The 72,089-nt window shown below is 39.5% G+C and overlaps 3 protein-coding genes across 4 annotated transcripts; all 3 read right to left on the bottom strand.

Moving 5' to 3' along the window:
* Positions 1-2,088: 2,088 nt before the first annotated feature.
* Positions 2,089-16,501, bottom strand: adar (adenosine deaminase RNA specific). The gene is made up of 15 exons (XM_053494135.1): positions 16,168-16,501; positions 11,586-13,675; positions 10,959-11,160; positions 10,707-10,858; positions 9,802-9,937; positions 9,157-9,395; positions 8,361-8,514; positions 8,078-8,249; positions 6,712-6,805; positions 6,326-6,445; positions 6,005-6,135; positions 4,560-4,742; positions 4,362-4,474; positions 3,952-4,079; positions 2,089-3,723 (listed from the first exon to the last, which is right to left on the bottom strand). The coding sequence occupies exons 2-15, from the start codon at positions 13,544-13,546 to the stop codon at positions 3,456-3,458; spliced, it is 4,053 nt and encodes a 1,350-aa protein (XP_053350110.1). The 5' UTR covers positions 13,547-13,675; positions 16,168-16,501; the 3' UTR covers positions 2,089-3,455.
* Positions 16,502-24,303: 7,802 nt separating this feature from the next.
* snx27b (sorting nexin 27b) lies at positions 24,304-53,189 on the bottom strand. 2 transcript variants are annotated; one of them, XM_053494449.1, is made up of 13 exons: positions 52,814-53,189; positions 41,993-42,224; positions 41,713-41,905; positions 41,025-41,089; positions 39,419-39,523; positions 38,845-38,923; positions 36,085-36,248; positions 35,886-35,975; positions 34,128-34,277; positions 32,303-32,431; positions 32,148-32,207; positions 32,020-32,068; positions 24,304-28,632 (listed from the first exon to the last, which is right to left on the bottom strand). In XM_053494449.1, the coding sequence occupies exons 1-13, from the start codon at positions 53,098-53,100 to the stop codon at positions 28,565-28,567; spliced, it is 1,671 nt and encodes a 556-aa protein (XP_053350424.1). In that variant the 5' UTR covers positions 53,101-53,189; the 3' UTR covers positions 24,304-28,564. The 2 variants fall into 2 exon arrangements, with proteins under 2 accessions (XP_053350424.1, XP_053350425.1); XM_053494450.1 differs by having other exon boundaries at positions 32,006-32,068.
* A 9,684-nt stretch (positions 53,190-62,873) lies between these two features.
* LOC128519825 (ictacalcin-like) lies at positions 62,874-64,210 on the bottom strand. The gene is made up of 3 exons (XM_053493714.1): positions 64,088-64,210; positions 63,210-63,353; positions 62,874-63,113 (listed from the first exon to the last, which is right to left on the bottom strand). The coding sequence occupies exons 1-3, from the start codon at positions 64,148-64,150 to the stop codon at positions 62,970-62,972; spliced, it is 351 nt and encodes a 116-aa protein (XP_053349689.1). The 5' UTR covers positions 64,151-64,210; the 3' UTR covers positions 62,874-62,969.
* Between the last annotated feature and the right edge of the window lie 7,879 nt (positions 64,211-72,089).

The raw sequence follows: 72,089 nt of genomic DNA on the forward strand, positions 1-72,089 counted from the left end.
CTAGCTACTGCACCTCCAGTTAAACATGTGGGAGGCAAAAATGGAGTAACATTTTCATCGCAGCTATCTTAAGCCATGGGTCTTACAAACTGACTCTGGCAGCATGAACTAGACAGATCACATCACGGTATTGATTGAATGGACAGTATGCCCAATCAGGTGTAAGAGTAGTCGCTTAGTAGTCATGCTGCCCTTGTAGCACTAACTTAATGGTAAGAAAAATAAATAAATGCATTAATAAAATGTCCCCTGGAACGGTTTCTCATACGTCAGTACGCGTTGGCAGGCTTGCAGTGGATAAGGAGATCATCCTAGGAACACTGGGTGGGATGGGATGCAAATCCATTGCTTGGCACCATACACAGAGACATTCATGTACTCTTTACACCTATGGGTTTAACAGCCAATCCGATCCAAATCCAATCCACTCCACTCTTCTGACGTTTTGGTAGGTGTGATGAAACTGGATGGTATTCAAGCATTATTATTCTGTGCAATCAAAAGTCCCGGGTTGATTTGAACACGCTTGTTATAAGACAAATTAGCAGGAAATATCAGAATCTCATTTCAAAACTGAAGGAAACTGTTAGGAATTTGGAAATTAGGAAAATGGTGGTTATACTTTTGTTTTGACTCGTTTAAAAAGCTGGATATTTTTTTCCTGAGTGATGTTTTTTTTTTTTTTTTTGCTAGTAGTAGTGATAAATATATTTAACGTTTCAGCCGTATAACTTTCACTTTCCTAGAATCCCCCAAACTAGCACAAATAACCTACATTTTTAAAAAAGTTATATTTATGAAAGTACTATTTATGCTTGCAATAGATGCACGTCCTTAATCCTGTTATGTATACTGAATATTCACAGAGTTATAAATACAGCATAACACTTGTGCAGTGACAGTTGGTGTGTAGGAGGAGGTTTTCATGGGAAAGCCCATAGAAGTCAGGATGTGTGCATGTCTCTCACATGAACGCACACGTCACATCATATTTATGCACTTGTCATTCCGCTTGACATTCGAAACTGTTCGCTGAACCGGGCTGAGAATGAAAAACAAAAAGACACCGTAAACGGGTGTGTTCGTGTAAAACCAATTGTTTTCGTCTCAGTGCTGCGTCCGGCTTCATCTTCAGCCAGACGGCAAACTGTTAGTCGTTTCCCACCAATGAACACAGAGCACAGCTCGTTGCAGTATTCGCACACATCCATCTTTCCTTTCCTCCCGTCCATCTTTGCTTTCTGCTCTGCCCACACTGAAGGAACAGGCAAAAGGGAATGAGAGACTACACAAACAAGCCCATTTATCCTCATTTTGAGGCATTGATTGACCCTTTTACACAGCCCCTGGACCAGACCAATATTTCATATTTCACTCTCTTTATCAGTCTTTCTGCTCCGAGCGAGATAAAGTGAACATCATAATGCATCTGCAGGAAAACTGCTAAGTGTGTGCAGGCTAAGTGAGTTTGAAGTTCAGCCATTTTGCACTAACTCAGCCCGGACATTCATATCAGCAGGCTGTTTTCCTCATCATCATTCACAAGCCAGAGCTTCTTATAGGGGTTAAAAAAGGGTCGATATTTAGAGAAAAGTGGGAAACCTCATCCACTCACTAGTCTTAACTAGCCTGTATGTATGAATGCTTTATTGATCTAAAAAGGGAAATTGCTTTTTTCCCCCCTTGTTCTTTTTTTCAGTCAGCAGTGAAACAGTATGGCGCATAAATAAAGTGCAGTACATAAATTAGTATTAACCAAATAAAAACAAATGGCACTTGGAAAGCAGAACATATGATAAAATAGCATTTTAATTCCTGCTGTGGGTGATTTATTGTAAACCCATTTTTAAACCAGAGACTTTAATTGTGCTGTAATTTGAATCTTTATATTGTCTGCCAAGGCTTTGCACCCACACCCAATGCAGCTGTTAGCTATAACCAGTTGCTCTAAACTACAGATCATATCTTATAATTGATAGGTGCTAAAAAAATACAAATGGGCATAAAGAGGACACAGGAATTTGGGGCATCGTGGAGTGCTTTAACAACAATGCATTTCTCCAAAGAGAAAACAAAACTCCCACATACTAAGATTTAACTATTTATTTTGGAACAAAAGACAGGAGATAACAGATCAGTCAATGTAAAAACAAAAATGTCCAAATTAAAAGTGATTTTATACAGCTATGAATTTGGGATTGAACATATCCAAAGTTAAAATGATCTCCACTTAAGTATGTCACAGTGACAGCACAAATGTGTCCTCTTACAAAAAAAAAAAAATAATCCAGACATAATACACAATAAACACACATATACTCATTCACAGAACTTATGAAAGAACTTTTGACCTGCGTTTCTCACAAAACATAATATGGAATATGATGCGTGATATGTATGGAGGGACGATTAATCCGTCACAAAAAATATCTGCATCCATCGACGCTGGTCAAATGCGACACAAATTTAGGAAACTTTATAAAATATATACATACAATATATACATATACATAAACACACACATGTATATAAACTCGCACGCGGTGTGAAGAGACCTTATATACATTTGTGAGTGTATGTATCTGTATGTACATTATGTATACATTTCGTCAAATCTGTGTGTACAAGTTGTTTAAAGTAGTTAAGCAGTGCTGACCCATAGGCAGAAATAAACATACTATGGGAATATATATATATATATATATATATATATATATATATATATATATATAATGTGTGTATGTACGCTGGACATATCAGGTCAAACTGACTAGTGACCTAGTCAAGTCACTTTCAGTTCTCCAAGGAATGTGAATGAAATGCACAGAAGACATGGGGTTTTCTAAAAGAAAATAATGAAGCTCCTTGGTCTGTAGTTTCAGCCAGAAACAAGTCTTCTGTAGGTGAGAGGGTGCGAGAGAGAGAGAGAGAACTGTGAGGAAGCCCATTAATTGCTGTGAGGGGAGATGTGGCACTAACAGCATTCTTTTGTCTTGGTTTGTAATATAATATCTATAATGGTACACAATTACTGCAGCTTTTATCAGCAGGCGAAGTTGATCATAAATAAAAAGATTGTATAACGGCCTCTAATTCAATCACTTCATATACACCCCCCCACCCATGAAATAGAGAGAGCACAAGAAAGAGAGACAAAGAGAGAGCAGAGCTTCAGATAGGTCTTGGTGCATAACAGGGTTTAAAGAGGATTCCACAGAACGCTATACATGAGCTGGCTTTCTTCTGGCTCAGTTTTCTTTCCCTTTCCATCCCAGCCTGAAGTGGATCGTTTCATACCAGATCATCAGCCCTTACTCGTTCCTTCATCCAAAATTGTCTCTCTCTCTCTTATTTATTCACCCTCATCAGTCATCTTTCAACCGCCTAAAAGCATGACCGGCTGTGATTTCCCTGCACTCTTCACTTCCTTTCTCACACTCTCCTTCCTTTCGTCCTTATGGAGCTAAAAGTAAGTTCTGAGCCTCAGTTTGCTCCGCTTCAAAGCTCTTCTCCTCCTGCGGTCTGCCGATCCAGGTTCCATAACCCAGCTGACCCAGAGCCTTAAAGAACTGCTCTTTGGCGCGCTGGAAAGGAGTGGCGGCCATCTTGGCATGGGAGTATGATGTCAGTGTTAGCAGGTCGCTCCGGCCGGCCCGTCTGCACACGTCCCGGAAAAGACGGAACATGTTGGACTTGGAGACTCGGGACACCTCCATCTTTGGACTTTGCAGAGACACAAATGGTAAAAAGAGAGAGAGAAAAAAAAAGTATATTTGAGATGGAATTGAGAAGGCGAGACATTATTATGATAATAGCACCACAGGAAGAGTTTGTAAAGTTTTCCGGGTTCATTTTACATAGCTAAGCTGTCTGGACAGATGGCTCTCTTATATCCTCGACACCCTATTGGCTGCAAAACAGATCAGACTGTGTGAATGGCTGGTCTCTTACCTGTCCACTTTGCCCTTGGTGCCATCCAGTACTTCTACTTTGAGCTGGTCTGGTAGGCTCCAGTTCACACTGGATTCTTTGGTCTTTCCTGTTTGACGTGTTGAGTCATACACACTCACTCTGCCAACCTACACACAGACACACACACACACACAATGAGAACATTTGTTTAATTATTGAGATGTTTCTCTTTACGTCTACAGATACAGAATTCTGAATTCTTACACAAATCTTCACTCAAATGCTTCCTTTGTCTGTCTGAGTATGTATGTATATGGTGTGTTGTGTATATATATATATATATATATATATGTATGTATATGTGTATATATATATATATATATATATATATATATATATATATATATATATATGTGTGTGTGTGTGTGTGTGTGTGTGTGTATACATACCTCAGGGTGGCAAAGTGTGAAGTGAGGAGGTAAGTTTTTAGTTAACTCGCTGCCATCCCTGGCCAATCGGCAGCACACTGCTCGAGTCAAATGACCGTGGTTGTACAGATACCCTTAAAAAAAAACATATGAAGACAGTTAGAAAATTTTCAGAATGAGTCTGAGGAGGTTTTGAGTCTGTGTGCAGCTCTGCTATACCCAAGGTGATAGACTGAAGGTAGACAGGGTGTATAAAGTGGCTGAGCAGCGCCCCCTGCAGGCCCAGCACGTTCCAACGCAGGATTTTGTCACTGCAGCTCATGGTTCTGAGGCGCTCACCATGCTGGATTCCATCCCAAGTGGGAACGATAGCACTCGACTCCACCGGGATGGTACCCTCTCCTGGGATGGAGGAGAGAAAACAAAACGTTATAGAACAGAGCATTAGAAAAAAAAGAGAGTATAGGACTAGTAAAAATAAAATAAATAAAAGAAGCCAAGTCCTGCTATAAGATAAAATAAAAATATACATCATACTATTTTTCTGTTCCTGAATGTCTATCATTTTTTTTGTGCTGACTCTGTATATTAACAGTCAAAAGGCTGGACACACCGTCCAATTCCGTGGTCTATCCTGATTTTTAAATTTCTGTCTACACTCTAAAACAATGCTGAAAGCGATCAAAATATGCAATAATCTCCTTTGAACAGTTGATAATGAGACGTGTTTGCTACTTATGCTCTGTAAAACCTTCATAGCAGCTCTAATCTGAGGTGCTGTTTGTTAATACAGGATGTGTTTTTTTTAAGGTTGGTTACTCTAAATGAACTTAACCTAACTTCTTCGTAAGTTGTTGTTGCATAGTTAAAAAAAAGAAAAAAAAAGAAAAACAGTATTGTTCTAGAATGTAGAAAAATAAATCCAAACTTTTTTATATTATGTTTATTTCATCACAGTACGTGGGTGCCGTATATTAAGACAAGTTTCTTAATTTAATAAATATCCTGATTCGGTATGAATTTTTATAAAAAGATTTAATTATAACTAACTTATTTTTGATAAATAATTGAAATGCTTGTGAACGCTTCTACCACACAAGATGCTGTGCTGCCTGCCAATATATGCATAGTTTAGAGTGCGCCATCTGCAGGATTACAGAAGAATGGCAACATTTTCCAACTCAAATGCAAACCTATAAAAGTTTAATTTATATATTTATATTTGTGTGTATATAATTAAAAAAAAAATCTACTTTGGAGTCTGTTTGGTGATGCATAAAAAAATTATACCACAAGAAAAGAATCGTGATGCATAATTAAATAATTTTACCCCCATTATTTAAATACTTTTAAAAGTGAGGTGATAAGGAAATTATGAGGTCATTTGTGCCATTATCTGCTGTTAATCTAGAGAATTAAAATGGTATATTTAATAGTTACATATCGCAATATGTTTCAAAAATCTCAATGTGATTTTATTTACTTATTTCAACTAATTCCATAAAAACCTAGACCAGATTTATGACCTCAGCACAAACTAATCAGCCCTTAAGTAAGCCTGATAGACAACCATTACACTCCTAAGGCTCATATGTAACTGCATTAGTGTTTATGCAGTTATGGGGCGTGACCTAACAGTCTGTACAAAAGAAAGAAGGGCTCACCATTTTCCACTTTGGTCCTGAGCTTGCCCTGTTTAACATTCTCAAACAGGGGCATGTGACCTGAGCCTGTGACCTCCGCTATATCGCTGCACGATTTATCGAACAGTGCACCATCGCCACAAGGAGCAGTGCTGTAAGAGATACACAGACAGACAGACAGACAGACAGCATGTAATGACTAGTAATTACAGCCTATTTTGGACAATTATCTGTAACTGTGATGCAGAGGCTATTATCTGTAAACATGACCCGATTGGTATCTTTTAACGAGAAAGCTCATGTGCCAGGTTGTATACGCTGTGTTTTAAATACACATCCTACCTGATGTACAAATGGAACGTGATGTCATCTTTTAGTTTGAGCAAACCATCCTCTGCGGCCGTGAAAATGTTGTCTTCATCGGGACTATCCCAACACTTCATTAACTCGCTGTACAAAAACCTGTGCAAGGGACAGAGAAGTGGGATGAAGGAAAAGAGAAAGGGAGAGAAGGAGAAATTAAAAGGGAAAAAAAAGAGAGATGAGTGGCTGCTAGTGCTGAGGGCAGACAGGTTATAGAATCTCAGACGGCTCTGAGCTGAAGCCGCAGCACATATAAATTTACTTCACTTGTTAATATATTTATGAGAATGAAATAAGACACCATCAAGGCCAATATTGCAATGGACAAAATGCATCTTGGCAAGAGTGCCGATGTAAAGTGATACCGGATGAAGCCTCTTCTGGAAATAATTTCAGCATGGCAGTCGTTAACGGTATCACCCTTAAGACTCAACTCCTCTCCTTTAACGCAGCGATTCCCTGCAGTGGTACAGTAGAGCAGAAGTAAAATCAGCACAGTGTTACAGTATTAGGGTTGATTTCTTAACATTCTAAATTAAATGCTGTTCCACTAACTATCGATAAGCGTGTAATTAACTGCCTTTAGTTTTACTTTAATTGAGATGAGTTAATTATTACACTATAACACTAGAGGGCAGTATGCATTTAGTTCGAAGAGAGATTTGGCAATGAAAGATACAATAAACACAATGCCAAAACTCAACCAACAATGCTCAACGACTGCATGAATTTTTAATGGCAAGATGTACAGGCAGTAGGGAAACTGGATAACTCTACAGTATGTTGTCACTTCAGGCATCAGCTGTAAATGCTGTGCTACTGGACTACAATTCAGACCAGGTCTTTCTATCATGCTATTTATTTTACTAGTGCACATGTTGCAAAACTGGAAAAAACAATCTAGGGTTTCGGTCAAAGATCTGCTTTGGAAATGGTTTCATTACAAACCTATTACATTAAAGTACAGTATGCACCAAAATAAACAGTACTGAAATGAAAAGACGAACAATATTACTTTTATTTTTTGTCATCCGTGAGTTTCTCATGAAAGGATTTAACATACACACTATTAGCATGTTGATATACCACGCTACCATGCTCACGCCTCACATAGATTCTCAACCCGGATTTCCGGGAAATGAAGGTTGCTGCTACAGACCCCCGCGAAAAGAGACTATTTGCTCATGTAGCGCTGACACAGATCACTCCCAAAAGGGTGAAATTTCAGAATAAGACAGAATAACTGTTACTTACGACGGTTCTGGCCTCGGCTGACGCAGACAGCTGTTCTCTGAGGACTGCAGTCGCTCGATAGTTTAGGACTGGAATTTCCTACAGTCTACCTAAGCCTCCAATAACAAACTGAACTTTATATTAACTTAAGAACATTGACTGTTAGACTGAACATCCAGCCTCCTAACACAGTATGACGGTAGATCAATCCCTGATATCTGGTATCACCCAAATGATAGATTTCCTTGTTGAGTCTGGTTCCTCTTAAGGTTTCTTCCTCTCTATTGCCTTCTCAGGGAGTTTTTACCTCGTTTTCCACATTTCATATAAACTTCCATAATTTTTTTTTTATTGTGTAAAGCTGCTTTGCGACAATGACAATTGTTAAAAGTGCTGTTTCAGTACTGTATCTTTCGGAGCATACCTTAGAGGAAGCATGTGGCCTGTCTGTCAGCCCATGTTATAAAAGTTATGCGTGTGTGTGTTTGCGATTCATACCCGTCCCAAGGCTGACAACTGTGCCCAGGCTGTCAGCACCTCTCTTCATGATGATGGTGGCAAGGATTTTCCTACCCAACAGGCTGTGCTGAATACGAGAGGTGAGCGCATTGAAACGCTGATGACTTAGCATGGCGAACTGGTCGTGCAGTGTGCTACCTGACACCGGCAGCTGTACCACATACGCAAACAAACAAACAAACAAACAATTAAACTACCTTTCAAAAACTACTCATCAATGTTACTGTAATTAGTTTTGAAAGGGGATGAGTGAGATAGATACCTCTGCCGTAAGCTCTCCGGTGCGTGCCGCCTTTTCCGCCTCTCCAATCAACACTCGGAGCGCTGCGTCAGCGGCCTCCTGCTTGCCCTGCTTTTTATTGCTGGCACAAACTGCTGGAAACCAGCGACCTCCCAGCTTTGCCTGATAGGTGAAGCTGTGAGACAGAGCCAGGGAAAGGGGCATTGCAAAGAAAGAAGAAAAAAAAAAGTTAGAGCCGAGTTAACCTCCTGGATCCCTGCATCCTCAAATGGAGACATCACTTTTTTTGGGTTCACTTTATACTTCATTCTGTCTAACTTAGACCTGTAGTCCTCATTAGTAGACACTTTATAGCATCATCTAATGGCAGCAAAAGCACAATACACTAATTAGTAGAAACACAAGAGAGTATCTAACTCGGGTTTCTGTTCAAAGACAATTGGGTCCTTCTACTAATCCCAAATATATAGGAAAAATAAAAAAAGTGCATGCAAAATTACAGCTCTGCTTTTTTATTTAGGTTTAAATACAAAAATTGGCCAACGTATATGATCTGAAATCAGTGCTCTTGATAATAGAAGAAGCTTTTTTTCCACAGAAACTAATGTACAAGTATTCAATACGATGCTGAGCCTGCCATAGGGAAGGACAGGCATAAACATCCGTGTCAAAATCAAAATGTGCAGATCGGTTGATTCACTGCAGCAACCTCTAACGGGAGCATCCACAGCAGAAACAAAATACCTACAAAGTGCACAAATCTATCTAAAGAACTAGGAGCCAAGTGTGAGTATCTGCTGTACATGTGGATGTGTACCGTGGCTCGTGTGCTGGTCCTGACTGGCCCACAAGACGGATCTCAGCAGCAAAGCCTCGCGAGCGTGCGTATTCCAGCAGACCAGAGACAGCGTTGTTGTTTAGATGGTTGATCAGGTCGCCAACCCCGGCCTCGTGTGCTGCCTGGAGCTCAGCTGCTGTCAGCGGGGGCAACGATGGGCACGGGGGCACTGCCTCGGACAGATCACCCTCGCCGAGTGGACAAAACGTGTGCTGCGGCTAGCATAAACAGAGCAGAGTAAGACTCCCGCCGGGGGTAAATGAATGTGCTTTTCTACTATTCTGAAATTTTTAAAAAACACTGTACAGACTAAAACCTCTAAAGACCAAAATTCTATTTATTTTTAATTTTGTTTCTCCAACTCTTCCTAAATTGTTTTATTGAGTTTAAACCACTAATCCTTGCCTCACATGCAGAATTAAACTGAATGCAATTTGCATTGCTAGGCAACTGAACTAAAAATCTATATTTATATTTTAATATCTTCGTGTTCTTCCAAAGTTAGTATACACAGTGTAGAAATCCTAACTTCATTCAACACCTATTCAGTTGATTTTATCACTCTAGTTTATCTTCTCTAACTCGTGTGTTTCCACATAAAGAACTGTCAGACATTGCTCTTACCTTGCTGAGCTGCAGTTGTCCTTCTGCCAGGAGAACCTTCACAGCTTCCTCTGCTGCCAGTTGCCGTGCTGCCTTCTTACTAGGTGCGTGCGCCTCCGGGTAAAGTCTGTCTCCGACTTTCACTTGGAACATGAAACTAATGGCAAAAAAAAAGAGAAAGGACAAAAAAAAATTCCGGTTATTAGCAGCAAATCTAGTTCTTCGGTAAAACTAGTTCATGTCAGAATATTTACAGTAACGTATTAATCTAATCGTCAAATGAGATGTAACGGCCAAGTTTTAAGGCATGTGCCAAGAGGTTTTGTTTTTCTTTAAACCTCATTCTTGGGTTTTTTCCATTTCACTGGCTTTTCTGTCAGATTAAGTTAATCTACATTTAACCTCACCGCTGCTTTAAATGAAAAAGCAGAAAGTGTAGTCATCAAGTGGCCTCTGTATTCCCAAAGCAAGTGGTCCAATAGACGCTAAGAGACGCTAGGATCTTTGCTTATCATGTCAGCATGACAATATCTCTGTGTTTCAAGTGATGCCTAGTTTATAAAATGTAGTGAATCACTACAATACAATTACAGTAAAACCTTGGACTACAAGCATTATTCGTTCCAGAAACGTGCTTGTACTATACGAGTGACGCATGCGCACTGCGACAGAGCATGGGAGATAATTACCCACAATCCCACAGCGCGAGGGAAAGAACGAACATCGGCTCAGTTGTGATGACTTGACGATTGGCAAACAAAGCGTATACGCACTACTCATATTTCAAGACCTCACACGTTTATCGAGTTGAAATTACGTAATGATATTTGCTCGTTTTACAATCCAAGTTACTCACAATCCAAGGTTTAGCTGTAGTAGATTATTTCTGGCCAACCATGTATACTTCCTTTTACAAAACCTCTTACCGTGGGTCATGTGCCGGACCCTCCTGCCCAGTATTAATAAATTCAATGGGGTAGCCGCTACGTTGGCTGTGCTCCATTAGAACAGAAACAGGGTTCTTGCCACCTGGGAGGGAGCGGGACAAGGCCTTCGGTGGCTCCTCCGAACTCTCCATCTGAATACAATGAATAAAGATGTTTAGTCAACGGTTATGTAAAATACACTAAATTTTAGCACATCATTATTAAGGTAAAACACAAAGAGAAAGAACTCACAAAAGAATCCTCAACCGAATCATTCAACTCTGCTAATGGCAGTGCAGGCTGCTCTGGTTCATCCTCCACACTAGCACTTCCCTCCAGTTCCCTGTAGAGAGCCCGAAGGGTCTCTGCAGCTGCGACCTTCTTTGCCACTTTTTTGTTCGAACCTTCAGCTGGTGGGAACCTACGTCCATCAAGCATTACTTGCATTCGAAACCTGAGGAAAAAACAACCAACAGTGGCTTAGCGGTTAGCACTGTGGGCTTGGCACCTCTTGATTCCCTCGTCTGTGTGCGTGTAGTTTAAATGTTCTTCTCTGGCTTGGTGGTTTCCTCCGGGTCCACTGGTTTCCTCCCACAGTCCAAAGTCATGCACACTAGTTTAACTGGTGTTCCCAAACTGCCTGTATTGTGTGGATAAGTATGTGTGGGTATGTGAGTGTACCCAGCGATGGATTGGCACCCTGTCCAGGGAGTACCCCGACTCGTGCCCCAAGTCTCCTGGGATAGGCCCCAGCCCCCCCGCGACCCAGTATACAGGATTAAGCGGTATAGACGATTAGTAAGTGTGTGTTATGATGGTTATGCACAAAAAATACACAGTCAACTGAATAGACAACAACAAAAAAAAACCTTAGCTAACCTGGGGTTATGTGAGGGTCCTGACTGTTCAAGCAGGAGGAATTCACAGTTGTATCCAAGGTACTGCGCGTACTCCATGAGGCCACTGACTGGGTTCTTGTTGAGTGCCAGTCTAAGCTTTTGCAACCTGCTGGTCTCTGAATTCTGGGCTGTGGACAGAGGTGCCGCCAGAGACACGGCCACCTCAGATCGGATTGTGTTCAGGAATTCCGGTATGTCGTCTGAAGACCACTCCGAATGTCCCCCGTTCTCTTCTTCTGTCTGGTAGTACGAGGCATCACGAGATGAGATATGAACAGATGGCAAAATGTCATTTTCATCAAAAAGCATTTTTTTAAGAGGAAAAACAGAGTCAATTTCAGAATGTGACTGTTTGTCAAGCATTCCATTCCCGAACATGCCGTCCTTGCTGTCACATTTCTGACCTGCTGAAAGGTTCTCCCAGTTCACCATTTCCTCCAACATCGCAGATCCACACAACATGTTTGGGGTTGTTTGTGCAGCTTTTACTGGGCCCGATGCATCAGGTATCATAGAGGCAGCAACAGCGGCTTTCCTGTGTCTTTCCATCTTCTCATAGCGGTGAGCAGTCAGCTTCCAAGTGGGTGCTTTACTGCCCGAGATACAACAAATGTCACCTTGCTTTTCCATGGCATACAGTGTAGGATTAACCTGCTTGGCATATCGCAAACCCAGATTTTTGGCAATCATTATTGCACTGGCTTGGTTAGCATCATAGAGGTACTGAAAGATCTGCTCCTTGTTGTGGTTTCCATCCATTGTGGTGGAAAGACCTGATTCCGCTTCAGTGGCTAAAAATGTATCTACCGCCTGGTCAGAGTACAGACCTTCAGAGGTACTTTCTTTTTCAGAGTCTTCAGATTCCTCACCGGAATCACTGCTCGCCTCTGTAGTGGTTGATGTTGCACTGGTCAAGATGCTGCCTAGATTTACGTCCTCTATAATCACCTGGTTTTGCTCCGTAAATGTATCCTGAGCAAACTTGTCAGGTTTCGCTCTAAATTGGGTTCTCTCGTTGGTGGACTCAGCGTCCCCTTCCTTCCACAGTCTCCAGAGAGGAGGGGGCCCTTCTACCTTCACTACTCGGTTTAGGTTGTATAAACTGTAGAGCGCCTGATTAACAATCTTCTTAGGCAATCTAAACCTTTTAGCCAAGGCCTTGGCCTGGACAGTTTCACCTGTATCTAACGAGGCCAAAGAATTGAGGACTTGCTCTTGGATTTCTGATGTCAGATACACATGTATACCTGAAGAAAGGAAACAGGAAGCCTTCGTCCCAGAACTTTCAGAGGAGGAGCCACTACTGAAGTTCTCTAGTGACAGGGAACGAAAGGCTGAAGACAGTCCAGAGGTGTCACAGTTCACCCAGTTGTCACGCTGATACTGATTATTCGGGCTTCTTAAGTGATGTTGCTCCCAGCCAGACTTGGGTCCTGAATGGTATCTGGTGTTAGACCCTTCCTCCCAGCTTGATCTGCTTCGAAAATAACCCCCTCTTCTTGCGTAGCTGCTGGGCTTTTGGAAACTAAAGTATTCTGTTTGACGCTGGGGAGGACTGCTGAGATGCTCGGACTGGCGTGGTACAAACCTGGGTGCCTCAGCACTCTGCCCCCTTAGGAACAAGATCTGCTGTTGGCGAAAGTCTTCTGTTTCGTCACCAAAAAACCCTCTATGTGATGATGACCTTTGAGCTTGAATCGGCGAGGGTCCAGGGAACTGAGACGTAAAAGGCCACGAAGAACGGCTTGAAGAAGCCCTAGGAGGACTGGTGGGTGAGTAAGGAGGGGGATCTGTAAACCTCCTCAAGGGGTCTGGGACTTGAGGGGATCTGGGGTAGGCTGGGTAAGTTTGGGAGTAAACTCCTTGATTGGATTTTCTCTCATGGGATGAGGGGGTGAATCGCTGGTACTCTTTAGAGTGCCCTCCTCTACCTCTGCTCATAGCGCAGGGGTGGAGGACACAGAAGCTCACTGCCTACTGGCTTTGGGTAAGAGTCCACACTGGGAGCAAGACAGCAACAAAATAGATTGTGATGTGTGTTATATGGATATGTTTGCAGCACAGCTTTACCTGGTAAGAAAGAAAAAAAGCAGATGTAAGCACAAAAAAAGAAGCCAAGAATGGACAAAATCCTTAAACGGTTAAATTTTTTTATCTGTTACAAGGTCTGCATCATTTCTGTATAACTGCATGGCTCATACAGTAGGCCTAGCTGAAATATGAATGACAGGTTTAATATTAATGTGCTTGTTCTAATACATTGTTGTTGGTAGACAGGGACTTATAAGTTGCTGTCTCCTGTTGCAGCTCGTAGACAGGATCTAATAGGTGATTAAATTATGGACAGTGTCACTTATTAATAATCAAACATCAATAAAATAAGGATGTCCTTTTTTTGTTGCATTACCACATGGTTTGTCTTGTGCTATTTTTTGCTCAATACATAAACTCAATGAACTCTAGAGCAATCTTGCTGCAAATTTCTATTTAATTCCCAGACTACAGCATTTAAATAACATGGCAAAAGGTCTTTTGATAAATTATTCATATTTTTTCGCCCTTAGTAAATATTACACATATTCTTATGTGGTGGACAAGTAAGACAGTCTGTCAAAAAAAGATGCAGAGAACGGGAAAGGACAAGAGGACACACACACAAGGACATGCTGTCCCATTGTAAACAAAATGAGATGAGCTATGATAAAACAGTGACTATAAATAATTTGTTGATGGACATCCATAAGGCACTTTACTGTGAACAAGAAGCAAAGTCTACAATTTATATTTTTCACTTGCACATCTTTTGAGATGGCAATAAAATATTTCCAGAGGGGTTTATCAGTGCAACCCATCTCCCATATATCCCCCTAAAAAGCTAAGACTAAGGCTGGGCAATATGATGGGTATATGAGGAGATATATAATTATGATAAATTATAGGGACAGTAATCACCTCCTTGTACGATATTATTCACGAAACCAAAGTGCAGATTCAAAAAGTATTGCGATTAACTATTTATAACATTTTATAAATAACCTCATTTTTTCAGACTTTGTTATAATTCAAAACAAACTCAGCAAAGAACTTGCTCCTACTCCACAGAATCTTGTGCTGTCTGCCAATGTGTGAATAGTTTGGAGTGTGCCATCTGTAGGCGTGGTGATACTTGAAAAGCAGAGGTGTCAAGTAACGAAGTACAAATACTTCGTTACCTTACTTAAGTAAAAATTTGGGGTATCTATACTTTACTGGAGTAATTATTTTTCAGCCGGCTTTTTTTCCTTCTACTCCTTACATTTTACAAATAGCCTTGTTACTCAGCTTGTTTATTTCAGCTTGTCATTTAAAAAACAAACAAACAAACAAAAAAAACATCCAGATAAATCGTGCCTGCCGGATGAAGCAAATTTGATTGTGGTTGGATGAGAAGTATAAACACCATTCCGACATTGGTTGGTACGCGATCCATCGCACCTGCACATGACGTCACACACCCCAGCAAGGACGTTTAAATAAATTAGCATTTTCCGTTTTCCTCAAGATTCGAGCAAAATGTCACAACCAAGCACCAGCGAGGAGGTTGGCAGCAGGAAGACCATATATATATATATAGTATTAATTAGTATATATATATATATATATATATATATATATATATATATATATACACTAATTTTCTTGTATGTTGCCCTCACAGATTTCTGCAGCTAAGCTTGGATGTACATTTACATTCCAATAAAGGTTACCGATGACATGCCTCTGAAGTTTGACTTTTTGCACCAATAAAAAACTAAATTAAACATGTTAATGCTCAGTAGTACACATATATGGTTCTTTAATGTATTTGCATTGTACTAAAATGCATTCTTTTTCAATTGCCATATACAGTATCCCAAATCACTATGGCCGTTAAAAAATACAAAAAAAAAAAAAAAAAAAAAAACACCACCACATTTTTCTTTTTTTTTTTTATGAGGTGTTAGTGCAGCATATACTGCAGGCCCGTGGCACAGCCTAAGCTTTTATCCTTAATGCTTTTTTCCCCCTTATGTTACTTTTATACGTTAAGTAGTTTTGAAACCAGTACTTTTACACTTTTACTTGAGCAAAAAGCTTGAGTTGACACTTCAACTTCTGTAGAAGTCTTTTTAAACCCTAGTATTTATACTTCTACTCAAGTAATAAATGTGAATACTTTTGACAACACTGTTAAAAAGCCCTACAAAAGTATCGCAATACTAAACAGAATCAAATTTCTCTTATCTCTAATAAATTATTCCACGGTACACTTTCAAAAAAAGTTTTTTTCTTTTTAAACAACAAATTTGTCCACTCAAATAAGAAGCAGCTGATGTAATGCAAAATTGGAAGAAAAAAAAACCCTCAAATGCTTAAATGATTATTATTATTATTAAGCAATACATTATTAGGTTGCATGAAGGCTTAGCGGTGGACACTACACTACTGCCTCACACCTCCAGGGTTCGAATACTGCCACAATCAATCAGATCTTTCCCTGTTGACAAATACGTGTTTCAGGTTTGGATTAATTACACACTTACCTATCGAGAATGCAGGACGTAAAAAAAATAAAAGAAACAAACAAAGATAGAGAGAGAGAGAGAGAGAGAGAGAGAGAGAATACACACACTTCGCGCGCGTCCTTTACTATGAAGTGAACTAGCAAATCAAACCTAAAATGCTAGCTGCTTTAATCCTCAACTGCAAACACACATACAGCACGCATTCAATACAAGAAATTACAGCATACTAGCAGTCTTAAACCAACTACATCACAACTTGATGGCGTTTAGGAGGGAAAAAAACAACACAAAACAGTTAATTCGTGCTATTCTTGATAAACGAAACCCGGCAGCTGCTGTATTGTGAAAGACATCGGCGCCTCAGAGTTTCACTTTCCATTCCTCCCAACTGTCGCGTTTATATCACGGCTGCCGCTAGGGGTCGCCAAAACGTTCAAGTTGCAAACTCCATGTCAATTCTGTCAGTCAAGTACTGGATACACACACACACACACACACACTATATATATATATATATATATATATATATATATATATATATATAAAATTTTATAAATAAATGTGCTTTATATATATATATATATAAATAAATAAAGCACAATTATATTCAACTTGTTTTATTATTACTACTACTATTACATTTTTATTTCAAATGTGTACACTGTTAGAGACAGTAAAAAGATGATAGAGTTACACACGGCGTCCACTAAGCGACTTGCTGTTAATAAATATTTTATTAAAGTGTTGTTGCAGTGCTATTACTGCACCGTACAAGCTCTATGAAGAGAAGCTGTATAAAGAGAAGCGGAGAGCCGGCACATGTGTACTTTTTTACTGGGTAGTTTGAATTCAATTACTGAATTAATTACAGACTTATCCACATAGCATTTGTTTCCGTTCCTCCAATGCATGGTTACTCACGAAAAGCAATAAAAAAAATCCTTATATATCTAAATATATCTAATATGCATCTGTGGAGAATGCACGCAAAACAACGGCCCAATTAAAAAGGTCGATACTTGATTAATGATGCAGCAATGATAAAAAATAAGTTATATTTTCTTAACCTTTTTCACCACATTAAATTCCTGTGAAGTCTAAGGAACCTTTGAGGCCTGCATTCATCCTTACAAGCATGCATCTATTGAGTCTCAGCACTCCAGCTTCTGCTAGACATTACAGTAAAGCAAGATGCTGCACATTTATAACAGGTTTTATAACTGTCCTGCAGGTCACACCTGTGCTTTTTTTCAACACGATCTTGCAAACAGAAGCAGCAAGGATAAACACACTGGAAATCTATGCTGACAGTTATAGTAAAACAAAAGTGTACAAATCTGTGCAACCTTTCGAAATGTAAAGAATTTACAAAAAAAGATGATAATTATCCCATTAAGTTTACCTTCAGCTTACCTGGAACAAAGTGTGCTTTTTATAACTATCTTCAGAAAGACTCATCAAATTTAGTTTTCCCAGACAGCCATGGAGAAGTGAAGTGCTTGCATATGAATGTGAGGGAAACCCAGTCACATGCATGCTTTTAGAAAAAAGAAAGAAAAAAAAACGCTTGTGCCAGTTCTCCCCTCGCGCACGAGAAGAAAACCCTAAGTGATACTACAGTTTATAAATACTTCAGAATGCCATCTATTTAATTTCATGCTGGATTTTTGTGCCGTCTGGTTGGAGTCATATTTCGCGTCTCCACAAGTGTCACCAAAATCCGTCCAATAAAGCATCTTTGGTATCGCGAGCAGCCAACCTGAAACAAAACTCCGCCACCTGCGACTCTCTCCAATGCATAAAAGATGAAGACACGGCCACTATGAGGGACATGGCAGGGGGAAGTGATGCTTTTCTCATGCCAGAAACGGTGTTAACTCACTCACTTATGGTCTGGACAGCACAGGGTTTACTGAAGCTTATGTTTCTCAGCCCTGCTTCTGCATATATTGGTGTTTACTCTGCTCATTGGCTTATCAGCTAATTAACAACACCAGAGCTAGGTGGAAATGGGTCTGAGACAGAAAAGAAAAGAAGACAGAGCAAGCAAAAGAAAAGAACTAACAAAAAAAATCACAGAAATGTGAATTTTACATAATACTACTTGTACAACTTATACAAACATGTATTGAAACATTACATATCATCAACCGCACTGTACATCACACACCACATACTTCCACCTTACCAACTATGATTGCATTATTATTAAAATATGATATAACAATCTATAATTTGTTATATGCTTTAGAACACAGGTTGCATAAAGCAGAGATAAACTGTCACCTTTGCATCCACTGAAAGTTTTATTTACATTACACACCTTTGCTTACTTCACACCCCGCTGCAGTTCATTTAGCATTATTTTTCCCTTCATAACACTACTATAGCATGTCAAAAGCTATTTGCCTGCTAAGAAAAGTCTGGTTATAGAAATGTTTAAGCAAAAATATTTATTTATTTAAACATTTAAGTTAAGAAATCAGGCTTGTCATGTTTCCCAGGACAGTACAGCAATTTTCTTCAACAAAGACCCCTATCATGGCTCACAACGACATTCCTCCAAATTCAACCAAAACAACATACACACTGCTACCTTCGTACTGTCATCTTCAACACTTTACTTCATTTTAACACAGAGCAGTTTAATGTTTTCTGTGTTGTCAGTGTGTGTGTGTTTTTTTTTTTTTTAGAAACACAGATCCCTGTCCAGATATAAAGAAATCCCAGCTTATGTAGCCAAGCCAGAACATGCATGCATTATCTCTTAATAAATTTGGTTCCACATGTCCATGTTTGTGACTCTTAGACACGTTTAAGTGCGCAACTGGGTCAAATTTGTCTACCAAGACACAAGACGCGTTCGCATTTTGACTGTCGTGCCGATCAGCGTCAGGGCTGTCCGAGACAAATACAGGATTAACAGCACTACAACTCGCAGGCAAATCAGATCCCTAAGATTGATGCAAAACAATTCAGTGTGTATTACATATACAGTACATAATCATACACACATTGAACTGACCAGTGTTGGTCTACAAATTTAAATTAAGCGTTTTTACATTGGATTAAACTTCAACTTTTAGTCCTGGACTAACTGATCTTACGGACAATTCTGCAATATGGTTGATATTGAGATCATAAACATGTTTATCATGCCTTAAATTTAACTCTTAGAAGTAATAATGCAGCTAAATTAATATTTTACTTGGGTATAATTGTGTCTTGAAATTGATTTATGATACAATTTAAACAGGCCATTTTTACCAAATTAATTTTAAGCAATTAGATTTAATTGAGATAAGGGCTTTGGAGCATCTCATAATTAAACAGTTGACAAGAATCATAAATGCAAAGAGATGCTATGTATTTTATAATGTACAAGTGTGTCAATTTTTATATACTGTTTATGGGATAGGATTTGCCAGGGACCTCCCGATACGATATCACGATACCCATGTGCTGATTTAATTTGTATTGAAATTCCGTTAATATCACAGTTTTATAAATATCTTAATTTGCTTAATTTATTCAGATATTGTTACAATGCTAAACAAACTTGCCAAATAATTTTCTCCTACCACACAGGATGCTGTGTTGCATTAATAAATTCAAACTAAAATTGTATTTATCACATACTGTACACAGTCGTACACAGTACAATATGCAGTAAAATGCTTATACGAGCGCCAGTGACTTTAAAAATAAAAGATTATCAATATGAAATAAATATATAAAATATATATTAATAAAAAATAAATTTAGCGAGGATAGAAATACAAATATGGAAAAGAAAAGATTCTGTACAATATAAAATAATATTGAAATTTTTGTGTAAAAATAAAGATAAAAAAATGACATGGGGGTGTGCAAATATGAATGAAAGTGTCTTATTTAAAGGGACTTGTGTGCAATGAGCTAAGAAATGTAATATAAATATGTAAGTTGTGTGAATGTGCAGGTGTCCAAAAGTGTCCATGATATTTTACAGCACAACGTTTGCCGGATAGAATTGCGGAATGGAAACATTTTACTACTTCAAATGCAATCATATATAGATGTAAAATGTATTTTAAAAAATTAGATTTTGGTGTCAAACATGTTTCGTAACACCAAAGAATCGCAATAGATAACTATTAATGAGAACTCAATCTCTAGTTATATAATTAGAGATAATCGTTATAATTTTTTTGTGATTCACGTTTCGCCACACAGACTCCAAAATCAATTTCTGTAAAAACTATTTTTACATGTATAATAGAGATGAACCGGTTGACTGGCCAGTGGACAGAACTGGCTGTTGTTTCAGTGAGATTTGCCATGATCGGTGATTGGCCTGACAGCCTCAGATATAAACAATTCCGTACAGGAAGGCTCAGAGTGGCGCAACAGAAACACATTGTTTACATTATTAAAAATCGTGTGTGAGCCTTTTTCTCCAAATGCTGTGAGCGAATTAGTCTCAAATCCACACAATACACAACCTTAGACCAGTCTCAAAACCTGGCTGTGTGGGTTGGGTGGCTGCTCGCTGTCAAGTTGGGTTTTGAGACCTTGAAGACATTTGACGCTGTAAAACGTTGCATTTTCTTTTTTTTACTTATTTTCATCCCGCGTGGTAGGAGTGAATTATTTGTTAAGTTTCAATTATTATTAGAAATAATAATTATGGCGGATGCTGCTCAGTTAAATGTTAAACTCTTGTATTAGAAGTTAGTTTTTATTGTTTAAATGCTACGTTGTGTTTTAAGTGAGAAAACTAATGTTAAATGTAACTGGCTGCATTTAATTCACCAATAAACGTTTTTTTAAGGTTTAATTGTAACAAAATAAGGGTAATATAGAATCAGGATTTTTATAAAATCGTGATACTTATAGAATCTCAATCTTTATCTGATTTTTAATCCCATCGCTTGGTGACTGCTGATTCATATCTCTAGTGTGTGTGTGTGTGTGTGTGTGTGTGTGTGTGTGTGTTGTGTGTTTAAACTGTAGCTACAGCTATAAGACACATTATATAATGAGGTTGTGCTGGAGGCTTGCTTTCTCTTTGTTTTTATCCTTCAGCTCTGTTACCGCTAAGTGTTTAAAAGCCGCGCATCTGAATTTGACATGCCTTTAGCTTTACCGTGATTTAAAAGAAGCTGCACAGCTACCTTCCCCACACACCCTGCAATCAGTTAGTATAAGCTATAATAATATTGACAACTGTCAAACTAGAAGACAAACTCCTGGCACTAACGTCATAATGCTAGCCGATGTGCATCTGCTAACCGCGTTTTTATTCCCTGCTCCTGGGTCCTGTTTAGCCTCTAATGCGCCACTGCAGCAGCAGCAGCATCCTCCTTCTGTTTCTCCTTCCCGGAGTCCTTATTTCACTCGCCGTAACAAACAGTTATCGTTCCGCGACATTAACCCGCCAGCCAAGCATTAGCACCGAACAGGCTTTAGCGCATTACTTACCGACCTTAAACAGCGGACAAGCTCACAAGCCACTCGCGAGAACACAACGCGCCAAGCCAGGACAGCAGAGGAGCGTCATGTTTGTGCGACACATCCTCCGACGCTTTCTAATGACGCCACATAGTCCGAGACAACGTCTCTGCAGTGTTTGTGTTGAGGTAGTCTTAGGTTTAATGGTTTAAAAAGCTAGGAATAAAGTAAATGTATTTAGGGAATTGAATCTTGTGTAATTATGTAAGATTAAAAAAAATATCTAACATTATTAAACAGGTCATTCTAAAGAAATGGTGGAATTTGGGTGATAAATATCTCCTGAAATGTATTTCTTCTTTCACATCTAGAACTTCTTTAATAGCAATAACTTACTTCTTACACTTTATGAATCCCCAACAATTAGAGCTTTATGCATTTTTTAAAAAAATACATTGAATAACTGGTATCCTGGTAATACTGATAACGGTAACACCAATGACAATTTAGAGAAAAATCATAACTATTTATAAGGTGTCCAAAACTTTGATGGGTAGTGTCTACTAATCTAGCTACCTAATCTATCTAATCTAATCTAGAAATGGAGAAATAAAAAAAATAGCGGTGCTTATTTTCAAGTTTGCAAACCCAACACTATAAACATCATGCTGCCTAGAACCTCAGTCTACTCCTTAAAGTAAACCTTATAATCAAAATGCACTGACAAACTTATTATCCTTATTATCTACTCTTCTGATTAACTAGTTCCATTTGTTAATTAATTGTTAACAGCCTGATACAATTCTCCAGGTTATGGTCAGTGACATGTGAACTGAAGAAAGCTATGCAGTTCTATACGCAACAAGCTTCAATAATGCACTGTGTATTTTGGCCATCTACTGTATGGTCCTATCACAAGTTCCCCAGTTGTCCTGCCTTGGACCACTTTGGGAAAGTAATAACCACTGCATACCAAAAACACCCCGCATGAAATGGCGTTTCGGAGATGCGGTAACCCATCTGTTTAGCCACCACAATTCGTCAAAGTGCCCAGAGCTTTTTGTTTCCAATACATCAACTCTGAGAAATGAGTGCTAGGGTTGCTGCCTAATATATCATAACCATTGACAAGTGCCACGATAATTAATGGCATTCACTTCACCTGGCAACTATTTTAATGTACATATACAGAGCCAATCAAAAGTTTAGACACACCTGTTTTTTGTTTAGTGATTAATTTAGCAAGAACAGTGTTGTGTCAGGTGCATTTGCAAATCCCATCAAGCACCATGATGAAAGTGGCTCTCATGAAGACCAACCCAGGAAAGCAAGACCAAAATTTACCTCTGCTGCAGAGAAGTTCATTTTAAGTCACCAGCATCAGAAATCAACAATTAACAAAACATCAGATTCTGAAAGTTTTACAGAGCATACTGTAAGTAGCAGACACATCTCAATATCAACTGTAGAGATCGATTATTGCATATTTTGGATGCCTTCTGTATTGTTTAACAATGTAGAAAGAAATAAAAATCAGAAAAAAACATGGAATTAGGTGGTGTCCAAACTTTTGACTGGTAGTGTCCATACATAATGTACATCTTATCTACCATCTAATCTAATCTAGATAGAGAGAAATAAAAAGAAAAATAGCTGTGCTTATTTTACATTACAATCTCAACGCTATAAATGTTTCGCAGCCTCGAACCTCAGTCTTCTTCTTAAAATGAACCAAATAATCAAAATGCACTGACAAACTTATTATCCTTATTATCTACTCTTCTGATTAACTACTCTTGGATTTCAAGTCCCATTTGTTCGTTAATTGTTAACAGCCTGATACAATTCTCCAGGTTAGGGTCAGTGACATGTGAACTGAAGAAAGCAATACTGCTGTAACTAATCCCCTTCACTATTTATAAGGCTGGTCGCTACAACATTGCTTTTTTCTGAGTTGACGCCTCCCTTCTTACATTTAATCCCTGATGTGATACATGATAGAGCTCTTTCGGCTTATACAGTATCTCCCCTTTTAATACACACGCTTACTTGCACACAAGCCCTAAAACGCTAGGATAAAATGGGTTATGCTCTGTATATCCATGCATGTAACAGTACGACATCACATACATAAGTTTAAAACTTAAAGTTTGATTTTAATGACTTAATGCCAAGCAAAACAAGTTCTAAGAAGGAATTATGGTCTGCATGGGTGAGTTGATAGTTTTTTAGGATTCCTCAGATCTTTTTACTTATCCAAACACACTCATCAAATATAAGTCAAAGAAAAGCGAACACCCCAAATATTTTCTCATTAAATTTATTTATTTAAAAGAATATGTTACAATTTATTTATAATGCTATATGACCAAGTTTCAACAAACATTTTCATGTTATTTCATTTCATCGGCTCGTTTTTAAAACGCAATCCATTTTGATTCGTTTGCCGAAGTGGCTCCACGCGACTTCCTTCGATACCCCTCTGTCATTTCAGGTGGCTCTGTGGCTATTATCAATATCTATGCACCTTGTTTGAAAACAAATGCTACTGAAATGTATGTAGAGAAATTCCGTTTGATACCTTATTACAATAAATTAATGAGGTGATCCATCCAGGGCAAACACAGCAAATGCAAACAATATGTGTGTGTGTGTTTGTGTGTGTGTGTGTGCTGATGATGATGATTGAAGAGAAGAACCTGAACAAGAAGTGGACACAAATTCAAAAAATATTAAGATTTGTTTATGGCCCTTGGCATTCTGGTAGTACATGTCATACAATTTTGACGTATAAAGGGGCCCCTCAGTGATGATTTATTTAGAGAATAGTTACGCCAGTGGTTCTTGACCACAGTCCTAGAGACCCACTGTTTTTTTTCTTTGTTTTTTTTTTTAAAGTATCTAGTGCTTCCCTGCTCATAGATTTTGTAATTGTCTACCAGTGAAATCCAAACGTCTGGCAGATCCACACCTTTCAGAGCAGAGTTAGGCTTATGGTGATACAAATGGGTTTACAGATGGGCGACATATAAAAGGAAAAACCATGATTCTGTTGAACCCCTTGCTCTATTTGAGAGCGAAGTTACTGAAAATATTTCCAAAATCAAATCTTCTTACTGAAATGCTCCTTTACTGGTGGACGTGCATTCTAAGGATAACTCCACCCACATCCACAGGAGGTGTATTTAGGGAGTATGAAAATTATGTAAACCACATGCAAAAACTATGTCAAGACGACAGATCACACTCCTAACTGGAAAACGCTGTTCGTCATGACTTTTTACGTTTAGCTTTTATATGTCACCCACCTGTAGGTATAATGAATATACATACAAACACAAGGATTAAACTTTTTGGGAATTCAATACTAGCTTACATATGGACACTGGCTCTGTCATGCATAGAGTTTAAGCAAAGCGTTGAAAAACAAACACGGCTGACATACAGCGAAAAACACAATGTTTAAAACGGGAAATATATTAAGTAAACATGCACAACCAATACCTTGAAATGATGAGAGAGGAAAAATAACAACAGGGGCACTGAAATGTCATGTCACGCATTAAATCACATGAATAATAGTAAAAGTGCAACAAAAGCTTTTATGCGCCTGCGCTAAAGGAGATTGACTTTTAAAACTGACCCCAGAACAAACCAATAAAAGCAATCATTAAAATAAAGGGGGGGCAGTAATGGTAAAAAGCAACAAAATGCCAAACCAGAATACTCATTTAACAATAAAACATTTTTTACCCTTTAAATACAATATTTGCAGATGTTTCCTGAATGGTGAACAAATAATCTCTCTGTTCATAGGATTCATGGTGTTTGAAACAAAAAAAAAAGAATGTCAAAACCATAACAGAACGTCAGACTCACATAAAATGTTTTAAACACACACACACACAAATATCCCATACAGCCATGAAATATTACAGCTGCATGTAAGATCTAACGTCTTTCGATACGTTGTCAGAAAAAGCATTTCAACAGTTTCTAATAAGACCGGGAGATAGTCAGCCATTTCCTTCACTGACTCTTGAATACTAGAACATGTACAGACACAAACCCATAACTATTTGTGTTTGTGTGTGCACATGAGGGAGAATAGTGCACAGCAGAGCCATTGGAGCAAAACATTCTTATTTGAGCTGCCGCCAATAAGTAACCTCTCAATCTAATAAATGTTAACTATTGCTTTTTTATTTATTTAGTTATTCACTAAAAAGACCACCTCAATGACCCCTTGTAACTTTATCGTCAGCTACATGCTTAATTCATTTAGACAAATAATCTGCTGTGTGCGCACTCTCACCCCTTTCCTGACATGTATTCAAGAGTGATGATCCAAATCCTGGTTCCATCCAAATACAAAACATCTTTTGAACAGCAGATTTTTTTTTTTGGTGATAATTAACAAAATCAGTTATGGTCAAACAATCATCTCACAACAGTAAAAGCAACAGACATGCCTACACATTTACTCATAAAAAAAAAGCTTTTGTGAATATTTGAACTGGAATAAAGCAAGCCTAGCAACCCTCCTGCTGAACCAGTGCCACATGGCCTGTGCTTGCATGTTAGAATACAGTACTTGCTGGTCGTGTTCAACCCTGACACAGATTTTTCCAGGCTTCCAGCTACCCGTTTCTTAAAAGACGTATAAAACTGGGTTTATATACACAATACCAGTCAAAAGTTAGGACACACCTTTGATTTCCCTGGTGCTTCCGGATAGTTATTTCTTTCTACATTGTAAAATAATGCTAAACGCATCCAAAATATGCAATAATCTCCTTTGAAATTTTGAGATCTTGTGTCTTTGATCTTGATTGTTTTGTGTCTGCTACTTATGCTCTGTAAAGCCTTAATAACAGCTCCATAATAGGAGATGCTGTTAATTGATGATTTCTGAGGCTGATTAAAATAGTTATTTGTCACATGTACTGTAACTTACAGCATGTTGGAATAATTGTTCCCCAGGTAAGAAAGCTGGGGACAGAGCACAGCATCAGCCAGGATAAGTTAAGGGTGTTGCTCAAGGACCCCAAAGTGGCAAATTGATCCCAAAAAGGGGATACTAAGTTTTAGTCTTTCTTTCCCGGGAAGGTCTTTAGAGAGCCAGTTTCATCATTGTACTTGATGTTTTTTGTAACTGCACATGAAAATATTGTTCTTGCAAGAACTCTTCCAGAACAGCTGACCATAAATCCATTTGTTTCATAGTATTGTCCTCGAATGTAGAAGATAAATCACTAAACAAAAAACACTGAATTAGGCGTGTCCTTTTGACTGGTACTGTACATATAAGAACTGTTTTATAGCTCAATAATTACTTACAATTCATCCTGCTGGACTGCATACTAGCATAAAAAACCCCAAAACGGTTAATTTAAAGGAATAGTACAAAGTTTATCTTGTATCAAAACTGAGGTGCATATAAGTACATCACAGTACTGTAGGTTTTGATTGTTATAAATGTCTCTACTCTTCACACTAACTGTAATGTTTGTCACAAAATGCGTTCCCAAGTTCAGCTGAGACTCAATAAAGCACCTGCAATCACACCAAGTTACCTGAGCTGGCAATTTTTAAAGTTACTGTGTATTTTTTGCACAAATGTTAATCTTTTCTTTCCCAAAAACAGTTGTATGGCTAGTTCTGGTTAGCTGAACAGCTAGATCTGTGAAAGAAAAGTTCAGTGAGTTATCTTAAAAAGTTGTGCACTTTTGTATAGAACGAGGGTTGTGGAATTTGGGCCCAATTGTACTCTCGTTCCAGGTGACAACCTTCACGGTCGATGTGCAGAGCAGAAACGTTTTCAACGACCAAGACTTACTGGAATTTACTTACACGCACCTCAATTCTGATTTAAGACAGACTGGTAAAAATCCATAAAAATTCTTTCGATTCCCCGGCAAATCTCTAAATCAGAATCTTCCATAATACTGCTAATTATTTTTTCAAACTTTGCAAAGTATTCAGGTTAAAGGTTAGCTTAACCCTAGTGGATAAAATTTAAAACAAACTATGTATTAAAAATAAAAAGAAACAAAAATGTTCTGAAAGTTTAAACATGATGGGGGGGGATGGGGATAATAAGGAAAAATAAAACTATCATATATATATATTCATTTATAAATGTGACACTATTTGTCTGCTTTCTCAAATTTCTACTCGATAAGTTCTTGCTTATCTGCTCTGCTTGTTCGGGTGATTGGCTGAGTTTCAAGATATTTACACACATGAATAATGTCACGGTGGTTTTTTTCCTTCCCCCTCTCCCCCCAAACTTTTGTGCTGATACATTTTAAGGAAATCGTCTCGCGTCACGTCACAGAATGCACGCATCTGAGTGTTAGTGTCAGGAGGAACGTTTACAAGTGAGGCTTCCTGGCTGCAAGTGCGCTCCTCTTTTCCGACATTCCTGTTCCTTTGCTTTTGCTTGGTAACTCGGGGTTAAAATCTTCACAAGACGCCGGCGAACCTGACCAACGTGCACGGCTCTCCTTCGCATGCACGAGTCACCAGGACCGATCACAGTGAGAGCTGAGAGCCGGTGCGGCCGGCAGTGTCTGGTTCACTGTAGGTAGTGTCCTTACAAAGAATAAAGCCAGTTACCTGGAGTGTTAACGTAAAGCCTCGTCGCTTTCTCCTTCACAAGCAAACAGTTCCCTCAGAAATGTCCTCCAACAAGAACGACTGAAATGAGTTGAGTCCCCATGACGAGCTGATGGGATGGATGAAATGTGAGTAAAAGTCTCGTATTTTAGTTTGCTTATTTCTATTGTGTTGTGAGTCCGAGAATGGGTTCTTTAGTTCTGGTTGTCCACCAAGTGTGTGAGTGTGTGTGTGAGCACGCGTGTATGTTAGTGGACAGACTGCATTGGATGGGACCCATTATGTTCCTGTTTTAAGTCTCGTGTGTCTGTGTGTGTGTTTGTGTGTGTTGTGTGTATATATTTGTGTGTAGTATTTTTGTTCAGGGAGTGACGATCTCCTGTCTCAGGTGCCTCCATCCCTTCTGTGCCTCAACAGCTGGAAGATATTCTGCAAAAAATAAAAACAACACTTGTAAGGGGAAAACCCGAACTGATGTGTACACCAGCATGGTACATGTTGCAGTATTCCAGCAGGAACAATGTGATCGAGAAAACCCCCAGGAACCTGCTCTGGATGAGATTTTGTCCTTATTTAACCTGTTCTGTTGTACAAGCATAATAAAAACCATGAACAAGCAGCAGGTAAGTACATCACAGCAACAGCACTACATTATGAAGATATTAGGATGATGATGATGATAATGCACTTAAGACAAAAGGAGGAAAAAGATCCTAGACAAAGTACATGATTGTATGAAAAGAGGAAATTTGTCAGTTTACACTAAGAGCTTGCACTGAATCTAATTACAAAAATCAGAGGACTGGATTGAAAAATATGCAACATCTTACCCACTAACTAAGGCAAATCTTACTCATGATGCCAATACTTGATATTAAATTGGTGTATCCTTATAAAAACGTTTAATCCTTACAGATAATCATAACACGCTTGCTGTATACGCCAAACCGCATGATGTGCAAGGTAATACATTACATTCCCATTTAGATGGACAATAGTAAGTGAAATTATTCTGATTAGAGATCTCAACCTAATTTCAAAGCTGTGAGCATCTAATCTGACAAAAAAAAAAAAAAAAAAAAAAATTTCTCCAACTTCGGAAGTAGGTTAGGTTTCCCATTGTTTCCCATAAATCTGCCATCTGCATTAAGACTGCTTACAAGAATTCTATCTCATCCATAAATGGTTAGATGCTATTAATATATAATGAAAACAAATTGTAACAAGGCACACAGCGCATTAGTTGAGGCAGCTTTCTTGCTCGGACTAATTAGCTTTTTATTCATACTTACCTGGTAGGGAAACATATTTGACAAACGTGAAAAGTGAAAAATAAGTTAAAACGTAACAGGCATTCTACTGCTACAAACAAGTCCAGGCTCTCTCGTTATTAATTTTTCATGCCGGAAATATGTTTAAAATGCACTCCATTTATATATAGCTTTTGGGACATCTGACCCTACTGTGACCTTAACCCTATTTGGATCAATATCAAAAATCAATATCGTTTCATCTTCTGGAAAGTCTCAAACAGATCCACAGATGCACGGATGGATTAATGGAAGGATGGATCAATGGCAAAAATCGTAGATGGTAATAAAACAGGAGGGAAGCTGTCGAAGGAAAACTTTCAGAAACGCGACCTTGCTGTGACCATGAACCTATTTGGAGCAATTCCGAAATTAAATAAGTTCATCTACGGGTTACACTGGCAATTCAAATTTCTTTTTTTTTGTGTAGCTACTGTACAGTATGTGTAAGCAGAGCGACAGAAGTAGTGGGCTTTTACACAAAGTGATTTATGAATCCCCTGGTATATGTGTAAATATAAATAATGAAAATGGTATAAGTAATAAGTGTGCACATTTCTTTTGTTCATAACTAAATGTTGTAGTATATATGATTAAATGTTTTATTGATCATGGTTATGATTGATCAATTTAAACCTTTAAAAAGAATATCGATCATCCATTCTGCTATAAAAGGTTATGCCTTTGCCACTAGATGGGAGAGGTTCCAACCATTCAGATTGTCCAAGTGTCCATCCTTAAATGAAGTGGTTGAATGTTTATTTAAATTCAGGCATTTGGAAGATGCTCTCATCCAGAGCGACTTAGAAAAGTGCTTGAGTTTCCATCATTGGATAGATCCTTACACTGAGTCACTAGGTTTTGGTCTGGTTTATTTGTTTGGAAATTTGTATGTAATAATAGTGTAACAGGCAGATGAACCTATAGATCTGGGCCTATTAATTTTTTTAAACTTAATTTTACTCGAGAAAATTCTAGGCTACAACATACCAATGCATCCTGCGTACAACTTTAAGATAACAATTTGGGAAAGAACCATACAGTATATGCTTACGATGATCCGGTATTTACAAACCTCTGGATATATAAAGTGTATATTAAGCGTATATTAAATATATACAAAGAAGTGGTGGTGGAGTCATTCTCGTCAGTTCTACTTATTTTAACAATAAGATTACAAGCAGCCAATGATCTCAACAAAAGACATAAAATCTCTTTGACACTGTCTAGTTTAGGCTTTTAATCATTGACATGCAGGTTTAAAAAAAGAAACTGGTGAGGGGAAAAACCTGCATACAATGACTTAGCCACAAGGGGGCATTGTTGTATTACATTTAAGATGTTGAAAAAATTCAGAATTATTTACTGTCCACAACCGCTTTTTTATATTATTATTAATATTAGTATTAATATTATTTATTAAGTAAAGATATGACTTGATTACTGCAGCAATATCTATGATTATAGTAGTACTTATAACAATTACTGTAATTCATATTTTTACACTAAGGGTTACACTATGATATTGGATGTGGCATATTTTTGGGAGCTTTTTAAAGTATTATATATATATATATATATATATATATATATATATATATATATTATTTTTTGTGTCTTGTCAGTTTAGATAAAAAAAAAATTATAATAAAAATACATAAAAACCTGGAATCCTGCTTGGAGAGGTTTTTGGGACACTTCGATAGGTAAACAGACACCTGAGGTTGCTGTAGCATTAGATTGCTTAGTCTGTATTTGGGACAAACTGTGTTGGAGAACAGGATTTAACCTCAATTATAGATTATATTTTGTTACTCTATAAAATATTCAGTTTTAAAATCTAGTTATAGTTTTATTTACAAATATCTTTGAGATCCACTGTTTTCTATACTTTATCACTGGAATCACTAAGCTTAATGCGAACAAATATAATTTATAATTTAAAAACCATTGTCTGTGATCTGAAACAAAAATGGATCACAGTGACTATTAGTTCTGAATAATAAGCCCTGTACATAGGTTGTAGGCAGAAATTGCTTAAAATAGAAACGATCTTCAAAATTAATGGGTCACTGGGCAAAAAAAGGTAAGAACCCCTGGCTTATGTCACCTTGCACCCCCAGTGTCCAAGTTCGATTCCCGAGACAGGGTCCAAGTTTGCATGTTCCCTTTGTGTTTGGTAGGTTTCCTCAAAGTACACCTGTTCCGTCCCACATGTCCAAAGACATGTAGATTAGGCTACTTGGCGCTCCCAAATTGCCCGTAGTGTGTGAATGCATGTGTGAATGTTCATCAGAGGTCCTAACACATTCATAAAATGGGAATAAATACAATGGTACCCACCACTGATCTCCACTGTCCCTAGTAGGACTACAAAGGTTCCTAGACGGATGGATGTATGGATAGATGGTAACCAAAACATGGGGCTGGACATGAAAAAACACATCTGGAGTTCGACTTGATGAGAAAAACAAAGGCAGGCTGAGCCTTACCTTACTACACATACCATCTTTACTACAGTTCTTATTGTCCTTGTCCGTCGCTTCCTCTTCGACCTGAAAACACAGCACCACTAATTAATGCACACTCTACATGAGCGGAAACACTAAAACTGTGGAAAGCAACGCAACGTACCTCTTTTCGCCATTTGAGCTCACAGAAGACCCGCTCGAAGCACTCGTGCATGTAGTTAAACTGGGAATGAAAGAAGCGGTTAATGTTAAAAAGGGAGCACATATAGCACATGTTGGTGGGAGTGTGAGAGGAGTGACGGGTTGTGTAACACATACGTATGGAGTGAAGATTTTGACCCAGCGTGGCTTCTTCTCGCCTCGTGCGTACTCGAAGCAGAAAGCCATTCCCTCCTCGTCAGTGTCCCACCTCTGCATCTCAGCCCATTCAAACGCTATCACCTGATTCTGGAGGTGGGGAGGGTGTGCGGAATAATAATAATACTCAACGTCACAAAATAAAAATAACATATATATATAAAACACTGATTAATACATGCTTAAATGCAGTTCAAAATGACTAGTTTAGTGGAGAAGAGCCGTTTTAATTTTGATAGTGGTGTCCAGTGAGCGAAGGTGAAGGGGAAGCGAGTTCCAGGGGTGAGGCTGAAGATAGGTACAGACAGCAGACACAGCAGGAGAGTGTAAAAGACTGGAGAATTTCTGTAAGGTATGTGGTTGGTGAGATTGCTAAGAGCTTTGAATGTTAATTTTGTAGTCTACCTGACGAGACAAACGTTTCCACGAGAGTGGACTTGCATAAGCAGAGGTGAGGAGTGAACCTGTGTGTATAGATGTGCTGTAGAGTTCTGTTCTGTCTACATTATCTTTTATTCATCAGCTACGTTTACGCTGACAATATTCCTTCAATCCAGTTGAAAACATTCTGCTTGGAGATTCCATCATAACTGTTTGCATGGACACTTACATGGACAATGTTTTATCTAAAAAATAAGATAATGCCTTTTTCTCCAACTTTGAGGTTAAGTAAGGCTTCCCATTTTTTCCAACAAATCAGCCTTCTGCTTTATGATTAATTAGACGTAATCAGTCTTATCTCTGATTAGTTAGATGCTTGAAGATGTATGAAAGAAGAGGCCAATGTTCAGTGGCAGTCTTCCATCACGGAGCTGCTCTACTGACAGACTCAGGAAATCCTTTATTCACAGAGCCATACGCTCCTTTTTTAACATGTATTTTTCTTGGGATTTTTCCAGATTTTCTCTCTAATTTATTCATAGCCAATTCCTACCTGTCGATAGGGCACTCCCTTATCAAGGCCACTACAACTACCAACCATGTGACACCGGCCGACCAGCAGCGTAACACACTCTGAGAATAGTGCTACCGACTCCTTCAGCATGCTTGAGCTCAGAGTGCCTTCCCTCCTCGGCCAATCAGCTCTCTAGGATCCCGGCTGCGGGAGGCGACAGCATCACCCAGGATTTGAGTTTTGTTACTGCTGCGTCACTCGGGGGCCACTACACACTGCTTTACCACCTTTTCACGGGCCCGAGGATATAATTGGGATTCTTGTTTAGATGGTCCCCCTCTAGCACTACTTATCCTCTTTTTTTTTGAATACACAATTTTCTTTGAGATCGATCGATCGATTGATCGATCTATCCACCAATCGATTGATCTATCTATCTATCTATGGTTGTTTGTTCTTATGGAGTTTCCTGAACAGGAATAAAAGCAAAATTCTCTCTTCCGAGAAGAAAAGAAACAATCGGATCAAGTGTTTACATGGTTAATACTTAACTACTGAATGGATTATCGAAAGGTTTGCACCGCCGCTCTTGTTCCCGTTAAAAATACATTGAGCTCGGACTGGATCGGGTCAGACTGTTCCGATATAGGTGCTTACTGTACATTATGCCTTTTTATTAGTAATTATTAGTGAAACATTAGGTTCTATGTGCAGTGTGTGCATCTATTGTGCCTAAAAATCTTAATTTATCTTCAACTTTTCTATTTAATACTTTTTTCTGTAAAAAAAAAAAAAAGAGCATTACGGGCAAATACTTATTTATTACCATTAATGTAAATTAACAAATTATATGCAGAAATTCCGCCCGCACTAGTACTTGCTCGCTCTCACCTCCAGAGTGCCCTCTTCAGTGCAGGCGTGCAGTTTGAAGTGTCGGATGCTAATGGCTGTGATGACGTGACCCTTGCGGCGTGAGTCACAAGCACAGTGAGGAAAGATGATCTCATTGTAGCCTTCGCATGACCTCACCATACTCAGGTACTACAGACAGGGTGACAGAGAGAGAGGGAGAGAGGATTTTTTTTTTTACAACCTTGGTTCAATCCATATTTTCTCTATCCTATATTCATGGTTTAAATACTCATTTACTTATCTCTGAATCAAGAGCTAATTAAATTTGACATTCCTTTACCATCTGCTGGTTACACAGGAATTACATTTGGTTTGTCATTCTTAAAGAAAAACAACGTCACAGACAAGTGATTTGGCGAATCGCTCCAGCGTTGACCAGGTTTGGTAGGAAATCCATTAAATTGGAGATGGAAATCACGAGGAACCAACTGATACGATTTTATTATGATACCTAGGAGCCGATTCGATTTGTATTGCCCTGCTCTGTTATTACCTACATTTTATTAAGTTGTTTTCCACTGTATTGGACTGTGAACTCACACTGCGTTCTGTTGAGGATTTTGTAATATCAGGACAGCTTCATCATCATGCTTCCGGACTGATTCATTGACACTGGTGAGGCTAAATCATTTCTCCCGCACCCCCACACGTGCGCGCACACACACATACGGTATACCGGACTTATGACATTTTATACATTCACTTACACACTGAAAATAGTTATAATTAGAGAATAATTTAAGAATAATATTATTGTAAATATGTTATCTGGTGCACTGCAGTGTTTATTTGTACGATACACGTGAGCTAATTCCATGATTGGAGCGGGAGTATAACCGTGGTCTGTTCATATGAATTTGATCCGTTCCTTGAGGTGAGTTCTTGAGGTGAAAATTTAGCGTAACGTATTTTCAAGAATCAAAGAACTTTATTAATCCCAGAGGGAAATTGCTTTTCCATGGTGTTATGTCTTTAATAAAAAAAAAATTAAAAAAACACAAAACTAAAAGTAAACTCGCTTCGTTTGGCTTTGCACTGACAAAAACAAGCTGTAAGCGGCACCCAGGTGTTTCCCGAAAGGCAAATTTCTTGCAAAATTTCAGTTCTTAAGGCGAAAATTTGTGTGGCGTGGTATTCGTATCCCGAGGTACCACCGTATGTTTTTCAGATTTTGTTACAATTATAAACAAACCTAAAGCCAATACTGTAATTTGCTCCTACCATACAGATCGCTGTCTACCAATTAGTAATTAGTTTATATCTGCAGGATTATTGTGGAACTGCAACATTTTACAATCTCAAATGCAAACCTATAAAAATTACTTTTTTGTAATTATAAAAAAGATAATTTTAAAACATGGATTTTTCATGGACATGATTTTCTCCTATGATCAATAAGCATTGGGTTAAGAAAAATAATTTTTTTATAGATGTAATGGCTCTTCGCAATCAGCATAATGTACAAGGTCATCCCTTCGCCAACGTTTCATGGTTAACATGATGAATTTCAATGGCGCTTTTAGAAAAAAAAAACGAAGAAAGCAGCATGTCAACTGTGATTGAAATAATAAGCCTTACTGTAAAGAGATGTTATTTATTACTATAATAATTTATATTAGTGCATCAGTCTGTCTACAATTCTTCCGTCTTGCATCACATTCACAGAAGCACTGGGAAGTAGGATTGTGTAATAATTCTCCTCAACACACACACAAACACACACTCAATGAGACTCACCATGGAAACCTTCCTCTGTTCAGCCAGTTTCTGGAGCTGGTATGATTTCTCCTCTGCTTTAATAAACCCCCTCTTCACATCATCCAGGGCCTGAGAGAGAGAGAGAGAGAGAGAGAGAGAGAGAGAGAGAAGTCTTAGACAGACACAATACAACAGAAAGTCACATACAGACACTCAAAAACTCGAACAAAACACATACCTGGTGAAAGCAGTAGTTGATGGCGAGCTCGTTGTCGTTCAGGAGAATCTCCTCCTCGGTGGTGAAGAGCCACTTGCGCAGGGTGAGGCAGGTCCCGGGAACGGCCGACGTGTAATTCTGCACGTAGAGCTTATGAGGAAACTCGTTCGGCGCCAACTTCCGCACTGATATGAAGAGCACAGGAGGTAATCACATTATCATCTGAGACACTGTATGTTTTATTTGCAAGGTGACTGCATGTTTCGATAGAATAATATTCGTGAGTACTTTCCAGCGGTGTAACAAATCGGAATCGATCCCTGATCTCTACGGATCGCTTCGCACGGCATGTAAACCATGGGTTCGCTGCAAGGTTCAACCATCGTAGTGTGAAATTAAATGTTACTGCTGCTGTACGGCATTATGTTTGGACCCATTACTTAGTAAAAAGTTGCACGTGCTTACAAATGAAATTTTCACTCACTCAAAGTCTCTTTGGAGCGCAGTAATAAATTGTATTTTCACCTCATTAAACACTTTCTCTTACCTGAAATCTTCTCAGTCAAATAAAAACCAGGCCACATAACATTTGTATATGAACTCGTACTGACACCCAAATGTGTGCCAGTTGTTTGTTTTGCAAAAAAATGACAAAAAAATTAAATAAGTAAATAAATAAACAACAAAGGCAATGACAAAGACCAGCTGGATTGCTAGCGGGTTGCGATCAGTGTAGCTGGTAAATACAGAAGGAGACAATGAGGGTGTTTCATGAGTTCATGAGTAAAGAAAGTAAAGTGGTACAGACTTTCCTGGACCAATAGTGTAATTTATTTAGTTTTCCTTAGGTACATTATGTCACATTAATTTTACATATATATGTATTAATTTGACATTACATCAAAAACGGATAAGCTGCAAGGAATCTCTTTACTCATATGAGGTTTATTTACAAACTAAATCAGAACCAATGAGGAGATTTCAACACTGAAACTGTGAAAACTAAACCGTCTGCTTGTCCAGCCTGCTACTCCGCTTACACCACGTGATTATTCTGCGAGCCAAGGGACTGTCACCATCACGAGGGCTGATCTAATCAGTGTCATGTACTGTACATTCTCAAGCTGCGTCAAAAATGATTGATGATTCCTCAGCACTGTGACCTCCTGTCCAGTTCAATATATATATAAAAATCTTTCTCTTTTCTTATATACACACACAGTATATATATATACACACACACAGTATATATATATAAAAATGTACCAACATACTTTTAAGCAGGAACCAGTGCTGTGACATTCAGAAGGAAATTTAAAAAACAGCCTCAGCCACAAACCCCTGTCCCCACAGTTCCTTGCTATGTTTTTTTTTTTTTTTTTTTTTTTACAGTCAATGAACTGTCTGTGACCTTGTTGTCTTTCATTGTTAGAGTTGAAAGCCTAGCCTCTAGTGCTAAATAATAGTAAAACACCATAGGAGTTTAGTTACAGATGGAGCAGCTGGTGTGTAAATGTGTAAACAGATCACAACTAGCAAAGTGGTTTGTCTTTTTTTTTTTTTTTTTTACTTGATAAGAAAGGAAAAAAAAACACTTGTTACACGGAAAACTGTTCTGGATTACAGCATGTAATACAAAAAAAAAGACAAATGTGCAGAACTATTACTGTGGCATGAACAGAGGTATTCTGGGTGTTGTCTGGACACCGTTGCTCAATTATTAGGAATGTGTCTAAAATGTCAGCTGATGAAATGTTAGAAACTAGTTCCCAAAGTACCCATTGTTGACTAGAAAAGAGTTTTTAGAAATAGTTAAAGGGTTACAGCTAAAAATAATAAAGCCCACGTACGTCTGCTTGTCTTTCTCTACAGCACAGCTCTCTGCCTAACTTATTAATACAGGGAAATAAAATCTTGCAAGGTTGAGTATCTTACGCCTTGTTCGAGCTAAATAGTCCTTTTTTTGTCGTCAGCCAAATACATTCCCTGTTCCGTAATCAGAGGGTAAAACACAGATGAGAAAATAGAAAAAGTAGATCGGATAAAAATTAAGTTTTGTCTTTCCAGTAAAAATATTTAACTTTTCTAATCAATATCTATTGGTACAGCTGTTTGTTTACATTGTGCAAGTAGCCCATTAGTAATTCATTTTAAAGTAGATTATTAGATCCTGCACACTACTATAAATAACAGTGCTTTTATTCAACATTTTGATTTCACTTATGATGCAGATATCTAGCGGTCGATTTAAGATGCGCCCACAGCTTGGAGCATGCGCAATACGCTGTCAAAACTTGCGGTTTCTAATCTGGCACATCCCTGCTCATAACTTCACCTCTATTTACATTTTTTATTTTATTTGTGCACAGGTTTAACTTCAGGCAATTACCCAAGTACTGCCAAAGTTTCAGAAAAAATTCTGAGACACTTTAAGACGGCATGCTACGCTTGACATGACTTCGATTAGATGATTATCTGCATATAAATAAAAGAAAGGTTTTGTCCGTACATTGCTCAGAAATTTTCCTGTCTGTTTGTCTGTCCAGCTAGATTTGGTCACAGCATCACGCAAAACTGGCTGAACAGACATACAGACAGAAAATTTTTTGACTCCAATGTATGAAATATAAAGAAACATATTATTGAAAGCGTGAAATCTAACCAATGTACAGACAAAACATTTCTTTTTTTTTTATATAGATAATAAAAGTCATGTCAAGCGCATTACCCCGTCTCAAAGCGTTGCTCTAAAACAGAAAAGTCTGAAGAAGCCACACTTACCAAATGAATGATTAATAACTTCGAAGAGAGCAAAATAACTGGCGGTAATACTGTCCATCCCAACCTTTATCACCACAGCCTGAGACGCAGAGGGATAAATAGACAGACAGACAAAAACATTATGAGGTTAAATATAGAACAGGTATTGTCTGGTAGTTCATCAAGATCATCCAATCCTCACAATAATCAATATCAACACAGTACAGTATATGAATGTTTTGGTTGGCTCAAGAAAATGTAATATCCAGGGTTTGCTTTTATTACAGTCTCACTATAAAGCAGACCTTCTGTAAGGAGCACTAGTAATACTAAAATACATTATTTTTGTTTATGTAAATAGTAGTGTCAAAAAAAACAAAACAAAAAAGAAGTAGGCAAGAGGTGTGCATTTCTGCTTGACAGACAAGACTGATTTAATAACGTTTAGCGGTAGTACTATTTAAAGCAGAGTGTGTACACTCCCTAACAATCTTTTGCTTATGTTTCAGTTATCATAGTGTAGAAAAAATATATTTATAGCTGAATGAATTCATGTTTGGACTACAGGACAGTGTAGTGGTGCTGTATGTAGTACCTGGTACACCTGGTCTGTAGTGCAGTTCTTCCGAACTCGGACGGTTACTGTGGTTTTATCTGGCATGGCTATCCTCAACTCCACATCAGAGACACCGTTATAGTTCTGAGAGAGAGAGAGAGAGAGAGAGAGAGAGAGAGAGAGAGAAAAAGAGAGAGAGAGGTAATGACAATAAATTAAAAAAATAGGTGAAAAATGAATTTAAGTTCAGGACTGCTTTGTACCGTGCCTTGGTACGCAAGCTCCCCACTTCCCATTCCCCATTCACTGGCCACCTAGAACATTACCCATATTATTCCCTACCGGATGAACCTTCTCGTATTTACATGTTATGCACTTATGCTTAGATTTGTTGTCTCTGGAAAAGACAAACACTCGTCCCAGTAGGAAGTCTCATACAGACTTAATCAGGTTTTCTTCTAGGACTGATCTGAAGAATACACACACACTTACGTCTCCATTCATCTTGCTCTTATCCCTGACCAGTTTCTCACTCCCAGCTAATGAAAAACACTGGCACAACGTGAGACCAGCAGCAGCATGCGTCACTGCAGGTATGGTGATCTCACTCTCAGAAACATTAGCACTAAGCTGTGTCTGTTCTTGTCCCATAACTTGTGCACCTTTAATAGGTACATTTTTAATGGAAACGTGGATAAAGGCTTTTTTCTAGTTAAATGATACATATCAAATGGTACAAATGATGGCACCATCCCAAAAGACAAGAAAAGACTTCCTATTTTCAGCTTTGGTCTCATGAGACAAACAAATCTTTTTCCACATTAGCCGAGTCTCTATGTATTGCCTTTGGTCAACTCCAAATGGGATTTCATGTATAATTTTTTTTAATAATGGATTTGTTCTTGGTTCAGGGATTTTCCAGCCTATGATATGAAAAGCTTTTCCCATCGGAGGACTTCTTCAGCTCTTTCAGAGTTACAGTATGCTTCGCAGTGCTGCAACAGCCATATTTTGAAAAGTCTATTTAAGCTCTAAGTTGTGCACAACACCTGACGTACTGTACACTATACTGCCAAAAGTATTCGCTCACCGGCTTTTACATGCATATGAACTTGAGTAACACCCAATTCTTAATCCAGCATAGTAAAACATTTTGGACAATTTCATGCTCCCAACTTTGTGGGAATAGTCTGGGGATGGCCCTGGAGTGCACTTCCAACATCAGTGTCTGACCACACAAATGCGCTTTTGACAGAACGGTGAAAAAAAAAAAAAAAAGGCCCATAAACACACTCCTAAACCTTGTGGAAAGCCTTCCCAGAAGAGTTGAAGCTGTGATAGCTGTAAAGGGGGTGGGGCCAACATCATATTAAACCCTATGGATTAAGCCTTGTTACTCAAGTTCATATGCATGTGAAGGCAGGTGAGCGAATACTTTTGGTAATATATTGTATTTAACATAGACGTGAACTGTGGTTTATTACAAAAATTATTCAATTGTTTTTAAGACTAGCGATATAAAGAACATTTGGGTATTCTTCGCGGAAAACCAATGACTATTTAAACTATTTAAAAAGGGCCTGTCTGTGCACTAACCAGATTACTAACATCGAAAATATTGTATATTTTGTTTTATTTGACTTACCTCATCTGATTCCGACAAGAATTCCTGCATTATATCGCTCTCACCAATGACTCGCACAGAACACACTGTGAAAAGAGAAAAGAACAGAAGAAAGCAAAATGGAAAACATGAGTGTGGAATAAAAAGCTCTCATCTTCTAAAATAAGCCTCTGCTTTTGTCCCTTTGCGCACTGGCCTCATCGGTCATACCGAAACCTTACCCTGCATTTCATCTGTAAACTGCAATAACATGTTTAAAACATTCACTAATGAAATCTGTATTGTACTGGTATATTTAAAATGTTTCAGCTTTCGCATTTGCTGTGAAACTGGCAATTTCACCTGCACCATGAACAGAAACGGGGACATCGTATACCCTACAGGACACCTTTATTCTTCCTGTGAAAATGCTTTTTCGACCAGGCTGGCAACACAGCATGTTACGGCTTTCTTGAGAAAATTACATACAAACACTCCCTCTAGTCTGAAGTCTCCTGCAGGCTAAATCAGGCTCATCTCTAAGGTTAATCTACACATGACTCCATCCATCCTCTAGTATGAAAAATCTTTTTTTTACACTTTACAAACAACAGCACAAAAAAAAGGTTTGTCTTGTAAATAGTAAATATTTAAAGAATAATAAGAAAAAAACATCAAAGATAAAAGAAATTGTATTTATTTAACGTCACATTCTCTCTGCATGTCTAACCTCTTTCAAGGTATTCCTCAAGCCCCCTCCTTCGGGCGTCCAGCTGCTGCTCGGACAGAGAGAAGGGCCATTTCCCAGGCAGTTTAGGGAACGTGAAGGTAGCAAACTCCCTCTTAAGGTTTTGATGCAGGATAGCAAACTCCCTGTAGCGTTTAGAGCAGAGCTGTCTGCCGGCCATATACACATTATACACCTAAAGCACCCACAAATAAAAAAAAGCTGCACTTAATAATGGGATTTAAGCAAACCTTGCAAATAATTTAGACGCCTAGAAACTCACCACAAACTTCTCGCTATTCTGCTCCACGTGTTTATAGGTGGGCACAGAGATGGGTACAGCCTGCTTGTCACTGTAGTCATAGCAAGACTGGGACGAGCCATCGTCTCCTGGGTCCAGGCTGTCTGTCTCTGGTTGGGGGACTGAAAGGACGGCGAGGACGAGTTCCCTTTCTCCAGCTCGGATCAGATCCACAACTTGTTTGTGTGTGGCTCCTTCCACATTTACACCATTCCTACAAATAGAAAAGAGAGACGCATAGATAGAGGAAGAAAGTTGTAAGTTTATGGCTAAAGTGTTAGATCTCAGAATTAAAACGGACTAATAATTCTACCAACTGCTCTGTCTGGAGTAACTCATTAAGAGTTGTGTGAATGGATTGGGGTAGGGAATAACAACAAACATCATCAAACACACTGTCTAGAGACTTTCTCACTTTTAGTGCATTGTTAAAAACAGGCATACTTTAGGGATGCGCTGCATCATTTCTATCTCTAAATTCTGACATCATAGTGTAGAGCTGCTCTCCTGGGTGAAAGCACTGCATTAGCCACACCCTCTGCCTGACCAATTGATTAACTATTGACTGCTCACCCTTTAGGAAGATGATTTTATTTTCAATATTCAAGGTTTATGTTAACTAAGATGTGATATACTTATTATCAGGGATGGAAATACGGTCAGGGAGCACCTGTTACAAAACTATCAGAATACCTACTGTAGTTGGCGTTTTAATGTGTATTGCAATTTTGTAAGTACAGGTACAGTATTCCCCAACTTACGAACATTTGAGTTACGAATTTCCGCAGATATGGACGGACTGCCGTTTTAGTTCCAATTAAATCACGGAGGTAGCTCACATGTAAAAATAGACAGTGCATCAGACACCAACATTTTCAGTTATATACAATATTTTCAGTGTGTAAGTGAAAAATGTCTAATGTTCGGTATGTTGTATGTGTGTGTGGGGATGCAGAAAAAATGACTCGGGTTCAATGAATCAATCCGGGATGATAGAAAATGGAAAAATTTGTAAAGCTGTCCTGATTGTGAATAATGCTAATTTCGAAAAAGTCCTCAACAAAACAGAAATCACAGCCAGAAACATTGGAAAACAGCTGAAATCAACTGGCATCCGGGATATCCCTTGTGATTTAAGGCGCAGCGTGTGGAATTAATTTCCTTAGACGTGATTATGGATTTTGGCCACATTATAGCAGTTTAGGGAAAGGGGACAGACTAAAGCCCAATCCCAATTCTACCCCTTACCCCTACACTTAGCCCTACCCCTCCGTTTGGCGCGTTCACGTGAAGGGGTAGGGGTGTCTCATTTCTCTTTTGGTTGGAGGGTTAGGGGTAAGGGGAAGGGCCAGATAGCCCTCCAAACAAAGATTTTTCGGGACCTCACTTCAGACGAAGGGCTAAGCGAAATTTTCAACATTGCTGTCACTCGAGCAAGCAGACCCGTAAATGTAAGTAATTTTTGCCATTAATAAGGATCTTTATGACAAGTTTTCATTATATGTATATTAGTCTTGTGTTTGTGTTTATGGTGATGTTCTGTAAAAAAAACGTTTGCAAACAAATCGCTAAAGTTTGCTAGCGGATAGCACCGATTGCATGATATTACAAATATATTTTATGTCATAGACACTTTACTGCATGCTACAAACAAATATGAAAGTTCAGTAGCACGGCAGTTTGCCGAGCATTTGATAACGCATTGTTTGTTTTGCTTACGGCCATGTGTACATGTAAATGAACGGACACGTATGATGACGTATAACAGTGTTGTAGTGGTGTCCCATTCCTTAGGAGAAATATTTTAACCCTTCCCCTTTCCACTTGGTTTCAAGGGACAAGGAGAAAGGGCGAGGGGTAGGGGAAGGGGTAGAAGATAGAATTGGGATTGGGTTTTAATCAAGTGGACTGGTATGCGTTGTATAATTGTGTCAAAGATGTACAAGACTCACTTCGTCGAAAAAATCTGACTTATGTACATGCTCCCGGAACGGAACTTGTTCATATGTCGGGGACTACCTGTAGCATGAATTTATGAATATCCCAATTCAATATTTATTTCTATTTTTCAATTTTTTGTTTATAATCCTAAACATACCTGACAAATAATTTGCTCCTACCACACGGGATAATGAAAAAACAATTTAATAAGAAAAAAAGAATTGAATTAAATAAGTAAAAATGTAAAAAAATATTATTTCAATTTAATTCTATTTTGTTTAAATGTACATTTTAACAATGACCATTGCCACAAAGCAGGTTTACAGAATAAAAAGAATTGTGGCAATAATTTTTAAAAAATGTGAGGAGATACAGTATGTATAACTTATAACTATTAGTCTGTAAATGATCAACTGAAACTGATAATATTATTTGCACTATTTGATATAAATGGCACAGTTACTATTTTAGCACAACCCGAGAAACCCATCTTTTTCGACAGAGTAAACAGGGTGTATCTTGTGAAATGAAACGCCACAACAACTGAAAAGTCTATTCTCTTCCAATCAGAATTAAAGTTAAACAAGTTGTACTATATACATGTCTCTTAGCTTCAGATCATTCAACATGTACATTTGTTAAACATAAAACACAGACAATAACGCTAGCTGTCTAGGAAAAGAAATTAACATCACTCATCCGAGCGCATTGTAAACAACACGGACACGTGGGCGTCCGGTCTCCTAATTCGTCTGTCAGATGATTATAATGGCTTGGGAGTAGAACAGGCTGTGGGTGGTAATTATCTGGTTAATAAAGCTGAGTTTCCAGCAGAACTAGATAATTTAATTCAAAATTCTAATATGAATTAAAGATTGGGGGAAAAATTTATTTAGTTACTTTTTTTGTGTGGCAATTTATACATTGCCACTATTCACATATCCTAGCATGCCGTGTGGTAAAAGCTAATTATTTGCTAACTTTGAAAGTAAATCTATAAATAAAAGAGAGGTTTTGTGTTTACGTTGGTCAAAACTTGCATTTTCAATGATATCTTTATGTTTCATACATCAAAGGCCCTGAAACCTGTCTGTCACTCAAAGAAAACTGGCATGAATGCTCTCAGTATTTTAAGTTAAATCTGTCCATACATCTTTAAAGATCAAATATGTTTATTATTTCTGCAGGAAGTTTAAAACCGACTTATTTCATATGGTCCTAAACCATGGCGCTAATTAAAGAAGCAACGAGGACATATCCACAGGTGAAGGCGAAAATTTTGAGTATAATCAATCTTTTTATTAATTCAGTATCGAATAAACTTTCGATCAGTATCGAGGTAAACTTTCAAATGTTAAATTCCCTAAGAATGATCCTTACAAGAATATGGCTTTTTCTGCTTTGGAGTTAATGGGCAGTTGGTGCAAAAACGCTACCATTTCACTGCATATTAGACACTTTATAAGGTCATAATAAGTTAACATCTGTACGAAATACATTTGCTTGAGACAAATCAGACAATAAACTTTAGTGCTATAGACCCAAATTAAATCGGCAGTCCACATGACTCTATGTGTTTGTGGTTTATGGCTGTCCTACTGTAATACTGCCAGTACACAACACAGGAGTATTAGCTATAAGAGACCTGCCTGAGTTGGTGTTTAAGATTCCTAAAGTATGCCAGTTAACAGTTTTCTTTTTTCTTCTTGCGGCTGAATGAAAGCATACTAATGTTAGAAAGTGTTGCTGTGGTTCACTGTGTTGCTGTCTACCTACCCCACATCAAAGAGTGACATTTTCAAACTTCCGCTTACAAGTTTATGTTAGGGCATAGAACATTGTTCTGTGTTCTCCTCGGGGCAGGGCAAAGAGCAACCTACAGAGAAGTCAACTAATACACATACATCAGCAAACTCTCTCTCTCTCCCTCACACACACACACTCCTCCACTCACATACTGTATGCACAGCTTCGAAAAGGCTGAGTGAGCGAAACGGCCTTGCGCTTCCTCATTTAGTATCCATCGAGAACAGTTAATGTTTCATGTTGTCCTCGTTGTTATGCAATACAGTAACAGAGAAAGGGAAGCATGTAAATCACAGTGTGTCCTTCACACACTCTGTGTAAATCAGCTACATTAGTCACACACGCACACAAAACAAATGCCGACACACATCATCGGGGCTTCACAATATTATGACTTATACAGTATAATGCGTCATTAAGAGCTGGAATTTTTGTAGTTTGTAAATGCAGACGTGGATCACAACATTTCAAGATACTCTGAACCATATTCACTAAAGGTTTTGTCTGTACATTGTCCAAAACTCGCTCTTTCAATGATATCTTTTTACGTTTCATACATTGGAGTACCCAAAACCGGTCTCTGAAGAATTTCTGTATTTGTGTCTGTATATCTGTATGTCTGTCCATCCATGAGTTCGTCAAAGCATCACGAAAATAAAAAAGTCTGGACGGAATTTTATGAAACTTTGCTTTAAAGAGATTTATGAATGTACAGGTGAAAAAAGAAACAAGAGCTTGACACAGCATGGCTTACTCCAAAACAAATGGTTCGAACACTATGAAAACTGAACCTTACTCTTAAATTATTTCAAAATGTTAAGTAGTAGGGACGTTATGAGCAGTTATGTGTCAGATGCTGATCAGTTTATTTTTTTAGCTTTAACTGTTTAACTATTTCTACTTTTTTTTTTTTTTTATATATATTTATATTCTTTCTATGGCCACATAGAAAAAGACGTGGAGTTCAATCAACATTACGATCGAGTCGAATGGTGGTGACTGAAATGGGGATACAACCAACAAAAAGCTATCTTGTTTCAAATGTGCGTGGAGCTCATGGAGTTGTGTGTGTGCGGTTTGTGAGGGCTTATTCATGGTGACACTGACTTACTCTGTTTGGATCAATTCCAAAGTCCTATTTATCTGCTGGTTACAACTATAATAACATATAAATACTAAGACGTTGAAATCGTCTCAGATAGACACATGGAATGAAAGGAAGGATATCCGGACACACAGATAAACCGTTGGACAAATCTTAAGATAGTCAGAAAATGAGCCTAAAGTCACTAAGCATGAGCTTGTAGGTCCTCCTCCCTATGGCAAGCAGGAAAGAAGCTTTGGGAGACATTTATGTTCAGATGTATGACCTTGAACAGGTTTGGATCGATTCCAAGATCTAATCAGTTCGTCTGCCGGCTACAGTGATCATTCTATATAAATCCTCCCAACATTCAACTTGTTCCTGGAATATCTGAGATATTGACAAGGCCAGACGGATGGATGATCTGGAATCTGCTACTCTGCTTATACTACAGTGTAGCGATTTGCCAATATTTAACAATAGATAGACAGATAAATAGACGGTAATTCATTTATCCCAACGGGAAACTGTAATTACACTAAATTATCTATGTTACTATAGAAACAGTAACATAACAAAATGAGTGCATTTAAATTAAGTGCTCGTGTTACAAATAGATTTACTGTCCAAGGTGTACTGAACCATGACACAAAAAGATTCAAGAAATTTGTCTTTTCCTTCATATAAATGTGAGAGAGACACAATTGGTAAGTGTTTATCTGATGTGAATGCCCAAAATCTCTATTTAAGAAGAGAAAAAACAAACAAACAAAAAAAAAAACATGCATGGCGCTAATTTACTTGATTTATGCACAAAAGGTACTAAAACTCTTCACTTAAAATGTCCCATATTTTAAAGGTCTCAGAGCTCCACCAAAGTGTGTGTTAATGCTGCAGCTGAAAAACCCCTTATGCAATAATGCATTTTATTTCATTATACACTTATTTCACTCTTAGATCCACCTGAATGTCTAAAACCGACAAAAAAAAAAAAAAAAAAAATCAAACTTTGCATAATGTGCCCTCTTCAACATACACAGCTACTAACTGTTTAAAGAACATTTCATTTTCAGATGCAACGGTAAACAATGATAAGTTTATAAATAATTAAACAATATAGCTTATGAGGCAAGCAAAAAAATCTAAAGTGCTTTCTACTTCCACGTTTTTCATTGGCTTAAAACCTAACTGACTAGAATAGAAAGGAGCAAGTGTGACAAAGTTCATGCCTTTAAAGAATGGAACATATCACATGACATACCAGTTTTCAGATAGAAACAAAAAACCTAATGTGAGTAAAGTGGGACAGAACTACCATTCTCCAGCACACTCAGTAAAACCTAACAGCTCAGTGCAAACATCTTGGGAACATACAAAAATGCCATAAGCAAAGATGCACTTGAAAACATTTCTACATAAAATAAACCTATATGAAGGGCAGTAAAAGAGAATAAAAATAAACGGTCAATTGTTTGATGTGAAAAACCTTAAAACTATAAATATGCTGGGAAGTTCTCCTGGTAACTTTGCCACACTTGCTCCTTTCTACTTTTAAGTAAAACCAAGGAGCTTAATTTCAGGAAGGGGTTTCCCTTTGAAAACTGTCACATAATGCGTTGCTTTCTTTACAGGCATGTAAATATACTTCAGTAATATTATTTAATTATTAATTTTTATGGTATATTTAAAAATAGTAAATGGTACTCCGCGAAAGTTGATGGGAAGCAGATCATTACAAGCAAATATATTAATATTAGTTTTTTTTTTTTGTCTCCGCTCCGGTATCCAATCCAGCATTTTCAGACGAGACAACCTCTTACTGACAGTGGAGCTTGGACTGCTGCCATCTCTACTCACATACACCATATACTTCACTACACACTACAGCCATGGGGTTCAGCTGTCACGTCACTGATATCCTCCCCATATATCAAATCACAAAGAGCTTTAGTACAGAACAACACTTCTTCCATCATTACATGTCCAGATCCCATGTCCAATGTTATGCTGCATCCCTAAACTGACCAACCTGGTCATTCAGTATATTCAGGTAGTCAGGTAACCTCATTTTTTAGGGGCACATATCAAAAACCCCAACCCCAGATCATAACACTGCCTCCACAGGCTTGTACGGTAGGCACTACCTAGGCATGATGGGTGCATCGCTTCACCCGCCTATCTTGTTACCCTGATGCGCCCATCACTCTGGAACAGGGTAAATCTGACCTTATCAGGTGGATTTATTTTTTCCTCCATGATGCTCTGTCAGGTCTGCACCTGACACTAATTACCCAAGACAAGTCAATGTTATTATTGTTATGTTTACTTTTTTATTGTTATATTTAATTAGATTTTAATCAGTCTGTTATTGTTGTTGAGGACAACTGAAGGAACATCGTCATTTTTATTTAACGTAGGCTTATTATTATCGTGATTAGTATTTTTACATGTATTTTTATTACCACGTTACTAGACAATCACAGTCGAATAATAAAAGTGCTTATGACCTCTCACACGTGGCTCTCACACTTAATAGTGATTAAATATACAGTATGTATGGGCTTTAATGGCTTAGTGGCAGGGTTCTCATCTACCAAGGACTCGAGCCAATGTCCAAAACCCCAGTCACTGGATGCAGCACCGGTCCCAAACCCGGATAAAATGGAAGGGTTGCGTCCACAGTGGCGACCCCTCAACGGGAGCAACCGAAAGACTCACGAAACAAATACAGAGACATAATTCTTGGTCTATATTGCCCACCCCAATGCAAAGAAACCTTGTTCTCCTCTCAGACTATCTATTCAGACCAACAGCTTAGAAGCTTTTTTTTTCTTTTTTTTTTTTAAATCTGACACAACGAGCGACAGCTCTGGCTAGATAGCGGTTCGTTTGTCCATTGGCACCCGAGGCATCTTAATAACTGACTCGAGCTCCAGGAATAAATTAATAGACGGGCTAGAGTGTTAGTTCTTGTGAATGGAGTTAAAATTCCTTGACGTTGAAAGGGCCTGCGCGTGAGTCACGCATGTGTCGTCACGAGCCTGACGCTCTGGAGATGTCGCAAACATCCTCTTCTGTTCAGAGACTCTTCTAAGTGGATATTATTAATCTCCTTTTCAATTCATTTGTCTTCTAAGGGAATGTTTGTTTTTCATGAACAATGATCTCTTGTCTTTCAGGTCTTGGTGCAATGGTGAGCGCTGACCTGCGGACAGCGGTGTTAGGACACGGGTTTGCGTTAACTTACAAACGTGCACTATCTTTACTGCTGCTGGATTTGCATCACTCTTTACGTCAGTCTGTTTGTGTTGCGGAATGCAGTCGATCGGTAGAGACTTTTTTTTCTTTCTCTCTTTCAGCGATTGTCTGAAATACACCACAATGCAATGCAATGCTTTTTTCTTTTAAAAAGAATTTAACACACTCACTTATATAAGGTGGGTGAGTGATTTAAAAATAAACTTTTTTTGCAATAACACAATTCTCTAAGGCATCTCTAGGATACTCGGTATGCAGGATAGGTTTAGGACACGCAGGATTGGTTTGCTCAGGATTGGTTTGCTCTTCTGTATTCCGAAACAGGACTGGAACACGTTGAAGGTTTTGACTGATTTCCACAGCATCCAAGAGCACCCGAGAGCTTACAGTTTATTTTCAGCTGTGTAGGTTTTCTCTCTGATGCAACTTAGTCATGTTCAGTATCCTTAAGCAGTGGTTTCTAAACACCGCGCCCCAGACTGGTCCCAAGCTGTGAGTCATTTGTTACCAGTTTTTTTTTCTTCCCTATCTTTCCTGTGGTAATAAGGGCATAAGGCTCAGCTTGGAGAAGGAGAGAAAAAAAGACTTACGCTCTAAAACTAAAACTGTATAAAATATGTAATACTGGATAACACACTAAGACGCATCCACATCTCCCAATGCTTGCTTCTTCGCCATATCTTACACACATTAGCTGCTTGCGTACTTGTCATCATCATATCGTGATGATTTCAGAGTGACATCATATATGCTTAAACCTCTTTCTCGACCTTTTCAAGCAGAAACGGAAATCAGACACAAGTACATAAACACCAACATTCTTACATCAATTCATGCAGTTTGTCTAAATTGCAGAAGTACAGAACGTGTCGGGATTCTGCATATTCATTCATCCTCTACCATTGCATATGCTGTACTAGTGCACTAGGGGGCCTGGAGCCTTTCCCAGGAGACTTGGGGAATAAAATACTCATTTACATACTATGGTTAATTTGGGAACGCCAATTAACCTAATCTGCATGTCTTTAGACGGTGGGAGGTAACCGGAGTGCCTGGACTTAACCCACAGACCAGAGACTGGAATAAGATCCTCGACCCTGGAGGAGCGTGGCCACAGTGCTAAACAACAAGCCAGCGCGCTGTCAAGATTTTATTTAATTTTTTTGCTGTTTTTCCTGAATTGATATTAAAATTAAAGTGAAAACAAAAATATCTGTTTTAAGGACATGTGCTCAAGTTCAAGCAGATCTAGTGATTCCAGGGTCAAATAGGCATGACCTAAACAAAATAAAAATCTCTTTTAGTATGTCGCACAGCACCCTTCATTTTTTCCCATCTATTTGCCATAAACTGGTGCTGAAGCTGAGCTTTCCTGCCTCTGACGGTATAGAGAGAGAAAGAGAGAGAGAGACGCATCCCTTGCCATGGCAACCGAGTCCAGCATCACTGACATGCCCTTGTGAATATCAACATGTAGACCAAATGCAAATGCGTGCTCGTCTGACACAGAGCAATGCCAAGTAGGTGGATCATGACTGCAAAGTCTAAAGTACCTTTACTCTAACATGGATCTGGATTGACAGACCCCTGGGGGGGAAAAAATCATGCAAACCATTCTGTAAGCATTTCCTACTTGACGCTTATCTCACTGCAATGTCCACAATGTTTTTTGTAAATCATCACAACGGTGCTAACAGCTGCACTGGCTTTGCAGGATGCTGAAGAAAGAGAGAGGCTGTGTGTGGCTGTGTGTGTGTGTGTGTGCACTCTGCTGATGTGTGTGATCAGAATGTATAATGAAGGCAGGCCCTTCAACACAAACCTCCTTTTCTTCCAAAAGGAGGCAGCTGCAAAGCCTGCATTATATTCAGAATGTAAAAGTGACAAGACTCCTCAAAGAGAGCTCAAAAGCTTTTAACCTGCAAGCCAAGATTTAACTAAAGAATAATAACGATAATAATCATGATTTAAGTGTTTTGTTGTTGTTTTTTGCCTGTTTTGTAACTCCTGTCCAGTATAACACATTCATCCTCTCCATCCAGGTGCTGGAAACATGAGCGATTGATCTCTCAATCAAAAAAAATGTGACGTTACATCACGTGACACCGCGAGCTCGCTACATATTAGCTACCTGTGTCTACTTACAGCTAATTAACATTCAGCTAAACGCCAAAGCAGGAAATTAAATGGCAGCTCAGATATGTATTGCATGCACCAAAACCTCGGGATACTCACTAATAACCATCACACGCGTGACTCTAAACATAAAAAATAAAAATATCAACACTGTCTAGTGGATTGGCTAGCATAGGAAGGATAACAGAAAGCTGTAACGTTCCCCCACACACATATTCCGGCTTTAGGGTTCGGATTGGTTGGCTCAACACCCAAGAATAGCTTGTCCACCAATCCCGACGCAGCACACACACGAATTAACCAATCCGGTGCAGGAAGTGGGACTTGCCGGAATATGCGTAGGAGAAAAAAAATAAGGGCTAAAGCTAGTTTTTGCTGTCATTTGGCTAGCTTATGAAGAATGTCAGATGAAATAAATATGTAATGATAGATTTTCAAGCATATATCAGTTACTGAAGGATGAAAGTCGAGCTTAGGATATATCATATTGTGCTAGATAGATAGATGACAGCGTCTAGAGCAGGCTAGCTTCCCACAGCAGGCTAAGTCGCAGGCTGGAGCAGCTTAGCGGGACTCACACTTCGAGGATGCGGTCGCCCTTGGAGATGCCGGCTCTGTCCGCTGCACCGCCCGGGAGCACGGCGCTGACATGCTGCAGCGGCGCGTACAGCTCACCGTTGATGCTCCGCAGCTGGCCTCCTTCGCTCACCTGTCCGCGGACGTTGAAGCCGTAGCCCGAGTCCGACTTGATGATGCGGACGAGCCGCGGGCCCGCGGTAACGTTCCCGCCGGAGCCGTGCCGTGACGAGCGCAGAGCTGAGGGCACAACCGAGCGCACATCCTCTCCCTCCACTACGTCTGCCATGTTGTTAAAAATCCCGGGAAAAAAAAATAAAAACAATCCCCGTTAGGACTCTGCTCTCTCACACTCCGCCGTCATACATTAGATTATCAGCTGCCCAGAGAAACGAAGCCACGCCCCCCCGCCGCTCCGTCACCAGGCGCTTCTTCTGTTTTTCTTATTACGTAATTAAAAAAAAAATCTGCGCATTATGGGAAATGTAGTAATTAGGTAACGAATAAAGCTCGAGCATGTTCATTCATCAATAATTAATCTTATAGTATAGATTTATTAGTTAAAGGACCTGTCGTTAAAGGGAAAAGAGTTAAAAAATATATATATATTTTTTGTAAGCTTGAGTATATGCCTTGGTTACACTAAGTTTTATGTCCTTCGTCATCAGCCAAAGCTCTGTTCAGCGCTGTTATTTCAATGGTAAAAATATTTTAGTGGTGAAACTCAGAGCCGGACAGTAACCGAGTACAGTACTTAAGTACAATTTTGAGGGATCTGTACTTTATTTGAGAACCTTTTTAGGGGAGTTTTCATGACTTTACTCAAGTACATTTGAGAGGCAAATATTGTACTCTTTACTCTGCTACATTTCCATCCATAAGCGTGAGTACCCATTACTTCTTCTAAAAAAAAAGGGAAAAAAAAGAAAAATCTCAGAAACCCTCAATTTGTTGTTTCCCTCTCAAATGCGATTGATTGTGCGGGCACCACTGATTCTACCACAGGCTATCAGCAATCACCTTCAACTTTCCGCCAAAGTCAACTCCATGGTCAGATAATGATTTAGACAAGAGACAAAACCATGGACGAAACAATGGATGAAGATCCAGTTGGCAGGTCCATCCCGGGAATGTGCCAAGCCGTGGCCCCACCTCGCGAAACTATTTCAATTTTCTGAACAAGTTAATGATAGTTTTTCGCTTCAAGTGTTTGCTGTGTTTACCGAAACAGAACTTCATCACTGCCTACAAAAATGTCAAGTTACGTACATTGAAATAAACTTCCTTACATTTCTAAGCTAGATTATAGCTACACAAAAGTGCACTAAATGATTGGCTAGCTGCGATAATGCAGCTTTTTACATTCCCGGTTATGTTTGGGTGGTCGAAGCCACATACACCCGCCAGTTGGCCAGCTGTAGCTAGCCTCTCAGATGTACATTTACATTTACATTTAGGCATTTGGCAGACGCTCTTATCCAGAGCGACTTATAAAAAGTGCTTTAATGTTTACATCATTGGATACATACTTACACTGGCCTAACTAGATGTACTCCACGTAGGATGTTTCTGTACATAAATGTAAGAACTGTGGCAGTAGTAATGCAATATTTAGAAAATGTACTCTTGTACTCTTGATACTCAAGTACTTTCAAAAACAAGTACTTCAGTACTTTTACTTAAGTAGACATCTAATTGTAGAACTTTTACTTGTACTTGAGTAAAATTTAGCAAGGACCTGTACTTTTACTCAAGTAATGAACCTGTGTACTCTGTCCGCCTCTGATGAAACTAATGCCAGTAAAAATATTCAGGTTATCTTTTCAAATTAATTGTTGCAGGTGTTTGTTTACATTGAGAAAGTGTCTTTTTTTTTTATTCAACATTTTAATTTCACTTATGACGCAGGTTGAACTTCAGGCAGATATCTAAATACTGTAAAGGTTCCATTAAATTCTGTTCAGCTAGTTTTGCGTGATGCTGTGACATAATCTGGCTGGACAGACATACAGACCGAAAACTCTCTGGGATACGTTTTGTGTCCTCCAATGTATGAGATGTAATAATATAATTGAAACAATGAGTTATATAGATTCACAGTTTCAAAAAATTTCCAGCTATGTGTGGACATGGCCTTAGCAGCCTCAGACACAACTCCCACATCTTACATTTTCCCTGCATCTTATATCTTACCCACAGAAACCTTCACTTTATCTCCCCCTCCTGTACCCTATCATCCCTCCCAAATCCATAATCCTTTTTCCCTCTACCATTAGAGACTGTAACATACTTTTCTCTCCTCTCTCTCTTCATCCATGGACCTCCTATCCCCTCTGTCATCTAATCCAAGGAAGATTTCTTGTCAATATCTTCTCCTCACTATTCAAACCACCAGTTCCTCCTGCCCCATCCTCTATGGCTGTTGATGACTTCGCCACATTCTACGACGAGGAAAATTGCAGCCAACACCAGACCTTTGTTCCCTATCCAACCCCATACACCAGAAGTTCAGGACCTTCTCTCTTTTCCCTTAGCAGAATTCTTCAACTTGTCAACTGACGAGATGTTAAAAATCATCTCATCCTCCAATTCCACTACCTGTTTATTAGACTCACAATGCCCCAGGCCATCTCACAAGACTCCATTCCCTTCATCACAACCATTCCATATCATTTTTTAAGAAAGGCAAAGGTTATTCCTCAAGAAACTCTGTCTGGATCCAGCAGATGTCAGCAACTGTCGCCCCGTATCGCCTCACACTTTTATTTCTATTGAAAAGACTGTTTACAACCAAATATCTCTCTATCTCTCACAGAACAACCTTAATGATCCCAACCAATCCGGATTCAAAATGGGATTGCCCTTCTGTCAGACTCCATGCTGCTAGATCAACTTAACTACAGTATTATCTGTCCTCATCCTCCTGGACCTGTCAGATGCATTTGACACGATAAACCACAAGATTCTATTATCTATTTTTACCTGCCTTGGAATCTGTGGAACAGCGTGGTAATGTTTTGCTTCTTACCTAGAAGATAGGTTGTATGAGGTGACATGGAGGGGATCCACATCTGCCCCACGCAGACTCTCTATTGGTGGGAGACTCAATACCAGTGGGGTGAGTACTTGTCAGGTCCTCTCCTGTTCTTCCTCTATACCTAGTCTCTTGGTAAGTTCATATCATCGCATGGCTTTTTATACCATTGCTATGCAGATGACACACAACTTATTCTCTACTTTCCTCCCTCAGACACTCAGGTTTCCACCCAAATCTCAACATGTCTGGCGGACATCTCATTCTGGCTGGTAGCTCATCACCGGAAGCTCAATCTGAGTAAAACCAAACTTAATTGTCGATTTCTTCTTTACAACAGAAGAATCCACCCATTTTTTTTTTCACAGGCTACTCAGGTACTTGTTCAGTCCCTTGTTATTTCAAGACAGGACTACTGCAATTCACTCCTGGCAGGTTTGCCTCTGTCCACCATTCGTCCTCTGCAGCTCATCTAGAATGTAGCTCCACGTCTCGTTTTGACCCTTTCCAAGTTCTCCCGCACCACCCACTTCTCTGCTCCCTGCACTGGTTTCTGTAGCTGCCTGCATTAAATTCAAAACCCTGACGCTTGCCAACTCAGCCCTAATCACAACTCTCAGCCTTAATCACACCACACACTGCATCACATTTCAAGTTCAAGTTCAAGTTCAAGTAGGCTTTATTGTCACTTCAACCATATACAGTTAGTACACAGTGAAACGAAACAACGTTCCTCCAGGACCAAGGTGCCACATGCAACATAAACTTACAACATAAATTAACAAAGAAGCTAAACTAGCTAGCTAGGAGGCCTAGTTAGCTGGCTAGCAGAGACAAGACAGATATTCCTAACATAAATTACAACATAAATTAAATTAACAAAAAAAAAAAAAAAAAACTAACTAAAAGACTATCTACAGGTTTCTTCTTCCCAGACAACAGACAACAACATAAAGTGCACGTGCAAATGTGCAAAACGAGCAACAACAAAGTGACAGTGCGACGACAACGGCATATCAGAACAAAAAAAACATAAGACATAAAATATGGTGTTGAGGTAGTAAAAAACATAGCAGCAAGAATTGGTATTTGTGCAAAAAGTAATGAATATTGTGCAGAAGAGATAAACAGTGAGGCATTTACAGATGTGTGTAGGATAGTTTGTGTGGGTCAGTGTGTCTGCGCTTGTGTTGATTTGTCAGTCCAGTCACAGTGTTTTGATGTATTAATGTAGTTGAGTTGTAGTAGTTAAGCTGAGTGATAATGTTTGTGTGTGTGTGTGTGTGTGTGTGTGTGTGTGTGTTTATCAGTTCAGTCCCTTTTTGTTGAGGAGACGGATGGCTTGTGGAAAAAAGCTGTTGCACAGTCTGGATGTGTGTGCCCGAATGCTTCGGTACCTTTTTCCAGATGGCAGGAGTGTGAAGTGTGTGTGAGAGGGGTGTGTCCGATCAGCCACAATGCTGTTGGCTTTGCGGATGCAGCGTGTGGTGTAGATGTCTTCAATGGAGGGAAGAGAGACCCCAATGATCTTCTCCGCTGTCCTTACTATCCGCTGTAGGGTTTTGCGGTCCGATATGGCACAATTCCCAAACCAGACAGTGATGCAGCTGCTCAGAATGCTCTCGATAGTCCCTCTATAGAAGGTGATCAGGATCGGTGGTGGAAGCTGGGCCTTTCTCAGTCTTCTCAGAAAGAAGAGACGCTGTTGGGCTTTCTTGTGTAGGGAGCTGGTGTTGAGGGACCAGTTGAGGTCCTTCTCCAGGTGGACACCCAGGAATTTAGTGTTTTCGACAATCTCCACAGAGGAGCCGTTGATGCTCAGCGGAGAATGGTCGCCTCGTGTCCTCCTGAAGTCAACAACCATCTCTTTTGTCTTGTCGACATTCAGAGACAGGTTGTTGTTGTTGCACCAGTCCGTTAGCCTCTGCACTTCCTCTCTGTACGCTGACTCGTCGTTCTTGCTAATGAGACCCACCACGGTCGTGTCATCAGCGAACTTAATGATGTGATTTGAACTGTGTGTTGCTACACAGTCGTGAGTCAGCAGTGTGAACAGCAGGGGACTGAGCACACAGCCTTGTGGGGCCCCAGTGCTCAGTGTGGTGGTGCTGGAGGTGCAGTTCCCGATCCGTACTGACTGAGGCCTTCCGGTCAGAAAGTCTAGGATCCAGTTGCAGAGGGAGGTGTTCAGGCCCAACAGGCTCAGCTTCCCGATCAGTTGTTGGGGGATGATAGTGTTGAATGCTGAGCTGAAGTCTATGTACAGCATTCGAACGTATGCGTCCTTCTTGTCCAAGTGTGTGAGGGCAAGATGGAGTGTAGTGGAGATGGCATCGTCCGTTGAGCGGTTAGGACGATACGCAAATTGCAGTGGGTCCAGTGAAGGGGGCAGCAGCGTCTTGATGTGTCTCATGACGAGCCGCTCGAAGCACTTCATGATGGTGGGTGTAAGTGCAACGGGACGGTAGTCATTGAGACAGGACACAGTAGACTTCTTGGGCACGGGGACGATGGTGGTGGCTTTGAAGCACGTGGGAACGACGGCGCTGCTCAAAGAGATGTTGAAGATGTCGGTAAGAACATCTGCCAGCTGTTCAGCACATTCTCTGAGCACTCTGCCTGGGATGTTGTCTGGTCCAGCAGCTTTACGTGGGTTGACTCTGCGTAGAGTTTTCCTCACCTCAGCTGTAGTGAGACACAGCACCTGGTCGTTCGGAGGAGGGGTGGACTTCCTCGCCGCCACGTCGTTCTGCCTGTCGAACCGAGCGTAGAAGTTGTTCAGCGCATCTGGGAGGGAGCCGTCACCGTCACAGGCAGGTGATGTCGTCCTGTAGTGAGTGATGGCTTGTAAGCCCTGCCACATGCGCCGTGTGTCACCGCTGTCCCTGAAGTGATTGTGGATTCTCTGGGCGTGTGCGCGCTTTGCCTCTCTGATGGCCCGAGATAGTTTGGCCCTTGCTGTTCTGAGGGCCACCTTGTCTCCCGCTCTGAAGGCACAGTCTCGGGTCCTCAGAAGTGCACGCACCTCCGCAGTAATCCAGGGTTTCTGGTTGGGTCGTGAGATGATGTTCTTGGAGACAGTGACGTCATCGGTGCACTTGTTAATGTAGCTGGTCACTGATGACGTGTACTCCTCCAAGTCAGTGAAGTCACCGTAAGTTGCAGCCTCCCTAAACATGTTCCAGTCAGTGCTCTCGAAACAGTCCTGAAGAGCAGAGATGGCTCCTGCTGGCCAGGTTTTCACCTGCTTCAGAACCGGTTTTGAGCGCCTGACGAGTGGTCTGTATGCTGGAATTAGCATAACAGAGATGTGGTCTGAGTAGCCGAGGTGGGGGCGGGGCTCTGCCCGATATGCGCCGACATTTCCTCCAATCCTCCATGACTGCTCGCCTGGTCCCACCATATCTCAGGGATCAAGCAAGATCAAGACTCTTTTCTGTTCTGGCACCTACATGGTGGAATGAATTTCCTCTAGATGTCCGTACAGCTGAGTCTTTGGCAATCTTTAAACAATGACTTAAGACGTGTCTGTATTCTTGAATACTTGGACTAATGAAACTGGCTGTTCAGCACACCTGATGATGTTTCCTCAGTCATCTTATTATCCATATTAAATAAACCATTATCAAACACAGCCGGGGAACCACGCTGCAATCATGGGAAGCCATTAGGGTCATTAGGGTCAACCTGTTAAGTATCTTTTAAAACTCTTTTCTTGTCAGTCAATGACCTGAAAGTACTGAATGACCAGCTTATCACCTCTACAGTATGGCGTTTTTATTCCCTGATAGCACAGGCATATTTTAGAACTTAAATTCTTAGCTGCTCAGGCCACCACTGAATCAAATATTAATATCAGTTTTTACACCAACTTTCTTCTGGAACACATTAACAGGTGTGTGGATTGGGTGACCACACAAAGTTCCCAAAACAGAAACCTTGGAGGAAATAAGGGGCATCATACCAACAGTAAAACATGGTGGTGGTAGTGTGATGGTCTAGTGCTGCTTCAGGACCTGGGCAATTGCCATAATAAATGAAACCATGAATTCTGCGCTCTACAAAAATTTCCTGAAGCAGAATACCAGAAAGTATTTTGTGAGTCTGGACTTAAATCTGAGATGCTGTGGAACAGCAAACAGGCCGTTCATGCTCAAAACCCCTCAAATTTGGCTAAATTAAAACAATTTTGCAAAGAAGAGTTGGCCAAAATGTCAGCGATGTGAATGACTCATTGCCAGCTATTGCAAAAGCTTGACTGCAGTTGTTGGCACAACCAGGTATTTATTTTATGGGCAATTACTTTTTTACAGGTTTGGACAGCTTTTTTTGTATTCACTCAGGTTATCTTTGTGTAATATTAAAATTTGTTTAATGATCTCACATTTGTTTAGTGTGAGAAATATGCAAATAAAAAAAACAATACTTTTTCACAGCACTATATAAATCTATAGTAACAGTAACGTCAATTAAAATGCATAAAGTGTATTGTAGGATACTGATGCATTTCATATTTCATTTATTATTTACAACTGATGCGCACCAAAATAGTGACTTCAGTTTATGCATTTTAACTATTCTTTACAGTAGTTTATATAGGTGAACATTTTATTTATTTTTTAAAGGCATCTTCGTGTTACATGATTTCTTTTCATGTACATAAGCTGTATAGCGGTATAGAAGATGAGTGAGGGAGTGTTCTGGTGCAGCTAGTAATTCAGATGGGTCTCCTGCCACAGTTCAGTTAATTCTAGAGCATTTAATTTCATGACTAAAAATACCACAAGATGGAGGCATTTACTATCTGACTGGTCCATGTGAAACGTTTACTCTCCTAACACAGGCTTCTAGAAGAGATGAAAATCCTTCAGTTCAGTAAAAATACAAACACATTGGGTTTTATTTATTGACTTTATTTTCTTTTGTTACAGGGTATAAACGGTAGCTCTGTAATACTATTTTATTGTATTTGCACCAGCCTCAAAACAAGCAATATATCAGTAAAGAATATCTATGAACAAATATTTTAAGATATTGCATATTATTATTATTTGTATTATTATTCAATATTTTTTTAAATAGCATTTAAATTCAAAATAAATGCTGCCATAAGTAGCCTACAGTATACACATAACCCTCTGACTTTGTGTAAAGATAAAGACTTATGAAGATCTGGTAAGATGTTGGGTTTTGCACTAGGGTTCATTAAATTATTGCAACATTGTAGTAAAGAAGTGAACAAGACATGTACTGTATCTTCTCAAGAAGTCTGTATTCTTTAGATTAACCATTGAAGAAGTGCGCATTCTGACAGATAAGCAAGGAGTTCATGCAGTATATTAATTGTGCCTCTTAATAAACCACAAGATTCTATTATCTATTCTTACCAGCCTTGGAATCTGTGGAACAGCATGGTAATATTTTGCTTTTTACCTAGAAGATGAGTTAATAAAGAATAAAGAATATCTATGAACAGATATTTTAAGATATTAATTGTGCCTCTTATGTATTTCTAAAGTTTCGAAAGAACAAATATTTACAGTTCCTACAAACATCACGAGGATTAGTTCATTTTTAAACTCGAAAGTTGTTTCATCATCTCAAAGACCAGTTTATCAAGTCCTGAACAGTCCTGTATGTTTATGAATTATACATTTAACACAGCATACCTGTTCATACCCCAGAATATATACAAATTAATAAACACTTATGACCTGATCAAGCACATTATTCATAACAGGAAAGGAGTTTTCAGGAAAGAGTCTGTGCTTATTATTTGTTGTTGTATTTGTCTTTTTACTTGTTATAACTGTCTGTGTAGTGCACTAGGCACTTTCTGGGAGAAAGCAGGAAGCAAGCTGGATGTGAAGCCATTTAATCGGTCATTAAAATATTTGTACTGCATGGTATGGTGCATGAAACAAATAACAGCCATTTTTTTTTTTTTTTTTGCTATTTAATGTGACTTGTTTACTTTGACTATCCGTCCATCCATCAATCTAGGAACCTCTGTAGTCCACCTGAGGGCCGTGGAGGCCAATGTTGACCATTGTATTTATTTCCATTTTACGACCCTGGTAGGACCTTCAGTCAACATTCACACACTATGGGCATTTTAGGAACTTATCTGCATGTTTTGGGACTGTGGGAGGAAACCGGAATACCCAGAGGAAACCCACCAAGTATGGGGAGAACACGCAAACTCATGCACACAGACCAGATGCAGAAATTAAACCCAGAACCTGGAAGTGCAAGGCGACAGTGCTAACCACTACACCACCATGCTTTTAATATAGAGACACACTATCTTTACGTTTAAAGATGTCCCCGTTTAAAGATAGCATGGGATTATTAATTGGAGAACTGAAAAGAAACAAAAATAAACTCTCGCCCTCTCTGGAAGAGTCAACCCCTTCTGATGGCTTATGTGTTATTTATATGTGCTTTAGCCACACACTGTTCTCTCACAGCTCTGCCCAATGCGAGACCTGAGTCGTTACAAGCTTGTTGCCAACTTACGGAGGAGATGCATATGTCTATGGGAACTGTACACACAGTCATTCACATTACAGGAACTCGGCTGGGAGATAATAGCACATGCCCCATACAGTCTGCAATCAATTTATACGTTTGGGCCACTAAAGGAGTTCACAGGAGGCCACGGTTTCAGACATGAAGCAGGCAGTCTGATCATAGCTGAGGTGTACAAAATGTTCTACCTGTATGTATCCACATACAAGTGAATCAGTGTGATAAGTGCATTAGTGTATTAGGGGATTAAATAAAGAAATAAAGGGTGTTTTTACTTTTTATTGTGTTTTGTTATTCTGCACAATCAAAAGTCCTGGGTTGACTTGAACTCCCCACGTGTTTGTGTATCATAGTTTGTATCAACACACACACGCATGCACATACACACACACACGCATGCACACACACACTACAACACAGGCTTGTGTTATTTCAAACTTTTTAAAATACTTTATTTTAAAGTTTCATTTGCTCCATTCACCTGTCATAGTGAGATGCCAAACATATCAACCAAACAAATAAACAAATACAAAATACAGATATTTGGTCTGTGTGTTTAAGCACTATTAGGGCTGGTAAGGTCCAGTCTCCATTTATTTCTTCTTATCAAAGAATTCGTTGCAGGCCATGGTAATGCAGGCCACCAGGGTGACATACTCTTGGAAGTCCACGACACCATCAGCATTAGCGTCCAGGTCCTTAAAAATTTTTTCAACTTGCGCCTGGTTTGAGGCACTCTTTTAACCAAAACACACAAAGAAACAGCATGACATTTCATCTTTTCACACCAGAATTAATGAATCGCTTCTGTAAGGTCTAAGAACATATCATACCTTGGCTGGATTTCCCAACTCAGTGTTGAGCAGATCTTTTAGCTCTCCCTTGGAAAGTGTGAATTTGTCTCCCTCCTTGCCAGAGTATTTATAAAAAACATCGATGAGCATTGTCATGGCTTGCGGCAGTTTAGACATGATGTCCTTTAAAAAGAAAAGATTAGAAAAATAACTTGTTACTATATATTTAAAAAAAACTATAATATTTTCCTTTATAGAGCAAATGTTCAACAACTGATGTGCTTAAATGAAGCACAAACACACACTAAAAGAAAAACATGCTATTGCCTATCTTTTGCCTAAGGGGAGTAAGAAAGTGCTTCCTTCTGGGCTGTGATTGGATGAATCACCAAATAATCCAGGAGGGAGGAGAGAGGAAATAATAGGGGGAAAAGAAGGAGGATTGACCAAAGAGGAGTGGTAAAGTAAACCATTCAGTTTAGACAGAAGCGTATTATGACCAACGCCCTAGCTGCTCTTTATGATGAAGACAGTGGGTTAATGAACAAAACTGAGTAAAGAAAGCCGCCGAAAATCAACAAAACTAAATATTTCCCTGCATAGCATCCTCCAGTGCAAGTACAGCCTCTTGTATTCTTATTCACCTGGTTCTGTTTTTGGACTTAAATCTTTTACAGAGTTCACATTTCAGTCTAAGAATGGTACAAATGGCACAATTAGAAGTACTGAGTGTGGAACATAAAAAAAAAAACTTTTCACAGTCAGTTAGCAGCAATACTATTTTCAATAAAAAAGGCAAAACAAACATTGCAAATAAATAATAATAAAAACTACTGTAATTCATACTCTGAATGACATAGACTCTTCAGAACATTTCCCATATTGACCACATTCTCAACAAACCTTTTTCTACTCACCGTAGGTTTGCACAGAGATCTAGACCAGCAAAAATAAACAGGGAGAAGCAGAAAGTGAGTCATAGAGGGACGGACCAGCCATTATATACAGCAGCCGACACCCTCTTCCTCGTCCAGACAACTGTTTGGCATAGCCAGGAAGAAAGCATTTTCTGATTGGTTATCCTATCGTTTTTTTTGTTTTTTTTTTTCCAGAAAGGGAAGGCAACTCGGCCTGGCATTCCTTTGAACATGATGCTAAAAGTGCAATACCGTGTTTCACCACATACACCAAATCCTCTAACACTCTTTTTTGTGCTCTGTGAACTACGCAGTTAAAAAATAAATAATGAGCTGGCAGTCAGCAACAGCACAGAGTTTAATACTGGAATAAAACTTTGTGTGTGTGTGTTTGGAGGAGGGCTGTTTAAAATTAAAATGACAAATACAGTCAGAAAGAACTGGGAAGCCTGTATGGAAGCAAAATAGCATCATAATTATTTGAATTATGTCAGAAATTCAAGAAGGACTTTTACTTTCTGAAGCCTAAAATGCATAAAACTCAGGAATCCCCAAGTGAGGTGTAAATTTGTGTACATGATCTTCAGATTCCTACAAATCCTGCCAAATTTTCCCTACCTTTAAATTTTCCGGTAAAAGAAAAAGAGTACAGTAAGTAAAAAAGGTTATAAATGTAGTCTGGCAAAAATAGTGAGTCTGCTACTAAATTGTCTAAAAACTGTTTTTATACTACTGAGTTTTAAAAGGAACTTGAGCAGTGAGGTAATTATTAGTCTAGGGCTGTGACGTACCAGCATTATTTTACTGAAAATGTCCAGGGTGATAATTTATCAAAGTAATAGTTCTGAAATTAGTTACCTTCACATGTATAGGGCTAATGGAAGTTTTTAAGGGACAGTCGAACGATGTTTAGTAACACCAAAAGGCACTGGGAAATTGAAAAAAAAAAAGAAAATAATTTTCTGTGATTGGGGAATGAAATGACACTTCAGAGTTTGTCAGCGTGCTCTGACTGTGTGCAACTGCAAGGAAAGTAGTTGTAATCTTACAGCAATCGTTAAGGTTAAATTTCTGTCTGGAATTTTAAAACTGTCACAAACGTTGGGTTGAGGCTCATAAATAATGGAACAAGTGGCTGACTAGTATTTGCATGGCCAGGTGTACCATGACTATGCAAGTAAATTAAAGTAGAGCGTGCTTTTCACTAAGTGAAGACAAAGGTAGAAAGACCCACGAACAAGTTGCAGTGAAAGTCTGGCAAAGAATCTTGAGGGTGGAAACTACTGTAGGCATCGGTCATGTCCATGGGTTTCAGACTTGACAGTCTTTTCAGTTGTTGACTGCAAAGGATTAAAAGGCAGTCCTTAAGTAAAAAAAAAATTATTTCTTTTTTCCTCTTTTATATGAACCTCAAAATGAATGTGTGTATGAACATGTCTGTAATTCCTGAATGGGTAATTTATAATATTTTTGATCATTAGGATGTGTGTCTAATTATTAGTTGGCAATGATCCCATTTATAAATTTTGTACTAAATGTGTAATAGTGAAATATATATAATGGCTGCATTTGTAATACAACAGTTATCTGATAACCACTGCTTATCAGATAACCTAGACTAATTTAGGATAAATCAATGCTAAGCAAGTCAATTCTGCTTTTGGCCTGTGAAACTTAGTTATTTGCAATTTTGTTTTAAGTTGGACACCATCTAATGCTGTTAATTTTTATGAATAACAACCACTGGAACTGTTTACTGGACATGTTTTTAATCTTTTTAAGTCATATTAACACACATTTACATAAAGTATAATATATTCCAAAAAAGAAAAAAAATCTACATAAATATCACATGATATCTGACAATAATCTGAGAATTATAGCCTGACATACAGCATTTTGCATCAAGTAAACAAACATTATCCTCATCTCCATTGTGAGGCCAGGTGATGTGCTGAGAACAACACATATTGAATGCAATGAAAAAAATTAGGACTAAATAAATTTGTCCTAAAGTATTATATACTCACACACACAAGTTCATCATCATTATATCTACTTTTGTAATAAATAAATAGTGGTGGACAAAAGTATTGGGACAAAAGTGAAAGTCACTGTTTTCATGACAATCTCAAACATTTAAATCCACACCAGTGTTGGGGGATGTTACTTTTTAAAGTAACTAATTACATTACAAAATTACTGTCTTTAAAAAGTAATCAGTTACATTACAGCATTACTTTCTGAGAAAAGTAACTAGTTAGAGTACTTTTCCATTGCAGGAAACTCCTTTGTGATTCCTTATGCATGTTGTTTTAGTCAAGACCTTTATAATTATTCTCCCACCATCACTCACGAAGTTTGGTCCATAATGTGTTAACTACTAATACCCCTATCTCACCTACACGGTTTCGCGTGGTGGCCGTAAGTACGCTTCATCATGATTCACCGCATGTTTTGGTGCTGTGATTACGTTTCCATCTTACCGTGTGTCAGTCGTAGCATAGTCAAATCGCATAGGTGAGAAAGGGGTATAACAGCAGGAATAACAGAGGGGGCGGGTTATTGGGAGCGGGGCTTGTAAAACGACTTTCACACACACACGCACAGATTAGGAATGACTGCTGTCTGGCTCACTGATTACATATGTTGTCTGAATAACGGATTACATTTTTGAAAATATACCTAAATAACCGGGTACTTAAAGGACGTGTTAGATTACTTGTTACATCAAAAAAAGTAACCCAAGTACTCTAACGCATTACTTTGTAACACATTACAACCAACACTGATCATCAGAATACAGAAAGTCATTTTCTTTTAAACCTGAAGATTTTCTGCAGAGGTGGACACCACAATTTCAGTAAGTAAAAGTCCTGCCACTTATTTGTTCCATAAATTAACTAAAGCAGCTGATTTTAATTAACACAACTCTTCACCCAGAATTGAACAGATTAGTGACGTCACCTGTCACAGAGAGAACTAATACATGGTTATTTAATGTATTTAATTTTATTCATTTAATACATACTTACATAATAACTTGGTAATACTATCTGTGTAGTGTACTGTGCACTTTTTAGAGAAAAGCAGGTAGCAAGCTACTTGTGAAGCCTCAGTGTACATGTTGACTGTACTGGTAATTGAAGAATGCTCATTGCACCATAGGCACCATCTTGCTAAACAGCACAGTGGCTTAGTTGTTATCACTGATGTTTTGCACGTTCAGAGTTTGGATTCAATTCCTGTTTTGGATCTGTGTGCATGGAGATTAAATCTTCTTGGTGGGTTCTTGGTGGGTTCTTGGTGGGTAGGCTAATCCACATTTTTAGATTGACTGTAGTGTGTGATTGAGCATGTGAGTGTGTTTATGTGTGTGCCCTGGGATGTTTTTTTTTTTCTTGTCTTGCCCACATTGACTGGTACTTGGATCAGCTTTAAGGAGGTCATAAAGACAACTGGCTTTTCTAGAAAAGTCTCTGATGTACTGCCTGTAGTAGGTAAGTAGGCCTAACATTTTCCTGAGCTGGCCCACAGTCTGTGGTCTGTTGTCTTTCAGTGCCCTAACTGCTTCAAAATCAGCAGGATCAACTCTACTCCCCTCTGCAGATACTATCCTACCCAAGTAGCGGACCTCTGGTTTAAATGGATCACACTTTGGGTTTAATCTTAATACCATACTCTCTTAGGCGTTGGAGCACTGTCCTTACATCCCTCACATGATGATCAAAGGCTTTACTGAAAACCAGTGTGTCATCTAAATAAGGGATGCAGATGTTATCCTGGAGCCCATTCAAACATTCCTCCATACAGCGTTGGAAGGCCGCAGGGGCATTCATGAGGCCAAAAGGGATACGTATCCATTCATTAACAAAAGCTGTCAGTGCCCTGCTTTCCTCAGAGATAAATCCTTTGGTGGTAAGCTTTTCCCTGATCTAGGAGAGAGAACCAGGAGTTGCCACCTAAACTGTCCATGATGTCTTGGACTCGGAGGATAGGTTGACGGTCAGGACGGATTTTCTTGTTGAGGTCCCTGTAATCTATGCACAGCCGCAGGGTGCCCTTTTCCTAACACACACAACAGGAGAAGAGTATGAGGAGTGTGACCTCCTGACCCAGCCCTGTGCTATAAGGTCATGGAGATAACCCTTCATCTCCTGGTGCACTGACATATAAGTGCGTTTGACTGGCTCAGAGTCTTCAAGGGAGATTGTCATTTATAGTTTTTCAATGCAGCCGATATCATTGTGTGCTCTCGAGAAAGTGTGACACTCTTCTTAAGCATCTGTCCAACTACCTGCCTCTGGCTCTCATTTAGGTGACTTTAATCCACTGGTGGGTCCCACTGTTCATGGTTGTATGGAACTTGCGAAGTAGTGTGATATGCAGTGGCTGGTGTCACTACGTTTTTAAAGGCTTGGGCAGGTAATACAGTCATAATTGTTTGCACTGTGCCAATTAGTGTCGCCCCTGCAGAAAAATTTCATGGCGAGTTGGGTTAGAGACATCTATTGGGATGACTGGAAGAACCCCTTTCCTAACCCTGACTAAAGTGTCAACAAATTTAAAAGAATCGGGCAAATGGGGGTTCAGGTCTGGCTCAAATAGTACAGTCCTATCCTCTTTAAAGGGGTTAACCCCACGACATTTAACATGGATGTTACTATGTTTTGGTACCACAACCCCATCTTTCTTTATTTTCACCTCATATTTCTCTGTCTGATCTGTGCTCATAGCCTGTATAAAGGCTCTCACCTTGTTTCCTTTAAGACTCGGAAAAGCTCTTCTTACTGTAATATACTGTCTAGCCTTCTCAGTGTTTGTCAGGATTTGCTCAATAACATTGAAATCTATGATGGAATGGGACAGGTGCCAACCTTTCATCACAAGTACTGGAACATTCAGTTCTAGGATCTCTGAAACATCTCTCATCCTTGTCTCTGTTAAGATCAAATCAAATTCAAATTTAAATTTTATTTGTCACATACACAGTCATACACAGTATGAAATGTAGTGAAATGCTTACACGACCGCCAGTGACCTTAAAAAGAGAATTAAAGCTTATAATAAGTAATAAATATCAATAGAAGAAATATGATAGAAAATTTAAATAAAAAAATTTAAATAAAATTTAACTAGAAAAAATAGAACTAAAAATAGAAACTGAAAATAGAAATATACTGTACACATAGAACTATAATGGTGTGCAAATATGCATAGAAAAAGTGACTTTGTGCAATGGTTATTAAAGTGTCTTTGTGCAATGGTCCAGAATGTAAACGTAAACAGGCAGTGTCGATGTGATGTGCGTGGAGTTGTCCATAGTATCCATGGATGTATAAAGATTGATTGATTGATTGTGGAAATTGTGAAAATATTGTGTTAGTTTTGCATAGTGGTGTGGTTGAGAGACCTTATCGCCTGCGGGAAGAAGCTCCTCCTCAGTCTCTCTGTGTTGGCCCTCAGGGAGCTTCCCAGACCGCAACAGAGTGAACAGTCCATTGTTGGGGTGGCTGAGGTCCTTCACGACCTTCCTGGCCTCGATCCAGCACCGCTTGGTGTAGATTGAGTGCAGGTCAGGGAGCTCGGTGCGGATGATGCACTCAGCTGATCGCACCACCCTCTGTAGAGCTCGTCTGTCCTGCATGGTGCTGTTCCTGACCAGGTCGTGATGTTTCCCGTCAGGATGCTCTCTATGGTGCAGGAGTAGAAATTCCTGAGCACCTTGGAGGGCAGTCTAAAGTCTCTCAAGCGTCTGAGGTGGTACAGACGCTGCCGGGCCTTTTTTACCACGGTGTTGATGTGACAGGACCATGTCAGGTCCTGCGTGATGTGAACACCGAGGTATCTGAAGCTGTCCACTCTCTCCACTGGGCTCCTGTTGATGATGGGGGTCTGGTAGTTCCTCACCTGCTTTGTACTGAAGTCCACTATCAGCTCCTTTGTCTTGCTGACGTTCAGGAGGAGATTGTTTCTCTGGCACCAGTTCTCCGGATTCCCAACCTCCTTCAGGTAGGCCGTCTCATCGTTGTTGGTGATGAGGCCCACCACGAAAGTGTCGTCAGCAAACTTGATGACGGTGGTGGAGTTGGTAGTGGCCACGCAGTCAGAGGTGTACAGAGAGTACAGCAGGGGGCTCAGAACACAACCCTGGGGGGCTCCAGTACTGAGAGTGATGGAGGCTGAGACATGCCCGCCCATCCTTACTGCCTGTGGTCTGCCAGTCAGAAAATTGGAGATCCACTGACACATGGATGAGCTGAGTCCCAGGTGCTCCAGCTTAGTGGTGAGTGTGGAGGGAATTATGGTATTAAATGCAGAGCTGTAGTCGATGAAGAGCATTTTCACATAATTCCCCCTCCGAGTGTCCAGGTGAGTGAGAGATGTATGGAGGAGATGTGAGATTGCATCGTCCGTGGAACGGTTTGGACGGTATGCAAACTGTAGTGGGTCCAGTGTGTCTGGTAGTGAAGAAATGATGAAGTCTCTGACCAGGCGTTCAAAGCACTTCATTACTACTGAAGTGAGGGCTACAGGGCGATAGTCGTTGAGAGAAGCAGGATGTGGTTTCTTTGGGACAGGAACAATAATGGACTCTTTGAAGCATGTGGGGATCACCAACTGAAATAAAGAGATGTTGAATATCTCTGTGAACACAGGTGCTAGCTGGTCTGCGCAGGCTCTGAGGATACGGCCTGAGATGCCGTCTGGTCCTGCTGCTTTCCTGGTGTTCACTCTCTTGAAGGCTCTCCTCACGTCATGTTCGGTGATGATGAACGCGCTTCCGGTGCTGGCAGTGACTTCCTGTCTGCAGCCGTTAGCGCCGCTAGCATTAGCATCGCTAGCGTCTTTAGCTGCAGCCTCGAAGCGAGCATAGAAAGTGTTCAGCTCGTCTGCCAGAGTCACGTCTGCGTTTGTCATACCGGATGTTGTTGCTTTATAATCAGTAATTGTCCTTAATCCCTGCCACAGGCTCCTAGAGTCACTCTGTTGGAGTTGTGACTCTAGTTTCCTCCCGTAGCGCTGCTTCGCCTCTTTCACCGCCTTCCGGACGCTGTATGACGCAGCCTTGTACGGTTCCATGTCCCCCGACGCGAGTCCCGTGTTGTAGGCAGCGGTGCGAGATTTCAGAGCATCGCGGATGGTTTTATCCACCTACGGCTTCTGGTTGGGAAACGTTCTAATAGTCTTTTTTTCCAAGGTATCATCCGCTAGTTTCCCGATGAATCCCACAACCGCTTTTGTAAACACGCTGACGTCATCGGAGCTGTTTCTGAACATGTCCCAGTCTGCGTCATCGAGTGCGTCCTGTAACGCGGCCACCGATTGGTCCGTCCAGCGCGCGACCTCCCTCTGAACCGAAACTTCCTGTTTTAGCCTTTGTTTGTATTTTGGCGTGAGGAAGATGGCGGCGTGGTCGGATTTACCAAACGGTGGACGAGATTGTGCCTTGTAGCCGTCCTTGACCGTTGTATAGCAGTGGTCCAGTGTCCTTTCGCCCCTGGTGGGGCAGGTGATATGCTGATAAAAGTTTGGCGCTGCGCGTTTGAGGTTGGCACTGTTAAAGTCCCCTGCCACAATAAGCGCAGCGTCCCGTTGTTGTGTTTGTTGCAGCTCGCATAAGGCAGTGTCTGTGTCTGCTTGTGGTGGAATATAAACGGCACTGATTATGACCGATGTAAACTCCCGAGGAAGGTAAAAAGGACGACACATGATGGACAGTAGTTCCAGATTTGGTGTGCAGGAGCGTGTGAGAGGAACAACGCTCGCGCTGTTGCACCAGCTGCTGTTCACCATTAAACACACGCCGCCTCCCCTTGACTTCCCCGAGTCCCGTGTCCTGTCCATGCGGTGAACCGAGAAGAACTCGGCCGGCTGGATGGCGTGGTCCGGCAGAGGAGATTGCAGTCCCGTATGTCTCTCTGGAACTTTATCCTGGCCCTGAGGTCATCGAGCTTGTTCTCCAGTGACTGGACGCTGGCGAGCAGGATGCTAGGCAGAG

This window comes from Clarias gariepinus, chromosome 4, assembly GCF_024256425.1.
Source record: "Clarias gariepinus isolate MV-2021 ecotype Netherlands chromosome 4, CGAR_prim_01v2, whole genome shotgun sequence".
NCBI lineage: Eukaryota > Metazoa > Chordata > Actinopteri > Siluriformes > Clariidae > Clarias > Clarias gariepinus.

Excerpts from the sequence above, each read along its gene's own strand:
- adar (XM_053494135.1), bottom strand. The coding sequence starts at position 13,546 with ATGAGCAGAGGTAGAGGAGGGCACTCTAAAGAGTACCAGCGATTCACC. Across the intron at positions 11,161-11,585 it reads GGACCCTCACATAACCCCAG|GTTTCGAATGCAAGTAATGC; the intron begins GTTAGCTAAGGT and ends TTTTTTCCTCAG. Across the intron at positions 6,446-6,711 it reads TCCAGAAGAGGCTTCATCCG|GTTTTTGTACAGCGAGTTAA; the intron begins GTATCACTTTAC and ends TCCCTTGCACAG.
- snx27b (XM_053494449.1), bottom strand. The coding sequence starts at position 53,100 with ATGGCAGACGTAGTGGAGGGAGAGGATGTGCGCTCGGTTGTGCCCTCA. Across the intron at positions 38,924-39,418 it reads CTACAGACCAGGTGTACCAG|GCTGTGGTGATAAAGGTTGG; the intron begins GTACTACATACA and ends TCTGCGTCTCAG. Across the intron at positions 36,249-38,844 it reads AGTTATTAATCATTCATTTG|TGCGGAAGTTGGCGCCGAAC; the intron begins GTAAGTGTGGCT and ends TCTTCATATCAG.
- LOC128519825 (XM_053493714.1), bottom strand. The coding sequence starts at position 64,150 with ATGACTCACTTTCTGCTTCTCCCTGTTTATTTTTGCTGGTCTAGATCT. Across the intron at positions 63,354-64,087 it reads GATCTCTGTGCAAACCTACG|GACATCATGTCTAAACTGCC; the intron begins GTGAGTAGAAAA and ends TTCTTTTTAAAG. Across the intron at positions 63,114-63,209 it reads AGTTGGGAAATCCAGCCAAG|AGTGCCTCAAACCAGGCGCA; the intron begins GTATGATATGTT and ends TTTGGTTAAAAG.